General features: G+C 47.6%; 1 protein-coding gene across 1 annotated transcript; it reads right to left on the reverse strand.

The window, feature by feature from the left end:
• Window positions 1-32,836: 32,836 nt before the first annotated feature.
• LOC119433240 (midnolin-like) lies at window positions 32,837-59,735 on the reverse strand. Its single transcript, XM_037700387.2, has 5 exons — window positions 59,396-59,735; window positions 42,750-42,837; window positions 41,553-41,609; window positions 40,178-40,348; window positions 32,837-37,018 (listed from the first exon to the last, which is right to left on the reverse strand). The coding sequence occupies exons 1-5, from the start codon at window positions 59,566-59,568 to the stop codon at window positions 36,473-36,475; spliced, it is 1,035 nt and encodes a 344-aa protein (XP_037556315.1). The 5' UTR covers window positions 59,569-59,735; the 3' UTR covers window positions 32,837-36,472.
• Between the last annotated feature and the right edge of the window lie 1,213 nt (window positions 59,736-60,948).

A 60,948-nucleotide genomic window follows, 5' to 3' on the forward strand; every position in this document is an offset into this window, starting at 1 on the left:
AAATGATGTAGTTTGCAGCAAACATTTCACAGACGATATGATTTTGAACAAAAGATAACTTTTTAGAGCTAGGAGAAGAGCTCCTGCTTGACGTGCCAAAAAGAAGCGTTCTTTCGGAAGATGCAATTCCATGCGTTTTTCCGTCTTCTCCCGCACATCCTTTGCCGGACCACATTGCGTAGCACGTTGTTCACCCCCACTGTTCTCCCCACAGTGCTGAACTTGCCACCATGTGTTAACCATTTGAACCACAAAAAATGTAATTCGGGACAACACGAAACGGTACCTAATTGATGCACGCACAGCAATCGCTCCCGGTGCCGTAAGTGGTTGCTTCGCAATAGAGGAGCAATTTCACCCCTTTACCCCTCACGCAAACACTTTTGAAAGCTGCACTGTCGGCTGCCCACTGGCAAATTCGATGAACCAACAGCTGAGGTAGAGTTTCTTTCAGGATAACGCCCACGTAAGTATGCTTTTAAAAGCATTCCTTGGACTTTTCCACTGTTGCTGCTGTCGCTGTTTTACATACCGCATCGGAGGGTGGTTCAGAGCTTCATGGCAGGAGCGCGGCAGAGAAAAGACGACGCGAGAAACTTGTTTGGACCTTTCCATCGCGCAGTCACACTGTCCTCTGGAGCTCCCGTGGCGTCGGCACAATAGCGTCTTGACAGCTGCAATTACCCGTGACCACTTGCAAAAGCACTGCAGAAACTGCAGCGCTTACCTTTGTACTAGCGTGCAACAGTCCAGATGGGAGGTAGGTAGAGAGGAGGTAGGGAGAGAGAGAGAGAGAGAATGGGTAGAACTAGGTAGAAGTGGACCAGTCGCGGAACGAGTGAACTCTTCGCTCGCACCTCGCATGTATGGGGGAAGTACGGAAAAAAAAAGGGAAAGGCGACGTAAGAAGGCAAGAAAGCGCTATTACTAGACATGACAGCAGTTGCGGACAACCGGATAAATTTAAGTTCAAGGTACTGTGCGGTACGTTTCTGCTATTTCTGAAAAATAAATACAGTGCATATTGGTCAATTGCGGACGACTGGCGCAGGGCGTGCAGACGCAAAGCCGCTTTAAAACACCGTAGCATCTGCGCGACACTACAGAAGCCGGACGCACGTCGTCGTAACACTTCCGTGCCCGCCGCAGTAGCTTTGCGGCTATGGCGTTGCTCGAGGTCGCGGGTTCGAACCCGACCGTGGCAGCCGCATTTCGACGGGGGCGAAGTACAAAAACGCTTGTGTACTCGGATTTAGGTGCACGTTAAAGAACCCCAGGGTGCGAAAATTTACCCGGAGTCCGCCACTATACGGCATACCGCATAATCGGATTGCGGTTTTGGCACGTACAGCACCATAATTCGATTAAAGTCTTTTTAACACTTACGCCACGATGCGATGTGCCGTGTGAGGGAATGGGAATGTTAAACTTCTCAGATGTTTTAAACAATGGCGCACAACAACGTCGCAAGCAAACACGTTACTACGCAGAACAACAGCAGCGGTACACGCAAGGTGACGCTTAACATCAACTCGCCACTCTCGTATTGCACTAAACGCAGAAGAAATTAAACATTCGCCGTCAACGGCACTGCTAATTTTTGTCATTCAAAGCAAACAGTACAGCAAGTTTCGCTCACATCGATTCCCACAGTACGTAGGATTCGCATGTTTTTTTTCTTTGTTTTTTTTTTAGAGCGCAGCTGTTAGGCGCCCGTTTCTGCGTTTGGTGGCGGCGTCCCTCGGCGTAACCGAGCGACGGCGCACAGCGAAGGATGAAAGTGCGAACGCGGCAGAGCGCAGCGGCGGATGAAAGACGGCGATAGCGAAGAGAGCGCGAGGAAGGAAGCGGAGGAGCAGGGTGCAGGGTGCAGCGGCACCATGAGGCGGAAAGAGGAGGAGGAGGGCATGGCGAAAGCGTGAAGAGAAAAGCGTAGTGCCGCGCAATACGGGCTGTGTGGCAACGACCGCTACGAGATAGCGCCAGAATAGCGCGCCGTCTTCTGTTCACCGATGGCATTCGGCGAGCGCGTTCACCGATAATATATATGGAAACAAAGCGCTGCATGAGCAGAGGTCTGTCTGCAGCGGCTGCTGTGAATCGCGCCCACGCGTCACCCACACACACTGCCTCTCGCGATCTCCCGATTAGCGAAGCAGTCGCGCCACACTTCGCTCCGTTTGCAATGTGCCGCACGAGACAGATTGTCTGCGCCAGCCTATATGTATCGCGAATTGAAAACACGTTTAGAGCTGCGCTCACATTTCGCATTAGGGAATATCATAATCGTAAAGCGAACCGATGTCTGAAGCGAGAAATCACCCTGTCCCCACTGTTCACACTTTACGTTAAGGGCACTGAGAGACGACTTGAAAGCAATAAAGTTTTATCTGTCTTACATCCTTAATGGCAAAAGGTTCAACAGTAGGTCCCTGGGATGATGTATGCAGACGTCAGAGTGCTGTTAGCGGACAATTCAAGGGATTTACAAAGACTGGAGAATATAAGTGATAATGCAGCTACGAATCTAGTAAGTTTAGCACAGAAAAATAGGGAAGAGACGAGCAATGACGTGGTATAAATTCAATAGGAAGTCATGCCCATAGTCAAGCAATATAGATACCAGGGCGTATATATAAACGAAGGAGAGACTCAAGCTCCAACCAAGATAATCAAAAAATAAGACGAAGCGGAATGCAGCAATAATAAAACAAAGCACGTTTAGACTACAATGAATATGAGGTGGTACGTGCAATCTGGAAAGAGTGGTACCAGCTCTAACGTTCGCAAACGCGATTCTGTGCATTAAATCAGAAATCTTGTCGGGGTTGGAGATTAACCAGAGGTCGGTGGACCGACCTGGCTTTGGGGGCCCACGGTAAAACCACAGATGAGGCAGTGCAAGGTGACACGGCTTGGGTGTCATTTTGAAGTAAGAGAAGCGCAGAGCAAAATTAGTTTTGAAGAAAGACGAAGGAAGGTGGATGAAAAGGAATGTCCGGCACAAATATATCTACCTCAAATGCGTGGACACGGAACGGATGAAAAGGTCAAGAAAGTTCGCAACGAAGTACAGGGCAAATAAAAGTGTAAATAGACAACAAGGAGTCTAAAAAAAGAAAGAGAGAGAAGCAGAGATAATAAATTCGACGCAAATGATGGAAACAAAACAGACCATGGAGATTTACAAGAACGACAAGATAGAAATCGGGAGGAAAATCCGTATATTAACGCAAGGGGCCGATCCTTGCTATTTGAAGCCAGAGCTAACTGCCTGAAGACAAAAACATGCCGTAGTAAATATATGCGCCACATGATGAGGCATGTGTGGGCTGAAAAAAAAAAGCCTATAAAACGACTCGGCACATTGTAATGGAATGTCAAGATATTCACCAGTGGGACCCGTATGTAACGTCCGCTTTCCAGAGGCGCTGAATCCAAGCCTGATGGGTACGTTAACTGATCAGCGGTTGAGATGAGCAAGAGACGATTAGAGTATCTGTGGAAGAAAGTAGGTCAGAAATCGAAGGAGCCGGGGTGGTCACAGACGTATACCCAAGTAACACAGGACGTTGTGTAAACGTTGCCCGATTGTAACAAATGTCATGCAACGTTAAACAGCCAACATCAACGTTGAATGTATGTTGCCAGCTGTACGTTCAGGTGATATATATTTGCAATATTGCCACATTGTAGTGCACGGTGAAGAAAAAAACACAGTGCCGCAACTGTGACTCATTAACTCTTTATTGGGCGAATTCGTGCCCACAAAATCAAGTGCCACTCGAAGTACAACAATAGCGGCGAGCGCACTTGTCGATCGGCGAATCTTATCTACATGATTAAATGCATGATTCGTCGTACAATTGCAGCGTAACCGCTGATGCTCGCGTACGTTCTAGAATGTACACCATTGCTCGATTCGCCCATGTACCCTGATTACAGACAGGATTCTTTCGGAATAGGATCGCCAATAACATTCGAGAATGGTCCGATATACAGCAAGTCGCGTCTTGCGCCGAGCGTTAACATTGTAACTGCGGTTAGCCGTTGAAAAGGGGTCATCGGAAAAAAAATTGAGGTGCCATCCTACTCTGTGAAGGTGGATGACCAGAGAAGCTGTAGCACGTCACACAGGGTTAGACAAGGGCACGGTGGTAGAATAGGAGAGGTGGCCAAACGAGCGCCGCAAGCGCGTCGCCGCACCTCTGGAGTTTCTACAGCGGTCGCCAGGGGGCGACAGGGGTTCTATGGGCTCAAAGACGGGCATCGCAAACTTTCACTGTGCCGTAAAAGGTCGGTTATTATCGTAATTTTTGTGGCTTTATAACGTTGTTTATGTTTTTGATATAGCTTGTAGAGGCCGTCTGGCGGCCTTGCCCACAAAAATAAGTGTGCCATGCTCTATGGAGCTTGAAAATTTCTAATCGGCGCGGGTAATCTCGACAAGACTGACACAAAGTAGGGATGGTCGAATAATTTTTTTATTCGATTAACGATTAATCATTCATCAGTTTAGCCTTTAATCGATTAATCGCTTTCGATGCAGGATTTTTTCATCGATTATTTGATTAATCGAAATTCTAGCCGGGCACTTTTAAAGAGGTTGAAACACGGTTATCTGCTTTTCTAGGACCCTACTTTAATGTTCGAGGGGTGGCACCATGTCTGAAACACATACATACATACATACATACATACATACATACATACATACATACATACATACATACATACATACATACATACATACATACATACATACATACATACATACATACATACATACATACATACATACACACACATACCATACCTACATACATACATACATACATACATACATACATACATACATACATACATACATACATACATACATACATACATACATACATACATACATACATACATACATACATACATACATACATACAATACATACATACATACATACATACATACATACATACATACATACATACATACATACATACATACATACATACATACATACATACATACATACATACATACATACATACATACATACATACATACATACATACATACATACATACATACATACATACATACATACATGCTGTACTGAAGGCAGTGGGCCACGGTGCTGGTAAAGGAAGGAGACAAGCGACGCTTGCTCGCCCGCTTCGCCATAGCTCCCTTTGACTTGTTTCGGTCTACCGTTGAAACTCTAGATCGAGTGCTGCTCCAGCCACCGACGTCTAACGCTAGCTGCTGGGTCCGACGTCCAGCGGCGGTAGGTACTGGGCACGTTTGGGCCCAGCAACTACCGTTGGACGTCGCTGGCTGGCTCCGAAGAGCCCCCGAAGCCGCCGTTTACGCGTTCTAGACAAGGCTGCTCACGTCTGTACGGCGAGCTGAGAAACGAGCCCAGACTACCCTTGCTGCCATCCTTACGCAAAGCGGCGGCAAATGGAGAGCTTTTAATTTTTTTTCATTAAAAAGTGCAGAGTAATTTAGTGCCCACAATACGAAAGCGATGTAATTTCAATGGTACCGCTGTGGCGCCTATGCGATGCCATTGCAAGCCCCCTACGTGAACGCCGTGTCAAGTGCCAGGAACTTTCACACACCAGCTCACAGTCAGAACACCGTCTGAAGGGTTCAAACGCCACGCTAATCAATCCTTGCTATCGCTGTCAGTGCTTGGCACTTCGCGCGAAACTGCGGTTTTTTTTCGGGGGGGGGGGGGGGGGGGGTTACTCGGTTCTCAGACTTGTCAAATTTCTACTCAGGCGGACGCTTAAACTCGCCGACATTCTACTCAGCTGGGCCGACCCACGGCCGGGCCGGGTCCGAGTTCGTGCGAGTCGACTCATGCGCGAGCTTGCCGACCTATAGTGGGCGTCGGGCGGAGTGGCCTTAGCCTTGCAGTGGATTTCTGGATGACGGCGACTTACTCGATTCGTGTGTCTTTTTTTATCTTTCTGTCGTGCAGTACTTCAAGTACATGCCGAAATACTCGGACGGATGGGCGCTTTACGACGTGGACTTGGACAGGGAATTTGATTGCGCGAAAAACGACCGGACGAGCTACCAGCGTGTCCTAGCTACCGCGCACGTCGTCATTGACCGGGCTGCGAGACGACCAAATTACGATAGGTTTCCTGCTTCATTAAAATAAATCCTGAAAGGTTACACGCGCTTTCGTCATGCAGAGCATGAAAAGGTGTCACGAACAGCGCCACAAATAAATTAACGGCGTGTATACAAACCTCCTGATAGTTCGGCGAATACGTCTATACCAAAAAGTAAGTCAGCGCTATATAGCTATTCTACTAAACCTATATCTGTGGGGAATTTCATAACGCGCAGAACAGCCTCTTCTGAAATCGGACAACGCTGGTATTTTGCCGCCATTTTGAGGCATAGACTGCACGAAGGAGTAGCCGGCAGCCTGCCACACCGCACGCTTGTATATACAGGGTGTTTCAGCGAACACTTTCAAAAATTCTTAAAGGTTGCCTGTGGCAGATAGCCCAATTCTAGTTAATGAGCTGGTCTACTCGAAGAGGCGGACATTACTTGCACAAAAAATTGAAATCCATAATCGAATAATTAACAAAAGTTCACTAATTAGGTTTTTAACTAATTACCTGCATGGCCCATATTACAATTTAGAAATTATAGCCGTGGAGTTCGCAAGGCGGATCCACTTGGAATGAATTCTCGGGATGACACCAGTTTCGAGATATTAATTCCCGAACTTTGCGGAGAAATGCATTGGCGTTCCAGTTAGTTTCTTAACAAAACGTCGCTTTATGCATTGAAGCACAAAATTGTGTTAATAAAGACATTGGGCCCAAAATCCAAGAAAGCGTTAAGAGAGGCAGTGAGCAAAATGATAATGGACGGTGAAGCCCCTGACGGGTGGAGACTGAGCAGGATGAGCATGGTATATAAGGGAAAGGGGGACAAAGCCGACATAAACAACTACCGTCCCATAACAGTGACGTCAGTGGTTTACAGGGTGGTGATGCAGATTATAAAGGACAGACTGCAGGCATGGGTGGAGAGCGAGGAGGTGCTGGGGGAACTACAAAATGGGTTCCGAAAACAAAGAAGGTTAGAAGATAATCTGTTCTCATTGACGCAGTGTATTGAAATAGCAGAAAAGGAACACCGACCCCTATGGCTCGCATTTCTGGATATCAAGGGAGCCTATGGCAGTGTAATCGAAAAGGATTTGTGGGATATACTGGGCACTCTAGATGTGGAAGATGGAGTAAGTAATCTTTTAAAAGATATCTATAAAAGTAACAAGGTGCTTATAAAATGGGAAAACAAGGTATCTGGGCCTATAGAGATACAGCAGGGGCTTAGGCTGGGGTGCCCTCTGTCACCTCTGTTGTTCATGCTGTATTTACAAGGATTAGAGAAAAAATTTGAGAGGAGCGGACTTGGCTTCAACCTTTGCTTTTTCAAGCTAGGAGAATGGATTAAACAGTCATTACCAGGACTGATGTACGCGGATGACATTGTACTTATGGCTGACAGCAAGGAAGACTTGCAGAGATTAATGGACATCTGTGGTAAAGAGGGAGATAGCTTAGGTTTGAAGTTTAGTAAAGAAAAATCGGCAGTCATGATTTTTAATGATAATCAGGGCAGCAAGCATAGGATACAGGAGGTTACGCTGGAGGTGGTGAATAAGTACAAATTTCTTGGAGTGCGGATAAACAATGGGGCTGAGTACCTAACGGAACATGAAATATATGTAATGGCTAAAGGTAGCAGAAATGCAGCTGTGATGAAAAATAGGGCACTGTGGAATTACAATAGCTACGAAGTGGTGAGAGGGATTTGGAAAGGGGTGATGGTCCCTAGTTTGACTTTAGGCAATGCGGCCCTGTGCATGAGATCAGAGGTTCGAGCAAATTTGGAAGTTAAGCAGCGAGGGGTAGGTAGACTTGCTCTGGGAGCACACGGAAATACACCAAATCAGGGGGTACAGGGTGACATGGGATGGACGTCATTTGAGGGCAGGGAAGCCAGCAGCAAGATAGAATTTGAAGAGCGATTGAGAGAAATGGCAGAAATGCGGTGGGCAAGGAGAGTTTTCAGTTATTTGTACATGAGGAATGTTGACACAAAATGGAGGAAGCTGACCAGAAAATTGTCAATCAAATATTTGGACTGCAGGAGGGGTGCAAACCAGGAAACGGCGGTTAAGAAAAAGGTTAAAGAAACAGAGAGGGTCTGTGGAAAACAGGGATGCAGACGAAATCAGCACTGGGAACATACATAACTTTCAAGGAAGAAATTGCCAAAGAAAATATCTATGATAATTCTAGGGGAAGCTCTTTGTTGTTTGAAGCCAGGACGGAAGTATTGCGGACTAAGATGTACCGAGTCAAGTATACCAAGGTATAGACACGTTGTGCGGTGCGTGTGGAGAAGAAGAGGAAACGGCTGAACACCTCATAATTTTCTGTAAAGGGCTTAACCCTACAGTGCAAAGCACCGGCTGATTTTTTCAAAGCATTGGGGTTTAGGGACAGTGAAGGCAGAATAGACTTTAAGCGGGTAGAAATAACCAAACAGAGGTTATCTGATTGGTGGATAAAATCAAGGCAGGGGTGAAATTTCACCCACCACAAAGTACAAAATATGTTAATAGTCATGGCTAGGTGGCGTATGCCACCGCCCGATTTAAAGGGTTCAGCCCCATCCATCCATCCATCCATCCATCCTTCTGACGGAGCCGCGGCCGTGGAGATGCTTGGAAAGATGCGCATTTGACATCGTGCACGTGGCTTGATCGTTGGCCCAGAAGTGTGTTGACAGCTGCAGGAAACTGCACGAGAATCAAGGTACGTGGTGATATTTTCTTCAGTCGGCTTTACACAGCGAGGGTGTTTCTCTGTAGCATAAGAGGATCGAGACGCATAGGCAGGGTGTTTACGCGACTTTGTGCGGCGCGTTGCATCTGCCTTGGGACATGTATTCTGGCGAGTGAGTTGACGCTGTGCCTATAAGCGCCTCCCCTGATTATACTTGCCATTCTTTTCTTGTGCTCGCTTTTAGATCCTTCCAAAAGAAACGTATTTCATCATCGTGGTCACTATATGGCCACGTTCTTGGGTCGAGCGCTGTGTTCACAGAAGTCTTCATATACAGGCATCAGGGTGGTAATAATAATTTTGCAGTACATTTTATCCGGCCGGATGTACCGGCCAAATTAATTATTCGGGGCCCTTGCACATATGCACGTCACATTTACCTGGTGAAATTCCCACGATACTTCAGTGCTGCTGATGCGGCTTCTTTCTTTCTGGGGTTTTTACGTGCCGAAACCAGATGCCTTAATTAGGCATCTGATGTGAACATTTTTTTTTTCAGTGCTACCACCTTCATCTGTGGAAAATTCTGCAATAGCAGATGTCGCTGGTTTCATTGCGAAGGCTGTCGAAGAACGGAGTACATGCAGCGCCTGTCTAAGTCTATACACAAATCAACATCAGCACCAACAGTAATGGAACTCATTATTCGCCAAATAAGAGGTGGTTTGGTGTTCCCGAAGCCCAAGTTTGTTGCTGTCCTCGGTAACGTAAAAAAGGCTGTTGACATCGCAGTGCCACATATTGGCAAGAATGATGTGTGCAAAAAGCTGGCAGCTTTGGTTTGTTCACACTTAGAGAGCCGCCGTCTTTTTACTTGCCAGGCAAACGAAAAGCATTCATCAGTGACTTCTTCAATAGTTGCAAGCAAACTTATAAAGGCCCTACTGTCAAACATTGGCGTAGCCGTTAAAGACACAGCGGCTTACCACAAAAAACAAAAACAAAAACAACTAATGAATAAGGCACTGAGCCGAAAAGTTCTGCACGTTTGAAGAAAGCAGTATACGAGTGCGCAAGGGCTGTGAGTTTGCCATTGTAAATAAATTATTGAATGCATTGTGAATGTGTTATGCTAGTAATTTCACCATGAATACAAACATGACATGCACGTATGTACAGATGGCTCAGAAAGTTGCTGAAAGATGTCTGTCCGTGGCTGTCGATTCAAATAAGCAGCTTGATACTTCGTGCAGGAAGACACGCGATGAATTCGCCTTTTGATGAACAAAATAAAATAAAACAGCGCATTAGCATGCATAGATACAAGGCTGCCGCGAATTCAGCTCTCCATTTCCAAGTTCCGAGTCCTATTTTTCGCTTTCCAAAGCGTATTTTACAGTTAGTCATTTGGTCAAGTTACAGTGTAAGTCATAATAAACAAAAGTTTGCGGACTGCGGACTCGCAAAAAAAAAAAAAAAAAATCCCCGTTGCCTCGTCAGTCAGGTGCCATTCCTTCTAGCAGGTAGAGTTCGAATGCCTTCGCTCGCTTGTAGGCTTTCCATTGGCATGCTGCGCTTGAGCGCGCGGAAATCATTTTCCCGCAAACTTTGGCTCACGAGTGTACTCGCTTCGGGCAGCAGCATCCCGACAGAGCCTGGAGCGCAAAAAAAAAAAAAAAAAAAAAAAAAAAAAGCAGCGACAGGGGCAATTGGTGCTTTTGCGTGCCTTTTTGTTCAGCACAACTTTTCGCAGTTTCTTATAAAGCGATATTTTCAAGGTGGCTCAAATCGTCTCGCGCGCAGCCGTAGCGTGGGAGTTGAGGGGTCGGCGGCGCGCGCCGCGGTGCGGCAATTCTGGCCGTAGAGTTGCTCACAATATTAACTAGGGGGAAATATGGCGCCACAGTCTATGACAGTTTCCTAACGGGCGCTCTGTCGTCATGGGTAACATGTGCTTGGCGTTCAGACTTCCACAAATCTCAGTCAATGTTTATTTCTGTTATATATTAAATTTTGTTACGTTATGCTGTATTGCACTTGGTTATGTTATGTTTTATCTTGTGTTATGGTGTGTTGTGTTATATTATGCATGTTATCTATTGGTAAACCGCGTTTGTATAGTATCTGCACTTTTTGTGCCAGTTTGTTTCCCCAACTATCATGCAGCAAGATTTCAAAATTGCAAATGCCAGGTAGCTGGACAGAACGAAGGTAATGTTGTTTGCCGTTTCTTGGAGGTACTCAGATTATTTCTTGTATTCCACCTAATTACATACCTAGTCTTCATTAATTAATCAACTTGTCAAACATTATAATTAGATTAATAGTGTCAATGAGAAAATTGTAGAGCAACATGAACAACTTCTGATACAGCTTTCTGTTGTTCAATATGTGCTACGTAAAAGGGTTTTAACAGCGAAGCTGTTTAAGCCAGAGGTTAGTCCGTATAGCGTAGGAGGTTAGTCCGTATAGGACGGTTAGTCCGTATAGCCCACAGAAATGTTGGCCAATCCTGGTGGTCGTGCAGCAAGGGTCCAAGCGCAATAGCACATACCCCTGTAAACTAGCAAAGCTATTTGAGTTCGAGGTTGGTCCATCGAGTGTACACCGAAAAAGCTCCGGATGGCGATGACGTCACCATGCGTCGCCTAGCAACGCTACGCACCCAGCGGCGCCGTCCGCGCCGAGCCTCGCCACGGCTGCGTGAGCCGCGACATCATCGCGCGCGCCGCATCGCTTCACCTTAGCTTTGCCGAGCCATGACGTCACCGCTCCGTGCGGAGTGGCTGCCGCGGCTGCGCAGAGGCGGAGCTAAGTCGTGACGTCATTGTGCCAACCCGCGGGACATATAGCTCCGCGTCGCCGTCGCAGCGACACAAAATCCCCGCCGTCTCGGCACCGAGCACATCGCCGCGAAGATGGGGCGGCCGAAGAGCGTCACTCCCGAAGGAGAGGAACCGGCGCGAAAACCGCCGAGCAGCTACTCGAGATCGAGTGAGACGACTTCGGTCCGATTTCGAGTATCGCGGCGGCAAAACATCGGCGATTCGTAGAAGACCCGGAGTAACGAGCCCGAGAAACCGAGCAAAAGCGTTTGAGCGGCCAGATACTTTAATGACCAAGTGTTCGTTGCTCCTTGGGCTGTCGATGATTCCGGGGTGATGTTGTGTGTGCTGTGTACGTTATGTGCTCTCTCTCTCTCTCTCTCTCTCTCTCCTCCCCATCTTTCATTCCCCCTCACCCCGCTCCCATGTGTAGGGTAGCAAACCGGTTGTCATGAACTGGTTAACCTCCCTGCCTTTCCTTCTCCACTCTTTCCTTCCTTCCTTCCGGGGTGATGTTGTTTAAAACGTGGCCGAGTCTCGAAGCATCACCTCGCAAGAACTTGGCCGAACCGAGATAAAGCTAGGTGTGGTCGCCAGCTTCACTGTTTACCCAGTCTTCGCACCACTAGTGTGACGCTGCCCCTATTTTTTTTTTTTTTTTCCGAGCGCGAAAGAAGCCCTCGAATGCACGCGAAGTGCCTCAAGCCACCTGTCGCGCTTTTTTTTCCTCAAGTACTCTAAAAGCCTCTTGCTTTATCTCGACTGCTGACAAATTAATGCTTCCAACCGCTCAGCGGATGTATGAACGGATGCTATGAGCGTCCCTTTTGAAGCGGGGCGGTCGGTCGCGCCACCAAGCTTTCGTTCTTGTCTCGCCTAATGACCTAGCTAATAATTTCCAGCATCATACTTTCCGAAGCACTATTGTACGCCTCCGTTGTTTGTGGTCGCCATACATTTCTGCCACCAAACCAGGAAACGGACAACAGGAAACGCAAGCAATGCAGATGACAATTATACTTGTACAAGATAAGCCCAAAGTGGTGCAAATTTTTTTTTAAAGAGTGCTCTCTATTGCGGATATGTTTATACTTTCCCCTTGCTATCCCTGAACCCAAGGGCTTCAAGGAGGCCAGACGAGCCTGAATCGACAGCCATGCGTAGAAGTCTTCACATTCTAATAAGACATGTTTCATCGTTTCCCTGGCTTTACCGCAGTAAGCACATGCTTCTTTTTATTCATTGTACCTCGCTTTATAAGTGCGTGTTCTAAGGCATCCTGATCTCGCTTCGGAAAGTAAAGAGCTTCCCTTTGAGTTATGATAAATTGCTTCTTTCGTGATTTCGTTTTTGTTTTTTTCCCTCTTAGGTAGTTACTCATAGCAGGTTTCCTTTCCATTGCCGCCACCAATGACATTATCTCAGCCTCTCCGACGCAGAATTGCCGCACGACTGGCCGCTCGAGGCACTTTGCGTGTATTCGCGGGCTTCTTACATGCTCGAAAAAAACACTTTTATGTAGCACGTATTGCGCAACGGAAAGCTGTATCGTGAGTTTTTCATGTTGCTCTACAACTTTCTCATTGACACTTTGATAATTAGTGTAACGCTCGTGAAAGAGAAGGAAGAAGCGCACAAGGGAGATCAAGAGAAGAGAAGAGGTAGAAGTGGCGGCCAGAATAATGATGTTTGATTAAACGGAATGTTACATTTTGGCGCAGTCGCAGTTTTGAACCATGTGGGTGTCATTCACCATCGCCCGACATGAAGATGGTCGTCTACTGGTGAGGAACTACCAGGAAGATGGAGACAATGCCGTCGAGTTACCTGAAAAGGTCAGCACGCTGGACTTCTTGGCCTTCTTAGCCGATAGAGCCAATTCATCGCTTGAGAATCTCGAATCCATTGGCTCAGTCAGAGTGCATCTGCGCGTGACTGACTTCCAACGCTGGATTGACAGTTCGAGTAGACCAACGGTAGTTAAAAGCGAAACTCAAGCTGCCGACCATCTCATACAACACCTTTTGAAAAATCAGGAACAGCAAGCACAGCGACAGCGAGAGCTTCTGACCTTATTGTCATCAACACTACTATCAACAAAGCAGGCGGTGAAAGCACTTATCAAGCCAGAACCTTTTGATGGTACATCGTTAAGCCCGTCAACATGGCTTCACTTTTATGAATATGCATGTTCGCAGAACAATTGGACCACGGACTGTGACCGCATCTATAATATGCGCCATTTCCTTTTAGGAAATGCGAAGAAGCGGTTCGAATTGCGCGTACCCATCAACACAGATGTACCATGGGTTGAATGGCGTGCTAGCTTTCTGCGAGACTTCGCTTTGAACCCAACAGAATGCTGGGGAAAGGCCATGGCATACAAGCAGCGAGAAGGATCGGTTATCGACTACTTTTACGAGAAACGTTTGCTTCTGCAACGCGCCGACCCCGAGCTGCGGGAATCATCAATCGTGCCACTGGTTATTCTGGGCATGACAAAGGATTATCAGCGTCTAATCATGATGAGACAACCTGCCACATTGGATGAACTCCTACAGACACTGAAAGACGTCCCCGACGACCTTTTACTAGCGAACGACCAAGAGAGCAACATCAGTAGTCGAAGCTCTACCATCGGATCCCCGGAAGACCAGGCGTCCTATGGCCGAAGCACTGAAGTGAATTGTGCTGAAATTGACTCAGCCAAAGAGAGGACTCCATACCCGAAACGAGTAATAGAACTGGTAAGCCCGGATTTTTCCTTCTCTTTGGAGACCCCGAAAGAAAGCGTCTACTTGGCGAAGTCTGCGGCAGGCCTACTGTACGCACAGATGAGCGTCAACGGAAACATCATTGAAGTATTGACACTGGAGCATCAGTTAGTATAGTTAATTCTCTACTGATTCCGCAAGATCAAATATTCAATGGAAAGGTTGTCAAAGTACACAGTTACGATGGAAGTTCTCGAGTGCTAGACAAGTGGGCACGCGTGTGTGTGGAGTTTAAAACAAGCAAAACAACTGTAGAAGCACTGCTTGTTCATGACGCCGCATTTAATTTTATACTGGCACGCCCTGACATGAAGAAATTGAAGATAAACATCTCATGGCGCGATGAAGTCGTTGTTGACATTCCGGTTGAGACATCCCAGCTCAATGTGTGTGCAGACTCTGAAACGCGTCTCAAATTGGTCAGAGAAAGTTCGGATGTACCGACACAGTTCCCGGAGCTGATATGCATCGGAGTTTACCCTCCTGCAGCAAAAGTAACTGAAGTTCCAGTCAAGCTCAGCGACACGACACCTGTTAAAAGAAAGCCCTATGGGATGTCCTATGAAAAAAAGAAATGGCTAAAAGAAGAGTTGCAAGGTTTGCTAGATGCTGAAATTATTCGACCATCAACATCTACCTTTGCATCTCCGATTACAATTGTGCCCAAGGATGATGGCACTTTCAGGATGCGCACTGATTACAGACTTGTAAACCGTCAGACTGATTTATTCCCATACCCGATGCCAAGGATCGACGATATTATTGACGAGACAGGCGGATGTACATGGTTTTTCCGCATCGACCTTTGTAAAGGATATTGGCAGATTCCGCTGCAAGAAGACTACAAACCATTCACGGCATTTGTTACTCCTTTCAACATTTTTGAATACAACCGACTGCCTTTCGGTTGGAAAAATTCTGGTGCATGGTTTCAGAAGATCATGAACAGTGTGCTTAGCCAATTCACCGGAATTTTCTGCAACGTGTATGTGGATGACATCATCTATCCCGGGTACTAGAAGCACTTAGCAAAGCTGGGCTAAAGATTAACTTGAAGAAGAGCGAATTCTTTAAGAACACCGTTGTCTTCCTAGAGAGAATATTTGACGGACAAACAAAAAGCACGAAAGAAGAGTCCGTCAAGCGCATCTCCCAGCTGACAAAACCGTACGATTTGCACTCTTCGAGTGTTCCTGGGTCTCGCTGGACATTTTAGGGCTTTTATAAAAGACTACGCCCTAAAGATCAAATGCCTAACGTTGCTGACTCAAAAAGATATGCCATTTATGTGAACTAATGAATGCGAAGAGAAATATCAGCAGCTTGTAAAAATTATATCGTCGGACCCCGTGCTGACAATACCGGATTTCTCGAAGCCGTTCGAGCTAAACACCGACGCTTCCCATTATGGTACTGGCGCTGTACTATACCAGCGGGATGAGAGTGCGCATCCGAAGCGACAGCTCAAAGTGATCGGCTATTATTCATACACATTGACCAAGGCAGAAGTTAACTACCCAACGACGGAAAAAGAAGCATTGGCAGTCGTAATGGCCTTTCGTTATTTCAGGACGTACCTGGAAGGCAAACACTTCAGCCTATTCACCGACAACCAAGCATTGACATACATTCTTAATCTCTCACAACCTAAAGGAAGATTGGCCAGATGGGTGAGCGAAATACAACAGTTTTCCTTTGATGTCGCTCACAGGCCAGGCGAAAAATTACCAGATGCAGACGCCTTATCTGCTAATTAGGAACCAAGATGACGACAAGTATGTCACCCTTATGTTGTGGGACGGCACGGAAGAGATGACTCTCAAAAATGGTAGGCTACACGAGCCTGCAACGAGTGTAGGAAAAATATTAAGCCTGTATCATGATTCTCCGGAATCCGGTGGCCATGACGGTTTTTGGAGGACCTACTGGAAGATTAAACAAAGATTTTACTGGAAGACGATGAAACAAGATATTTCGGAATATGTGAAGATGTGCCATCAATGCAAGCTCTGCAAAGCGAAGTTCAGGCCCCGTGGAAGCGCAATGATTATCCAAAAACATTCAGAAAAGCCATTCGAGACTATACACCTTGACTTCGCGGAGCTCAGAAAAAAGGGGGAGGGAGTACGAACTACGCAAGCTTTTGTACTGGCCATTGATGAGTGCACACGCATGGTGGCATGCAAGCCCGGAAAAGAAGATTCCAAGAGCGTTATCTCACTGCTTAATCGAGATATGTTCAAACACACCAAAGTAATCATCACTGACAATGGTCCAGCATTTAGAAGTGATCGCTTGAAACGTTGGGCTGACGAGAGGAACATAGAGCTTCGTTTCGCAGCACCATACCATCCAGAAGCAAATGGACTCGCCGAGAGAGCGATACGGGACGTCAAACAGTTCATCGCGCTCTACCCGGGATTTCCAGGCGGTTGGAAATGTGCCCTTGAAGCTGCTGTGAACCACCACAACCACTCACACACGGCTGGCTTGGGGTGTACACCGTACTTCGCGTACCATGGTAAATCGGAATGGCTTCCCGCAGACAACCTGTTGGGGATCACGAATCTTTTGGTGCTGCAAGAACGAAAGAAGTCTGAAGATCAACGTGCTCTATACAAGACCGCAATGAAAAGAAATTACGACCGCCGACATTCAGTCCAATCTCCGGACATACAAGTGGGAGATTACGTGCTTGTTCGGAGGGGTCTGCAAGGATCAAAGACTCCTTTTACAGGACCCTACAAGGTTGTGAAGACCGCCCATCAGCAAGGAATTTTAAAGACTCTGTGCTACAGTGGACCACAAGGTGTTATTGAAACATCATCTGTGAACAACGTGGTACCATATCAACCCAGGAGGGTTGACACAGAGGAGAGGCCCGTGTAACGCTCGTGAAAGAGAAGGAAGATGGGCTGTCTGCTAGCTGCTTCCGGTTCGAGTCAGCGCAGCCGCCGCCACGGTTTCGCCGTTGAATTTCATTGATACGCTTGCAGTACGTTCTTCTTTCTGGGGTTTTACGCGCCAAAACCAGTTCTGATTATGAGGCCCGCCGTAGTGGAGGGCTCCGGATTAATTTTGATCACCTGGGGTTCTTTAACATGCACTACAACGCAAGCACACAGGCGTTTTCGAATTTCGCCTTCATCAAAATGCGGTCCCAGCGGCCGGGATTCGATCCCGCGAGCTCGTACTCAGCAGCGCAAACGCCTTAGCTGACTGAGCCACTTGCGCTTGCAGTCCGGCTTTGTCCCACTCGAAGATTACCCGGTTGCAGGTGCCTAGCAAGACCATCGTCGGCTGTTCAGCCGTTGGCTGCTCAAATTCAACCGTTAAAGGTGAACACATTTAACTATTGCCTTGCAGCAACGCTTGCTGAGTCAGCTGTGCACAAGCATCAGAGGAATGGCTGCCACTTTCAAAACTGTAACAAGGCAGAGACCATCCGTGAACAAAAAGAAAATGAACATACAGTGTCACTTATCAGGCGATGATTAGCTTTGTAAGGGCCGACACGGAATGATTCCCCAAGTTATTTCTTTCTCTAACATTGACTCAGGCAACCAGAACTATTTTAGTATACTCGCATGCACAGGTATTATGAAACGAGGTTCTACGGCGCGAATTTAAGCGGGATACAGCGAGATACATACCTAATACTCGTAACCAACTAACCCTCCTCAGCTTCTTCAGCACAGATAGAGACAATGCGCAGCCGTAATATGACGGCGATACGGTCATTGTTGACAAAAAAGCGAGAACGTCGAACTACGTACCACTTCAAATGAACCTAGAGTTTCGACCGAGAAATGCCTTTGACAGCGCAGCAAAGTTATCCTTTTCAGCGCTAGCTGCGCCTTTATATCGACGATATCGGGTTTTAGCTACGATCACAGAACAGCATGCACCGCTGTAGCCATCGCCTCAGCACCCGATTTTCTAAGTAATGCTTCTATACGCTTGATAAATTATTGGACAACGATAACTTTTTCACCTATCTGACTGACCCGCAGGCAGAGCAGTCGGTGAGGGTGCGTCCAAGCAACGGCAAATGTCGTAGAGCTGAACCTGACAGAAGCAAAAAAGGCTGCCGTAACGAAAACCAGAGTTCGTTTATGAATAAAAGCCCATCCTTGCCCTTCTTGGCTCGTCTTTGTCGCGCCCAGAGTGAACTGAAACCTAGAAATCAGCTGCATGAATGGTACGACATTGCTGGTCGACAAAGCGGACGGAAAGCTTCGCTCGACTGACAGTTGAAACCGCGTACAAAAACACGTGCGCCGGGCCTGCCGCCGATGCCGCCGCGTCGTCCGTCGAACCGGAAGCTGCTAGCAGACGGCGCGCCCCACAATTCCCTGCGATTGCTCGTTTTACGGGTCACCTATTGATGACACTTGTGCCATTGGCGCATTTCCCCCCCCCCCCTTTTTTTTTGTAGGCTTGCGATAAGGGAGGTAATTTTAAACATCCAGATCCAGTAACCTGACACGAGTCTGCTGTGAAATATTTATATATAGCATTCGAAATTTCAAACTCCACTCAACGAGCGCTTTAAATCAAAAACCTTATCAAATGCGGACTCCCGTCTATAGTGGCAATTGAGTCAATGAAATTATACATACCGCCGCTCCACCTCGGTTTCGCTGCGTGAATTATCACTCCGCATGTTTGTGACCTTAGCATAATAATGCACTCAATATTGAGGGTATAAGGTGTCATTGAATAGTTAATTTTTCATGACGACCAGAAACTTTTAAAGGGGGTGGCAGACAGGAAATGAAGTGAAATCAACAAATCTTCAAATGAACTCCTTAAACAAGACACCTTGTTTTGGGGAACCATGCCACTTATTTGGGCGCACATCGAGATAGCTGTCCACTTGCTTGCCCTGCTCAGTCTGGGTACCCTGCTCATCGCCTGCCCTGCTTATCACCAGTACCCATGCCACAGATACAAGGTTAATCTCTAACTTGACGTCATATCTGAAGTTGCTGCAATCGCACGCACTTTCAATGACGTTATCAACATTAAATCGTAAGCATTATAAACATGAATGTAATTAGTTTGACAACCAAAATGTTGTCACGGGACAGTTATCCAAGCACGCGCGCGAGGACGCAACGAAAGGAAGACGCATAGGCGCGCCTCGGCTCGATGTGCGGATTTCGCCTAGCTCCCTTCTGCAAAATTGGATTAAGATTAAGTACACCAGTGTTATCATTTGGGGCCTCGACCTTCGGGTATTGTCACAGAGACGTTTGTAGCGCAGTGTTTGAATTTTCAACTGAAACAAGACGATTACCCTACTAATTATTGTAACTTTATTCTATCCTATCAGATCAGTATTCATTTCACTGAAATTGGTTTCTCCAAATTATTTATAACATTGTATTTATTCTCACCTTGATTGTAACTTCATTTAAAATTCACCCTTCAGTTATAGTCTGACTGCTCGCTGACACACTAGTCTAGTTATTCCAAAATCTTCTTTGTTTTTTTTTTCTTTACTTTGCGTTTCTCGTATTCAAAAAAAAAATTCTTTAGCTACCTACTGCCGCCCGATTCTTGGCCTATCCCCCTCAGTGGGTGCGAGCCATGATAAATGTTCATCATCATCATCATCATCATCATCATCATCATCATGTCGCCTAGCACAGGCCGATACATGCCGAGCCAGTAAAATCGGCGGAGCGAGCGGTCGCTATGTACGAGAAACGATGAGGTGGCCCGCCATGGGTACGTCATGAAATTGAGCAATCACAGTCGGCCGCGGCTGTTCCGGGATAACAAGCAGGAGCTCGGGACCGTCAAGGAACATAATGCGACGATACAGTATTCCGTCCCGGAGTAAAAACATGCGGAGGTTGGCATCTGAAGGCGAAGACTTCAGCCGTGCAATAATAAGTTGTTGCAGTGCGACATCACGCCTTTTGTTCATCTCCAATATGGCTGAGCTGCGAAATCCTGCATTGTTGTATATAGTGTCGCTGGAGCCAGTCGAGTGGGACCACCGGATGACGGGGATCGGCATGCTGATGTAATCGACCAGACTTGTAGACGAAGAAATAGGAGTACGTCCTGCAGCCACAAAGCCCAGCGTCCGAGGCGGCCGCAGTTGGACCTTCCAGGGAGGAAATCCAGCATAGTGCATGGTGGTCAGTGACAACAGAGAACTGTCGGCCCTACAGGTAGGGTCGAAATGTTGCGAGACACTCCCTCTCGGTGACGTAGTAGTTCTGCTCGGACCTCGAAAGAAGATCGATGGCTGGCGTAAGCTATCACTCGGTCATGTCCACGCTGCTGTTGCGCTAAAACAGCACCTACGCCATGGCATTGGTGCAAACCGCACTATGACATGGTATGCTATGGTATGCTATGGGTATGCTATGGTATGGGCATGGCATCGGTGCGGACCGGAGCTGCGAACATCATGGATGGACCGTAGTACCGGGAAATCGACCACTGCCCGAACCTTGTTGGGTTCTAGCTGACCTGATACCTGCAGCGTCAACAAGGTGCCCAAGGGCTGTAATTGCACGGCGACCGAAATTGAATTTGGAGGAATTCAACTGCAGGCCAGCTCTCCAGAACACATCGAGAACCACTGACAAACGCTGCAAGTAACTTGAAAGGGTAGATGAAAACACAACGACATCGTCGAGGTAGTATAGGCAACTTGACCATTTCAAGTCCCGAAGAAGGGAGTCCATCATGCGTTCGAATGTCGTTTCGGCATTGCACAGACCAAACGGCATGACCTTGAATTGATAAAATTGAATTGATAAAAACCGTCTGGTGTTAGGAACGCGGTCTTTTCCCGATCATTGTCGTCCACTGCAATTTGTCAATAGCCCGAACGGAGGTCGATCGAGGAAATATGCGTAGCTCCGTGGAGACAGTAAAGCAGGTCGTCGATTCGCGGCAGTGGATAAACATCCTTTTTAGTGACCTTGTTCAGGTGGCGATAGTCGACGCAGGAACTCCAACTGTTATCCTTTTTTTTACAAGGACAACATGGGAAGCCCAAGGGCTGCAAGATCTTATTTTCGAGTATCTTGTCGACTTCTTTCTGAATGAAGTGACGTTCAGTCGCGGACAGTCGATAAGGACCGCCGATGAATTGAGCTAACATCACCAGTGTTGATCCGGTGTGCTACAATAGAGGTTTGACCCAACGGTCTGCCGTCAAAATCAAATATGTCCCGGTATGACGTTAGCAAGCGGTGCAGGTCCTGGAAGTTGGACATAAAAAGGTTAGTTGCTATCATTTTACTGATTTGGTCGGCTGGCTTGGACGGTGTCTTGGCGCAAGGAGACGGCAAGGCGGTATTGGTATCAATAGCTAACTGGGTGTGTTCTTTAAGGGCAGACACACTCGCCAGTCTGATGCCTTGCCGTAAGACTTGTGGAATGGTGCCGAGGTTCAAAAGAGGAACGTACACCCGTGAGCAAAAGTATACGGACCAGGGGTTGGGCGATAAAGTCTATTTTTTCCTCTGCCTGTGAACGCAACTTCAAATTGAGGACTGCTGTCCAAACTTGGCATTGCGAACTTTTTAGTGTACTTGTCAATTCCAGTTTATGCTTGGTAATTACAAACAAATTCAGTTTTTTTCAGCGACCCTGTGGTTTGTATACTTTTGCTCACGGGTGTACGTGCGGTAGTCAGCAACCGTCACAACTGCATGAGGCAGGGCTACGTTGCGCGTAAGGATCACGTCTAGCGTCGGTGATAGCATGTATAGCCGCCGTCAGGTACCCGTGGGGTCGGTGACAAAACTTACGTATACGTAGAGGCTTTCGGCTTCAGCCGAACAAATTTGACGGAACAAAAGTGCGCGAGCGGGTTTATCGGCAGCATCTTGGAGCAGAAGGAGTTCAATCTGGATGCCGGCGGCATTAACGATGAGGGCTGAGTGGGACGACAGGAAATCATTGCGAAGGATTAGTTCGTAAGAGCACTGGTCCAGGACGGCGAACAGAACTATGCCATTGTGTCGGGCGATGCTCGCGCGTGCGGTGAACATTCCAACGACGGGAGATATGCTGCCGTCGGCGACTCGTACGACAATCGAAGTAGAAGGCGTGGTAGACAATGACTAAAATGCGAACTCTTTACCTGTATCAATTAGCGCCGACACGCTCACACCGTCTACTTCAACGTCCAAGAGTTTCAAGCTGTGGGCGCGGTCAGAAGAGGATTTTCAGGTCGGGCAGGCAATGCAGCGGCACCTCTGGGCGCTGCATCCTATAGTGTTCCGAGAAGCGTCCGGAAGAATTGGGTGATGGGGACCGACGAAGTAGTTGGGAGCGTGATCGACGATTACGTGGTGACGGTGAACAACTGTAACTCGATCCGTGCGGGCAAGGTTGCGTGATTATATGGTGCAATCGAGAGCCCTTCCCAAATGTTGGGTATCTGGACTCCTGGCGGCTGGTGTTGAAGAAGGACCGATACGGTGGATACGTCCGATTGCGGCAGTGGCGAGCAACGTGGCCAATCCCTCTGCAGTTGAATCAGATCGGCCTGTCAGAACTGTGTATACGCCACCCTGCCGGGTCGCGATATCGGCGATAAGTGGGCTGCCGTGGTCGAATGGGCGACGGGGCCATAGCCGCACGACTGAGTGCACAAGCAGGCCTAACAATAGCGTCCTCCAATTCCAGGTGCACAACCTCTTGAATTAGCGCAATGCTTGGTCGAGATTCGTGGTTGCGGCTATGAAAAAGAAAGCCGGCAGGTCCCACGCCCTGTGGGAATCGATGTTATGCGAAGCAGTGTGCGGGGAGCCTACCAAGTCAACGAAATCACCATGAGAGCACCAAGAAGTACGCGGCTGTTGCATGACCTACATGACACGCATGTCATGTCATTAGTCCTCAGGAGTCCTTTCGCTACGCCTATTAAGGCGAAAGCCTTAGTCATGCTCATGACTATGACTTCGACCATCAACCTTTAGCTTTTTTTCTTCAGTTAGTAGCACATCCGAACCCATTTCAGTGGTTTTTGACTTTTAATCTTTTTTTCGCTGAGTCATTGTTATTTTTGCTGAGTCATGCTGATGATATATATGACTTCTATTTAGCATTTCCTTCACTTAGTACCCACGTCAGAACCCATTTCAGTGGTTTTTGAGTGTTAATCTTCTTTCGCTGTGTCACTATAATTTTAGGCGGCTGTTTCATGACCTACATGACGCGCATATGTCATGATATTCATGTCATGACCCATAATTTGTGTTCGTCATACACTCTTGCCACACTATGCCAATTTTGGTACCTACCAATTAAGTTAACGAAACGACCATGAGAGCTCCAAGACGCAGGCGGCTACATGACACACGTGTCATGATTTCCATGTCATGACCTATCATTTATGTTCGTCATACACTCTTGTCATACCATGCCATTTTGGTAAAAAAATCGATGTTGCGCACTACGTCTTCTGTCGGAGAAGCTTGGCGAGGCAGCGAGAGATCCTCGCAAGATGAAATATAACGGCGGTGTCAGGCAATCGGACAAAGCTCGACTGGATTCGGCGACTCTTCGCTTGCTCAAGCCGCCGACCCTCTGCAGTAACGTCAGCCACTGTGGTGCAGTTCCTGAAGACGAGTAAATTAAAAGCATCGTCAGCGATTCCTTTGAATATGTGGCCAACCTTTGTCCGATTCCGACATCTTGTCATCGACCTTCCGACAAAGGGCCAAATTGTCCTGAATGCAGGCGATGTAGGATTGGGTAGTTGTTTGCGCTCGAGTGGCGAGTTCTAGTTTCGTGGCCCGCTGACGACCATCTGGCTATCTGAAAAGATCTCGAAGCTGCTGCTTGCAAAGGTTCCAGTTTGTGAGCTCCTCTTCGTGCGTGTCCTACCACATGCGCGCTGTGCCTTTCAGGCAGGGGCGGGTCCAGGTTTTTTGTGAGGGGGGGGGGGGGGGGGGGGTCAGCTTTTATCAATGATGATGATGATGATAGGAGCCTTTCTCATTTACCAAAATTCACCGTTTCTGCTCACGATAAACCCGCGTTTTATACGGCTGGAGCAACACCTGTAGCCCGCCGTGGTGGCTCAGTCAGCTCAGGCGTTGCGCTGCTGAGCACGAGATCGCGGGATCGAATCCCGGCCGCGGCGGCCGCATTTCGATGGAGGCGAAATGCAAAGACACCCGAGTGCTTGCGTCGTAGTGCACGTTAAAGAACCCCAGGTGGTCAAAATTAATCCGGAGCCTTCCACTACGGCGTGCCTCATAATCAGAACTGGTTTTGGCACGTAAAACCCCAGAAATATGAAGAAGCCCTATAGCGAAGCCAGGTATCGGTTTCTCCGAGCTTATAGGAAAAGGACGTCACCCAATACAGCCATGCGCTTGGCGGCTGTGCCTGATAATACAGGGTGTTAAAAACTAAGCTTTATGGTTTTCTTAAAGTTAGGCACTGGGAGGCACGCGAAGACCACCTGTGCAAATAAGTTATGTGGCCGATGATAATCGGCCACATAAAAGTGAGATGATAATTATCGCTGTGAGCAGCCCAATTAACTAAAATTGAACAATTATTTTTGTCGACTGCAGTAAGTGGGTATCTTTGTATTGAAAACTTAGAGGCAGTCGTGTTTCTACACAGTATCAGTCGGAAGAATTATTCTAGCGTGTTCACGCTCCGAGATATCCGACTCCAAATTTCAATCGTCGTACTGCGCAGAGTTATCAAGTCGACGCGAGAGCGGTTTATGCTTTGCGTTGCTGTGAAAGGGAGGCATTTTGAACAATTTTAGAGCATTGACATTTTGATGGGTGAAGTGTTGCCATGAGATTTGTGCATGACAACACCAAACTTAAATCGGCAGTATGAAATATTCGTTAGCATATATAGCTAAAAAGGTTTCTGCTGTTGATGGTGCAGTTGTTGCTTTTGATTTCAATAAAACTTACAATACTTGGAAATCAGCAGTCACTTTGTTTGCGTAGCCTAGGTAAGGACCATGCCCGGTCGTCTAGTCACCATTACGCACGCGCACTGCCCTCCGGCTTCTCCGCGCGCGCCATTAACTCCAGCACGAATTTTTTCGTGCTGTCATGCACCGCCAACGAAAACAACCACCGGCGCCGGGAATCATTCTGGATTTTGTCTACGTCTTTTTGACGCTCGAAAAAACATTTCGGCGCGAAAATTGCGAACTCGGGCTGGATTTCGTGGCAACGCCCATGCACCTGGAGTCACATAACGTAAGGAGCCCCAGCCGAGCACAAAGTTTCAAGGGCTTTTCGATAGCGAGCGGGCGCGTCGCGGCATCTCGCAGCGGCTGCGGAATCTACGGAGTGCATGGGTTTCAATTCCGAAACTTGGTGGGTATAAAGTTCTCATAAACTTTTGACGCGAAAAGTGCCCTGACATTTCAAAAGGCGTGCTTCCGATTTTTAATTCTGGAACTTTATGTGTTTAATGTGATAAACTTGGGCCAACATGCGCGCACTCGAACCAGCGTGTCCGGGCCGTTCCAGAAATGGAAGCACGGGCTCGCAATCTTGCACACACACGAAAATATTAAATATCACCGTGACTGTCAGCTGGAATCTGATAATTTTCTCCAAACATTTTCAGGAAGCGCGCCCAATGTGATCGATGAGCTGGACCAGGGTAGGCAAAGTAAAATAAGAGAAAACAGAAGAAAGTTGACGGCCTATTAAACTTGAGACAGTTCTTTTTCTGCGGGCGGCGAGGTCTGGCTCTCCGTGGCGATAGGGATACTGGTCCTATGGATTTAAGCAAAGCCCCCGCTGAAAATACTGGTATTTCCAGAGCGCTTCTTCGCATGCGAGCTGATTGTGGAGATACATATCTGAAGAACCATTTGGAAAGTTGCCCCAGTAATGCCTCGTATTTAGGCCCAGATCCACAAAGCCAAATTATAGAAATTGTTGTGAAATTATCAAAGAAAGCCTAGATGCAAAAGTCAACGCTGCAGGCTGCTTCTCCATACTTGCTGACGAAACGACGGATATTGCTGGAATCGAACAGCTTACTGTTTGTGCAAGGTACCTAAACTAGGATGTCAGCGATATCGAAGAAGTGTTTTTAGGTTTTAGCACAGGAATCGATACCCTCTCTCATTGAAACTGCAGGTTATATGTACATGTGTACAAACTGCTGAATATTCTAGTCACCCTTCCAGTGCCACTGCCAGCGCAGAGATATTTTCAAACATGAGATTACTAAAAAACTACTTGCGCTCTACAATGTCAGAGGAACGCATGGTTATGCTGGCGCTTCTATGCGCCCACAGAGACGTCGCCATCAACGTGTCCGAAGTTATTGAACGCTTCGCTAAACTTCCCCGCCGAGTGAAGTTTATCGTTTAGATAGCGAAGCAGCAAAAATGAATGCATGTAAAAATATCTGTTCCTTCACGTTCCTATATAAGCTCGTAATTATGAAAACGTATGACTGTTCATTACCTTTTCAAACCACAGAAATTTTCAGCGTTCATTGTAACAGTTAGCATCATGATCAAAATTATCATGTGAATACAAAAATTACGAGGACATCAATAACCAATTTTGACCGACCTTGCTCATTGAAAGCCCGGCCCACGCGGCGTTTCCAAAAAACGCACTCGGATGTTGGGTAAATCAACATGCCGCATCACCTGTGGCTTTCGTTTGTCCTTTTCTTTCCTTTTTAGCTACATGCTTTTACTTCTTTTTTGAAACGAACCAATAGCTATCTTTAATTTTGGGTGCAGAATAAGTGTTGCCGCTGTGCGGGCAGTTAAAATACGCATTTTCGGATTGATTTCTGCATTCCTTTTCTAATATTCTAGCCACATGGTGCTGTCGCGACCGCAGCATGGCCCAATGCATATCACGATTTCTGCTATCATAATTTTGTTCTTGCCTGGATCGTCCGTCTTTATACTCGTATGCGTGAAGTTTACTATCTGTGACTGCGCAACATGTTTATTTGTCTTGTTTGACGCATTATCTATACATTGACGTTTCCTTAGATACGTAGATTTATTGCTGACTTATACGTATATTTAAATATCTTGTTGCGAGCTTTTGTGTATACAAGCAGTTTCCAGCGACACTTTCTTGCCGTTTATCTTCGCATTTGTATATTCGATTCTATCTTCGCATTTCTAATGTATATTTTGCGGAACTTCTGCTTTTTATATATACTCACTCTTGCGACTATAATGTCGGTGCAATTACTCACAATATACGACCGGTAAGCTGCAGCTGCTCCTGCGCTATCTATTGCAACGAAGGACAGCGTCATTGAGATTTTTGCCTGGCCATTGCATATGCATACAAAAATGTAAACAAGGTTGTTGAATGACAAAGATTCGTCAAAATATTTGTCCTCAACTTGTTCATTTTATGGCCTTTACGTTTTTCATTTCAGCTGCATGCACTGCTTTGCTGGTTTCGTACTGATATAGTTCTAAAGTTCGCGTGATAATTTCTTTACTTATTAAATAGACAAAAAAAAACGCGGAAGCATTGATATCAGTTATTTCTGCCTCAATTTTTGGGACATACGAATATATTATTTATGAAAAAAAAATACATATTTTACTTGTCTTGACATTGCGTAGCGGCCAATAATTCGTTTGCAGCATCTAATATACAATGGCATTGGCAATGGCAACGCAGTTATTATTCATGTATTTGATCCGTCGAGAACTTCTACAAGGAGGAGGCCGCGCTGCAACTTGAGCCCCCCCCCGAACAAAATTTCTGGCTACGCCACTGTACCACGCTGCACAGAGCTCACGGTTCCGATTAATCAACTATAGTGCGCAAGAGCGTAAAAAGGAATTGGGGTGAATCTAAGCACAACGCATTTAGAACACTGACCAGTGCAATTGCTGAGACCACAGCCCCCGACAAGCCGTTTGTGCTACAAACAGACGCTAGCGACTACGGTCTAGGCGCTGTTGTTTTAACGCGATAGCGTTTAGGGAGGGGCCCGTGTCGCAGAAAATCCGGCGTCGGCAACCGGCGTGTGATCGCGGGTGGCGGAGAAAATCATCCAACCACATCGACCGCGCAGGGCCTCTACGTGGTGCAAGGTATTGGTGAACAAAAATTGAATTTCTCACAGTGAAATCCGTCAGAAAAATGGTAAAGTACGACTTTACAATTCGGCGTCGGATTCGCCGTCGGATTGTTTACCAATCGGCGTCGGATTGTAATTTGAATGTACGAGAAAACCTAACTCTGCTACGAGGAAACTCAAACACAAACCCCTTTTCCAGCATTTCTGCCAGACCTGCGCGTGTCGGGGCAATAGAAAACAATTAATAAAATAATAAAAAAGGCGCTAGTGCCTTCACATTTTAATATAGGACAACTTATATTGCCCCTGGAGAAACGTCTTTCCAGCAATGCATTTCCGTTTAAAAGTGAAGCCGACTTTAAGGGGATCGGTGTAGGCTTGGTCTTTGTAAGCGGGCTTTCCCACGTTCAGTGTTGCAGTGAATGAAGCCTACTTGCCGTATGGGAACGATGCGATATGCGAACGGGTCCCGATAACGCTATCGCCTTCTGCTCTTAAAGGCGAAGCTTAAGCGTCCTCCAATTTTTTACTACAGGAATTAGAGGGTGAGTTGCGGCCAGTTGCGTTCGCAAGTCCCACTCTCACACCCCCAGAAAAACAGTACACTGTAACTGAGCGCGAATGTCCTGTATTCGCGCTTCAAAAAAATGTTGCAGTGGCTTAGCTCGGCTATGCCAGGATATACGTAGCGTTAGCAAAGGTTCAGCTGATTATTCTTAGCTTATTCTTAAGATAAGATTATTCTTATGAGTCAAGCTTCTCCGTTCTTCTGCGCTGTTGAGCAGCATTTGCGCTCTCCTTCTCCATGGCTATTCGCAATGCACACGGACTACAGGTGGCGCGCGAGGCGATCCATGATGGCGGACCGAGAGAGTATCAGAATAGGCGACTGCGCGTCCGTGTGGTAGCACGCCGGGCTTTTTCTCATCATTCTCGTCGCACGCCGAGTGTATTCTTATTTTTCAGACTTTATTCTCATCGGCTGCGGAATGCCGCTGCATAACCAAAAGCGTGCATAACGAGAAGTGCGTGCGTGCTTGTTATTTTACGGCGAATGACGCCCTTCACCTTTCTGAATGATGCATGCGACGCGAAGCGTATCTACAGAACGAACGCTATGGCTGGAGTGCAGCGTTTTCGGTTTAAGTAAGAAAACGTACACCGATCATGGAACGACAGAGAGCTGAGCTAGTTGGTAAAGATTCATAATGCAAAATAGGTAAGGCGATCAGACACGGACACAAGAGAAGTGGACAACGCAAACGGCATTTGTGTTGTCCACTTCTCTTGTGTCCCGTGTCTGCACGCCGATCTGCTTTTTTTGCACCAATATTGCTTTCCAATCAATCAATCAAAAAAAAAAGATCAGTGCAAGCAAATATACCACAAATCTAGCAATCGGCACGAAGCTCCGAACCTAGTTACGCTCCGTCAGTTACGCTCGAAAACCAGTCACCAGCTGCCTAAATGGCTCTACAAATAATCAACTGTTGCGGGAACGTTTGGGTAGCCTTATTTACAAATATTCAGCTGTAGCAATAGCGTTCGGACGTAGTAAGGCATAGGCGCGAACTTGTTAGCTTGTCTTTTCGTGCCGCATTGAACGTGCCGTTCATGTAAGCTACAACTATAGACCCCATCGTAAAAGCGTAATCTTTATGCTTTCGTGAACACTGTCAACGATTAGCATTCTGCTAACCAATGTTGCTCCAGAAGAAGTCTTCGGCGACGAAGTGTGCGCTACAAACTTTCATTGGCGGAGTCACAAGCTTGCCGATCCGCAGCTTCACCGCCGACTTCGTTTTAAGATGCGCGTCCAGCGGAAACAAATCAAGGCCTATCTCATCCTTCACCGCTCGGTTGGTGCACTGAGGTACGCAACACTTTTTTTTCTTCCATAGCGTATGCAGAAGCTGTTAAGAAAACAGAACGCGCCCGCGCATAGAGAGCCACACGGTAACACTGTGCCATTGACTGTGCGGATACTCTTTGAAATATTTCTCTCGCTGGCCACTACGCGGCGCGACAGTCTGTGTGCATTGCGAATACCACACTGGCAAACGTCAGTCAGAAGCGCAGCGGCTCCAGCGCAGTGTCAGACGGCGACTGCACAGCGAGCGCGCGCCGGCGCCAGTGCGTCTACCACGGCTACGACGTCACTCCTCTGGAATGCGCAGACCGGCGGCGGTGAGCCGCGCGCGGCGGCGGCGGAGTGCGCGAGAGGTGCCGGCTCCGGTGCGCAAGCCGTGTGACATCACTGATCCTTGCGCATGCGCAGCACGGCTCTTGATGTGCCGCGCGAAACGGGCTTGGCTAGGCCAGTGTAGCTAACGCTACAAAAAAAATGACGACACGCACTTGGACGGTGCCTATTTTACTGTCCAAACCGACCATGTGGCGCTTACTTGGCTGCAGCGTTTACAGAATCCAGCAGGTCGTCTTGCTCGCTGGATATTATAACGCTGCAAAAATATCACTTTACCATCCAACATCACACTGGTGCACAAAACAAAGTTGTTGATGCACTCTCCTGTGCGCCTTTGCCAGAGCGTTCTGCTTCCCAGGCGCCACCTTCTATCGTTGCTGCTGTTGACACAGACCCGCGATGGCCGGGGTACCTTGGTCAGCAGGAAGCTCCTCCTCGAGGCGCAACGCTAAGACGGCCTCTGCCGGCGCTATTCTTATGTATTTGCTGACGATGGCCTTCTGCTTCGCTACATTCCACAAGCTGACGAGGATAACGGCAACTCCCCTTTCCCGTAGTGGTCCCGAAAAGTCTCGGAACAGATTCCACGACTCTGCTTTGGCATGGGCACAGTTCTGCCGGCAAGACTTATGATAAGGTATGTCAAACTGCTACTTGGCCAGGCATGCGGCAGGACGTTTTACGATATGCACGCAGCTGTTTTATTTGTCAACGAGTAAAACCCCGCGGTGGTCGGCAACAAGGCTTGATGGAGCCAGTGATGATGCAGTTAAAGCCCCTGGCAAATATGCAGCCGCAACAGCATTAATGACCCTTTTCGTGGCAATCGCGGGATTGCCATGTTTGATTACGAGGTGACGCGTCCATTGCTTGCCTGAACTAGGTCACTCTACCTCAATTGCCTCCGTGCTTACAATGGATTTGTATGACGCCGGTGCGGCTTAGCAAACCTGTTTCGATGTCCAAACGGCGCGAGCAGCCTATATCTATGGCGCTTGTTCTAAAAACGGGGTTAAATGTGTGTTCCAAGCTATCCAAACTCTCCGCTCATGAACTGAATCAGGATTAGTGTGTTTTACTCTTGACTTCGTTATTTGGCAAATATATTGAAGCAGCGGCTTGTCACGTTTCTGACTCAGTAAAATTCCTCGGTGCGGTCACTATCCGATCATTTTCCTCGCGGATGCGCTCAATTCCGATAGATTTCATCTTGCTGCGCATAAGGCTTGAAACGTAGCCGTTTTGTACATTGTAATACCTTGTAGCAAAGATGTATTATCGCTAGTAACTCGCTTACTCTTGTCGACCGTCACGAAACATTCAGCATCGACCATTCATGAGCTATCGGTGTAGTCGATCCGTCATCAATTGTGCGTATGAAGTGCGCATATATTCAAGCGTGTGCCCATACACTTATTCTTGACACGTTGGCGATAGAGTGGGCGTAAGTTTCCGTGCCAGTTGGTAGATGTCATTGTTTAACGAGCGGTACTCACTCTTGCCGATGTTCCGGGGCTGAAGCCTTTTCTTTGCAGGTTAGCGATGCAACGCTGGTGGATGAGCAAATTTCTGTGTCCTCGAGGAAAGCCGTGCATCTCGAAGTGCCGGTAACACGTACGGACAGTTGCAGCAGCGGTCTGCGAACTTGGCCACGCAGATTCATTCCATTCCTTAATATGCCACTCACTATGTTTGCAGCCAACTACTGCACACGTCTGCAATCCACATGATTCAATCCAGCATGATAGGAGCAAAGTGCGTTGACTAGCGAAAACTCAGTTGCAGTCCCGACAGCTGATCGCACAGGAGCAAGGTGGAGGCGGTAATGGTTTCGTATTCGTGCGCTGTCGCCGAGGCCACGTGCGGCGCGTCGCCGAAAGCGCCATCTCGTTTCTCTACAACAAACTGCTTCGCGAAAAACTTCATATTCGACAACAGAATGAGTTGGGATGCACTATGCTGCACATGGCGTTACCTTTTAATGCCATTATTACAAGTATGTCTGCGGGGCACCGCGCAAATGGCATTAAAAAGGCACTGAGCAGTTAACGTCGTTCGTGCCCGTGCGGCACGCATACAAGTGATGTGCAATTTACTGAAAGGATAACGATGTCCACAGTTGAAAATAAGAGGCAACAAACGATGCAAGTTGTTGACCAGGCGTACGTTCATTTATTTGCTATTGGAAAACTCCCAAAATATGACAGGAAATCTGTGGAGTGATGCGTGTGCTTGCAGATTGCAACGGGGTGAAACGAGAGAACACAAAACAGAATACTGGTCGACCATTGCCAAGAAAGAACAACACAGGCTGTACATTCGTGGGGTTTGCATGTGATCGTTGTTGATATTGCCAACTGCTGCAACATTCCAGTATCACTGGCATCCTACATATGCTCAAGTGCCACACACATCACCACATAGGCAAAGGCCAACCACCTGGCACCACTGTTACATAGGATTTGGACAGTGTTTGCAAGACGATTTATAGAGTGGGCTGAACTTGCCAAATATATATATATAAACTGCCTTTGAAAAACGTGGTGACTGCGACCGGCAGTTATGAGCTGCTGAATCCTCAGCCAGTAACAGGTTACCCAAAATACTCAAATGAAAGTCCTGGAAAATGGCATCACTAATACGTCGAACCTCAACATAATGAACACTGATACACCGAATTAATATGACTAGGTTAATTTTTAATCTTTCTTGTCAATATCAGCATGTAACGAACACACGCTTATAAAGAAAATTGCATATCTGAAATGCATTTGTCTCGGATGCGACTTTATCGAAATGTGCAACACTTCGCAGGTCCCTTGCAAGCTGTAACTTCATAGTAACTTACTTTGCACACTGTTTACACATTGGTCATATGTTGACCAATTTCAGTTACAATTAGAAACGAATTTTGAATAGTGGGTTCATTCATTGAGGCTGTTGAAATATGATGTATTGTGATCTGCAACAAGCCTTCGGTTGTGCAATCTTGACACACCACTACAGTGCCTTCTTTGCCAAGATGTGGATATGTGCATGGCACTGCAGCTAAGCTCATAAACCAAAAAATACTGAGGTAGCAAGGATGACAAATGAAAACATTCATGGCCTTTCTGACAAAATATACACACAGCTCTGAAAGGTGCCAGCAGTGGCCAGAAATGGGATATCAGTGCACAAATACAGTTTAATATTTCTTTTTTATCAAGTGTGTAATACTCAAGAAAGCAGTGTAGTCGAAAAGTGGCAAAAAAAAAATACTTGTAATTGAACCCCGTCATAACAGACATCTTGCTGTCCTTATCGCATCAATAGCATTTGTGTGTTTTGCATGCCACACAGGAAATAACACTTGGCTTATTCTGCATGTAGCAGCAATCTGAAAATATTAATCAGGAACAAAAAACCTTTTCATTGAATAATTCTTACTTCTTACCGTTAAAATACTGCAAGTGGACTTTTTTTGTGAAAATACTGCAAGGTGTGGCAGTTAAATATGTTCCAGATTAACAAGACTAACATATTACTTTATATGGGTCAGCAATTTGCAGCAACTGCAGAGTTGACAGCAACTGCAGGGAAAAGTACAGCCGAACGAAGATATAACACATGGATATGATTATCGGATAAACGAGGTAAATCTAAAATTTGCACACTTTACCGCCAGATATAAGCGTGTATGCTTATACCGAATGTCCGTCGTAACAAAGGTATTTTGGTGTCAAGTGTGACTTAACAAGATTCGATTGCATGATCCCTTACTAAATTCAGATTAGAAAAAGAGTAGAACACCGAAGTAACGTCCATTCTGCGGCACCCAGCCAAGCGCAAGCCCGAGCACACCAAAGAGAAATTGAAGTCGTATCTAGGACTACTGAAAGCCCTGTCAAATCGGCTTCCCATGCTCTCGCACAGAGTTACACCGGTAGTCTGTAGTCGCCGCATACATTTTTGTTGCAGCAATGATTTGTTCAGCTACACACTGCGATTCGAGTTCAGGACAGCTGACTGTGCATCCCGACAGCTGTATGCGCAGAACACAACCACTTCCCGTATGCTTCCCACTGGAGCCACTTACATAATGTACATAGCACATGAAGTTAGACCCAAAGCCCACAGCTCAGTGGAAGTGACAGCACAATCACCAAGCTATGACGGAGTTCAAATTTGAAGAGATAGTGAACTTGGTAAAGTACCATGCATGCTAATACTCTACAAGACTCTGCAATGGTTCTAGACAATCTCGTCTTCCTTTGATGCTAACCACAACTGGAAACTGACTGGATTTGCGGGTAGGTACGGTGCGGTTCTCGTAAGTGTGAAGGCAAAAAAATGAACAATGAAGCCATAACAGTATACTCAAGTGTACATTTCAAGAAAAAAAACAAAAAATGTGTAAAGGGAGACAAGATTCTAATACTGAGACAAAAATAGAGCTCTCAATGGGTCGTGATGCTTGCAAGCAGGTATCAACAAAGCCATCTGTTCCCTTGGAGCAGTAGTTTGTTCGTGCGACACCACAGCCCTGCAAACTTTGGTTCAACGTGCTTGCATCTCGAACATGCCGTCTGTTGCACAACCAAAACAGGAGGCTGCTTGCAGTCTTCCAAGGCACTGCCCTATAGAAATACCTGCCATCACAGGAGTGCACATAGATAACCTGTAAAGTCATACGTGCAATAACGCTAGCCTACTGGCCAGTGCTACTGCACCTAATACTGTGCAAGTAACTGAACAGCTAAAACCCAATGCAAACTAAAAGCTCAATAAGACTGATTAGTTTTAAGGTGTGTGTCTTGCTTTTTTTTTTTTGCTACAACCTATATATTGATACCATGAAAAGCTGCTAGCTTTAAGGCTGCATTGTAACAAAACAATACTGTAGGAACACATTACGTCCATAAAACTCACTGTATAAGTGCCCTACAAATGAAGAGAATGATTGCATCAACATTTGCATCAACTTTCAAGTATTTTGTACATACAAAAATGTGCAACTCCTACTAGCTCAAAGGGTCAGTGCAAACATGTTTTCTGCAAGTCACCTATTATTCCATCTGTAGTCACCATAATGCACTTCCTCCACTAAAAGTACTGGCCTGTCACATTTTGCAACAAGCAAGCGCAACAATTTGTTGACGCATACATTTTCAGGCAACCAGTCACTTCAGGGAGAAAGCGCTAAAATGTTGGCCTGCTTTGGTTGCAGAACAGACCGCGCAAGCGAATTGATGGCTCTCCCCACCCACTCTCCTCTGTGCATTTTTCCTTGCCCTGCCGTCAAAACATCATGGTTATGCTGCTTGCTGCCTCTCCTGTCGCCAGTAGTGTGCGTCACATTTTGCTTGGATGGTTCTCAAACGAATGCCATCCTAAATTCTGCATAGCATGATCAACAAGCTAGTCTGAAGCAGGACGGCCTGATGGTAAACTCAACTTTCAAAGCACACACACTGACACACCCAAGAGGCATATGCACATTTTAAAAGCAGGCATGTCATGATGAAATTGCAACAGGTGCAAGCAATCATGCATTACAGTAATGAACAGTGTACACGTCTCAATTCCTGCTGACGGGACATTTCTGGGACTGGCAAGGACAAACAGCGCTTCCCATGCGATCCAAAATCGCTGCACCCAAATCACTTCATCACTTGCTCCAAAATGCCCACATCATCACTGTCCACCAGGCAAGGGTGTTGGTGGGAGAGAATTTCAGTCAGGCTGGGCCGGTGTGGGAAGGAAGTTTCCTCAAATCCTCGCTGCAGTGAGGACACATCTTCACACCAGGACTGGTTCGTCCGACGATGCCGCCGGTGGCGAGCTGGCGGGCGTCGGATATGGTGATGCCCTCCGCCTGGCCCTCCGCCTTTCGCGAAGCGTCGCTCTGATTTGGTCCAACTTTCCCCTCAGCACCCGATGCTCTTCCTGATGCAGGCTTGTCGCATCTCTGACGCGCGGCGACGTCGGAGGCGTCGCATCCCCACCCATCACTTCACTGCCGCTGCCCGAAGCAGTAGAGGAGGAAGGGGAAAGGTGTTGGGCACCGGCAACACCTAAAGTGGTGCCATTATCGCTGGCAGCTGCAGAAGGAGCCGTGGGTGATTGTGTCGACGCAGCTGAGGCGCTCGTTGGAGTGAGAGGACCGCGCCAGCCCTGGCTGGCACCAAGTAGGTCGCGAAGAATGTGCAGGATAGTGGCAACATGGCGACGAGGTCGGCCCTCGCCATCTTGGAGCTCGGGACCCAGGGTGCCCGAAAAGCTGCCAGAGTAGACGCCCTGACCCAAGTGGCGCAGCTGGTCGATGACAGCTCCACTGCCAGGTGCCTGTTCACACAAAGTATGAAAACCTTTGGTTATGGCCATCAATATGCTAGAGGACATCTATCTGTCCTAACCACTCTACCTATCTTATTAAACTTGACTGCATTGCACCTGGTACGAAGGGGCATCTAAAAGTAGGCATAGGCATACCAATAGTATAACAGCTGTTGACCAATTATTCAGATGCGGTAAGTACCACCCAAAAGTCTGAATACTGAGAGTCTACGCCCACGAGTGTAGAGTAGCAAGGCTGTTATTCACTCATTTAGTGACTGCTCCGGTTCTACCCATTCTCTGTCTCCTCTCGCTACCTCCTCTCCACCATTCTATCTACGTCCCCTCAGGACTTTCACGTTCATACACTTCTAACCGCTGCAGCTTCTGCAATGCTTTTGTGAGGGGTCACAGATAATTACAGCAGTCGAGAGTATTGTGGCAATGCCCAGGGAGCTCCAGAGGGCACTGTGGCGACGCGATGGAAAGGTCTAAACGAGTTTCTCATGTCGCCATTCCTCTCTGCTGCGCTCCTGCCATGTATATGAACCACCCCCCAACTTGGCGTGCAAGGGCAGCGACAGTAGCAGCAGCAGCGGAAAAGTCGAAGGAAGAGGCGAAGAATGCTTCACTTTGAAAAGTATTCCACAAGTATCCAAAAAAGCTTGCAAAGTGCATCCCTGATGTCACCAAGTCAGCCTGTATTTTGACCATCATCTTGCTGTCGCGGAAGATAGGTGAAAGTATAATCAGTGCTTGCACTAAATCTGTATCCCCTGGAATCTTCGAACAGAGGTCCACTGCACTCTGCTATCTGAAAGATAGCAATTTTCTTCGCCCCCTTTTACTGTCCAGTGCTTCCCTCACTTCATTGCAACCCTTGATGGTGTAAACAGCAAGGGTGGGGTTGGCATGAATAAAGGCTGCCGGACAATTATAGGCAACAAAAGCTTGTAATAGCAGGCAATAAAAGTTGCTTGCAAGGGTGTTAATGCACTAAACAGATGCTGGACCCATGTGGCAGCAACATGCAAGTGTGCACACGTACACGCTGCCACCACATGGATCCAGTATCAGTTGTCTAGTGCGTTAAACAGCGCGGTCACAAAAGAACTTGTTACTAGTTGCTGTAGGCTTGCTAGCTTGGCTCGACTGAACCAGCAGTTACTATACTGAATACGCCAGAATACATAGTAGTGTTCCTTCATTACATGTGAAACATAACATGTCAAAAGCAGGGTGCCCCAATGCCTTTCCGTCTCCCCATTGCTTGCTGGGTGAGGACATCTTTTTGAAGGGGCATTTGCTGCTTCAACCAGCTTACGCTGCTACCATGCCCAGTTTACATCATCGATATCAATTAGCCACCCTTCAATTGCAGCTTCCCCTTGCCACATGGCAAATAAAAAAAATATGGTCATAACTCATCTACGATGACTATGCAAGTATGCGGTTAGCCAAAACAAATCATGTACTAGGCATGCTGGGCTCCTCTCTTGCGCATCCCTTGCTGTCTCATCTTGTCTTGTTGAGTGCCGAATGAATTCTGCTTTTGGCAGCACGGCCATACCATGTGTGCACACAACAGTGGTGTCAGTACAGAGGTGGGACTGGCCAAAGTCATTTTGGAGCAATTTTTGGAGCAAGTAAAATTGCGTTTTGGAGCAGCTTGGAGCAGACAAAATTGCATTTTGGAGCAGCTTGGAGCAGACAAAATTGCATTTTGGAGCAGCTTGGAGCAGACAAAATTGCATTTTGGAGCAGCTTGGAGCAGACAAAATTGCATTTTGGAGCAGCTTGGAGCAGACAAAATTGCATTTTGGAGCAGCTTGGAGCAGACAAAATTGCATTTTGGAGCAGCTTGGAGCAGACAAAATTGCATTTTGGAGCAGCTTGGAGCAGACAAAATTGCATTTTGGAGCAGCTTGGAGCAGACAAAATTGCATTTTGGAGCAGCTTGGAGCAGACTAAACTTCATTTAGAGCAATTTGAAGCAAATAAAATCGCATTTTGAAGGAGTTTGGAGCAGGCCAATCTTAATTTTGGAGTAATAATGGCATATGGTAGCGCACTTCGAAACCACGATGGAACACAGAATAACCCAACACGTAGCGCATAGCAGAAGTGCACTATGTAGTAGCTATAGCATACTAGAATATGGAAGAGTGGGTCGAGCGGCGGCACGGGGCATGCTTTCCTGTAAAGCCAAAAACGTCGATGGCACTACAATCGAACTATATATTCCCGCGCCGACGCTCATGATGACAGAGGAAAATGTTCTCAAATTGTGCGGTCCAATCGACACAGCAACAAAATTTCCGGGTCACCATATGTCACCGCAGACCCAGACAGCCGCAATAAACCCCGAGCTGGTATAATGTAAAACTATTTCAATCTGTTTTTATTGCGATAGCAATTATATGGACACGCCAGGCGCATTTGTGCCGTATTCGTCGCTGTGATGATCTGTATAAAGTCTAGGGGCGATAACATCGTCGCCGTGCGCCGTATGCTGTATGTGCAAGTTAAAGCATCAGAGGGCGAGCTGACGATGGCGGATCAATCGTGCGTGTGCAAGGAAGGAAAGCGGGGAAGAAGTGCGCCGTCTTCCGTCATGCACAAGGCACCAATGTGCACCACTGCACTCTTTTTCGGAGAATGAATCAGCTCACTGTTCACGGCCACTACCGGAGTACATATGCCGAAGCCGTTATGGTGCAGCGTGGCACAATTTCGGTCAATTGTCTGTGTTTGGCGCAGTTTGGCACAGGAATACGCGTTTGTATCAAAATGGTACAATTGGTGCAGGAGTCCCACCCCTGCTAGTATTACGAGACTGCCACACATCAGGTTTCGGTGACACTAATGGCCCTTCTCGCGTCCGAGGTCATGTCGCACTTGGCACGCGTATTGAACTGGCCACATATGAAGCCAACACAAGGAATTATTTGTTGTACTCTCAGGGAACCGAGTGCTCTATTGCTTAATTACTGGGCCGACAGCTATCCGACGGAGACAAACATTTTCTGTCGTTACTCTTCCAAATCCTTGAATTTACTGTACGAGGTGCGAATGCAACACTGAAACAGTAACTCAAGCGCAGCAATCCGAGTTTATCTGCAGTTTGCAGGCCGCCCTCTCCGAGTTTCAACAAAATGGGGCACCCACCGCCTCTGGAGGGGGCGGTGTGGCAGCAGGAGGAGCAGGGCAGTTGGGCGAGGTGGGTGTGGCCGGTGGCGTCTCAACTGGCGGGCACAGTTGCAGCTGGACAAACATGACGTGGTCCCCCAGGCGCATTGTCAGGTGCAACGGGGCACGTCCACACAGGAAGTTCTCCACCTACACAGTGCAAGCAGGAAAAGCGTTAACAAACCAAAACTCCGCACCACCACGTCACTGCTCCGATATCACATGCATGCGTCTTGTGTACAGTCCACCTACTTCAGGAAGCTCTGCTCTGTTAGAATACAGCCGATCCTCCGTATAACAAACAAATAAAACTAACCATCGGTGATAAAAAAGTAAATTTTAAATGCTTCCTGTCAATATCAGCGTGTAACAAATATATGCTTCAAACGAATATCAGATATAACGGAGGTATTTTTGGCTTTGGATGCGACTGTTATAGTGGGGTCCGAATGTATACTGTTTTGTGAGCTCCATATTTACATTCATTTGTTTATTTCAGTTAACTGCAGGCCCCAGAGGAATTAAAAAGGGGAGCAGGTACTGTTTGTGTAATTAAAAATCAAGTACCAGTCAGAACAGATGAACAGCAAAATTAGTGCCACAGCTTAAAGGTACATTTACAATATTCCTGCAAATACAATGTTAGCGACTCCATCGTGAAAATGGTCGTTGTTCATGGTTACAATATCGGTAGTAAGGTGAACAAGGAAAGCACAGTGGAGGTGCAAAATGCCATGCGCACTTCAGGGAAGATGCTACTTGTATTACACACTAAAAAGGCCAATAACCAGTGCCAAGACAAACTTTAACTGCCTGCATGAATGCTTCTCTAAATTAGGTAAATTCTTTTAAACTGGAAAGTGGATGAAGCATTTCCGAATACTTTCGAGCCCTATAAAAATTTTAAGTAGGATTTTAATCTGCTATCGGTTATGTTATTTAGACTGTCAAATAAACTTGTTCTTCTAGTGCACATATTAAGTGACATGAGTAACATAGACTAAAAAAAAATGCACTGCCACTTGTGCTGATGGCATATACTTATTAACAAGCTTGCCATTACGTCTTTAAAGGTAGCGACAAATGGAGGGGCTTGTATACCCCTTGGGATAAAATTAGTGCCAGGCCCTCATTTGAACTTCGTCACACTCCCTTGAGGAACTTTACCAGGACAATTTACTGGCTATTTGCGCCACTAAAAGGTCGCTAAGACTAGAAAGGCAAATTTGTCATTAAGGTGTGCTAAATTATCAACGCTGGTAATAAGCAGCGGTACAGAGTGACACTTTTGCTTTTGTTGTCAAACTGCAAAGTAACTCCAGTTGTGCAGCACGTTTAACGCCATGCGACCCACCTGTGCATCAGTCAACGATTCCAAGGCTTGCATGACGCTCTGTTCAGGCTTGATGGCCTGTTGGGTTAAGAACACATCAAGAGGAATTTAGCAAATAGTGGTACATTGTTACTAAAGAACAACGTGAGACTGCAAAGATTCTTTACAAGCAAACAATATCCTGTGGTAATACAGGATAGGCTATGGGGGCAGAGCATCTTCTGCACATGTTACTTCGTTAAGTAGTTCAACAATTTGATAGCACTTCTCTTTCAATTTCTCAGAGCAGATACCAAATCAGCATGGCTTGCTATTCACAATGGTTTCACACTTGCCAAAATGTCAAAGAGCAAAAAAGATATCAACTTAACACTGGCTGGTGTACTTTAGATCTTATTTTAAAGTGCGTTAGTAAACAAAATGGTTGTTTTCTGTCCTCCAGCTTAAACAAATCCAAATGAAACTGTGGTACTATATTCTGAAATGCAGTCATGCATGCACTTCGTCTCCATAGATTTCTCTTTGATTGCCACAGGAAACAGCCCTCAAAGCTACTTTTGCTGGGTCATTTTGTTTTTACATTCACTGCAATAATAGGTTACAACATGAAAATACGATGTTTGTGAAAGCCTTCTCCAGAACATCACACCACATACCTGTTTGGGAACCCTCATCACAGCCCAGCATTATCTCCTTTAGGCACCAATTAATTTGGTATATTGAAAAATCAGTTTCACAACATTTCTTGCATCTTTAGGATCACAAAAAGTGTAGAGCGGTAGAATGAATTAACAATTTCCATCTCTTCAGTGAGTTGTCAAACTTCCAGAATTTGGACTCCACGTGAGAACTCTACAGCAATGTCAGATATGAGAACAACTATTTCGTGCGTACCGTAATTGGAAAGCACCGATCCAGCCACTTGAAAGATATGCCCAATGCAAAATTATTGAGCAAAACGATGAAACAAACCTGCTACATGACAACATACTGACACCGTGAGCAAACACCAAGCCGTCTACTTTCCAACTCGCTGCACAAAACATGACATAAACTTCAACTACAGCAGGTGCCAACCAATAACTTAACAGTTATAGTCCGCTGAAAAATGTCACAGGAAAAAAAAAAAAAGTCATAATGTACGAATGACAATGAAAAGCTATGCCATTGAAGGAACACTCCTTATAATATATGAATGCCTCGTTGTGAATGACTCACCTGTAGACCAGTTTCCACACTAGGCAGCAGTGTAAGCCGTTCTCCGTCGCGCACGTTGTTGGAATCCAGTGTGCCCTCTTTTAGTTGCCTGCGTAGTAGACAAGACAAAACAGCACGGTCAATCTACCAAAGCTTTAACTGTGACACAGCAATGATGTTCATTGCAAGAAATATTCCCCCTTTTGGAGAGTTCGAAAAGTGATTCCTGCATGATTGGATTGTTCCAGCACAGCAGTTACTAAACAACTAATCCATCATCTGCTATAGTTACAGTCACAGAGGCGAGATGCAAGAGTACTCTTGTGTCCACCCTTTGGGCACACATCCGAGTTCAAGCAGCCTTGACTGAACTACCCCTAATGGCCCAAAACTGAACTACCCCCTGTACAGTTTTGGGCCATTAAATGCTATAGTTACTTTCCTGGCTCTCATTATTCATTGCACTGACCCTCACAAGGCAACATAAGAGCTTTGGAACCTACTTTGACCACCCGGGGTTCTTTTATGAACACCTGATGCTCGGTGCATGAGCATTCTTGCATTCCGTGACCAATGATCAAACCGGTAACCTCACACTTGGTAGCCCAATGCCAGAGCCCCTCAGCCACAGCAGTGGGCTCCCCGACAACCCTGGGTTTGATCACCTGGATTCTGTAACGTGCACCTAAGTACACGAGTGTTTTTGCACTGAACCCCCAATGGAATGCGCTTAACACAGCTGGGAATCGTGCTGAGCAGCACACTGCCACTGCCCCACAACGATGGGTGCAATTCACATGCATAAAATTACGATTCCAGCTACTGTTGCCACCGCACGGGTGCCATTGTGGACTGAGCCACTGAGGATAGAATATTCCTCCAACCTGGAATGCCACACTAGGAGACGACACGGCTGCTCACACTGTTTCCCGTACTCGCATGCCTTTTGGTGTTTCACGAACTGCAATTAGAGCTGCAGGATAGCTATCTAGTGGACGTTCCTGCCAAATGGCAAAGACGATACAGAAAGACAAGCTAAAATAAACTAGTCTGATAAACTTTTAATGTATTTTTGTTTTACAAGGCCAGTAATTTTTTTTTTTTACCCGGCCAGTGTTTCCCACACCACAGGTTTGCTGCCTGCAATATGCCGACATAAAAATGGCTGCCACCCAAGATATCTGGGAACACCATCGGCAGAAGCTAGAGGTGTTCGTGGGTCGGACGTCACGGTCCTTGCACCCATTCTCCTACATGCGCCCTTTGCAGAATGCTGCCAACGGCCCCGTCCTCGTTGGGGGCTGTAGCCTGTAGGCGTCACTACTGGGCGTTTGCCTTCAACCAGACACGCTTATTTCGGCCGACCCACCCGAGTTCATTCCTCGTACCCAAGCTGTTCTCTGGATCGAGTCGGAAGTGAGTGACAGTTAAACAGCGCAATCTCTCCCTCCCACCCCTCCCCGCAAAGCTCTCGAGGAAAAAGTTTACAAACACCCACGACATTGTGCCCGCGCCCAGGTGAAGTAAATGGGATATGGAGGAGGGGAATGCAGAGGCGATGTACATACAGGAGAACGAACGCTCAGCGAGTGAGAGAGGGAAACACGATCGGCGGCTGGGGAACCCGGGCACGGACCTTGGGCTATCGATCCACCCCGGCGTGACGTCAACGCTGACGTCAATGGTCGAAGCGTGCGCCACAGCTAGCAAGCAGAGGGTAGACGGGTCAGGGCCTGAGCGCCACTGGCTCCGCACGAGGCGCAAGTTTCTTCAATTTATTTTTTTTTCTTCCACTTCTCGCGGGGCCACCCACTCGTCCTCCCGCGCGCTTCTTTCCTTCGCGTGGCGCGCGTTCGCACTCTTTCCCGCCACCAGAGAGAAAAAAAAAAAGGGGGGGGGGGGGGGGGGCGCTCTGTCGCCGAACCCTGCGCTAAGGTCAGGTCGGCGCAGCGCCGACAAGTTCAAGAAGCGTCCACGAGTGCGTCGGCTGACGTCATTCCGAGAGGGGCTCCGGAATCCGTTAGAGCGCTCGCAATTAAAAAAATCAAGCCGGCAACCAGCGCGCGACGCGCACGCTGAAACCAGCAAGCTTTTACGTACTCCATTTACCGTGGCAGTTTGCTGCTCAGCTCGCAGTGTGCTGCCTGCATCTCAAGCGGCAATCGGTACATGAAATGCATTTGTTTACATGCTATTTTATTTATTACAAATAAAGTGCTTGGGCACTCCGAAGTCATTCGTTATACAGGTCACTTCGCTGTAAAGGTCACGCACCGCAAAGCTCGCAACAGAATGGGGACGGAATTATTCCTTCGTTCTACAGGTAATTTCGTTGTAGAGGTATTCAATTGTGTGTGTGCGTGTGTGTGTGTGCGCGCGCGCGCAGTCGCGAAGTACGCAACGATTACAGGTAGCCGTCCATCGGTATATAAACGGTGCGGCGAAAACAACCGTATGCGAGCATACGTTACACTCTGTCGCGCCAAATCCGCGCACTGTAGCGAAAGCTAGTGCTCGTATGGCCTCCACCCACCTCCGTGTGGCCTTCAGTAGGGGTCACGCGACCAGAGGCAGGCAATGGAGGATCCTTCGTCTGGTTCTGTGTTAGCAGTAAACTTTGAGGCCGGATCGAATAGTGTCACAAGAGAATCGAATAACGAATACTTTTCGAATGGCTTTCAAATAATGGACAGTCACTTTCGCAATTAATACGAAAGGGTGTTCACATCCTATAAGCATTCATAACGCTAGCAAGTTTCTGTCATTGCATTGCACACCTTTAGGAAGTGTGTAATAAAAGCCCAAATTGAGCATTAGGAAGGACTACGTTTATTTGCATGCACTGTACTCCTCAGAGAGTGCAAATGATCGCTGTTCAGACGGGAAAACATGGCCCTTTGAGCGACGTAGCCTATTCCACTACACATATAGTCCTCATGTTTTATGCGAGGATGAAATTTACCGTACTTTTGCTCCACTTTTAATTTTAATTGCGCACAATTGACGTTATGAAATATGCATGAACTTTTTCGTATTCGTATTTACGAATATTTGAAAGTTTCGAATGTTTGCACCCCTCTACCTCGTGTGCAAGCATTCTGGTGTCTGCACACCTGATAGACAGATAGGTACACCAGATAGGTGTAGCGATGCTTGCACACATTATCTTGTGTGCAAGCATCGCTCTCAGTTTTCTTGTGTGCAAGCATCGCTGTCAGTTTTGAAACCTAGCCAGGAAACAATACGCGCTGGCGATCTCTTCCGCAAAAAATCGAGTATCAAACTGCTGCACGGTCGCCAAAAATAGCCGAAATTTCAAAACAAAGCCTCTCTAGGGAAAACCTCGCTTCCTGTCGGACAATCACGTTCACAGGCATAAACGCCTCTGCGCCAGACGCACTCGCTGCAACGTCACCGCTCATGGCACGTGACTTCTAGGAATCATCCAATGAGGAACGCACAAAGAACACCGGAAGTAGGAGGCGGGGCTAGTGATGTAAATGAGACGCGGCCCCTCGGCTGCCGTTATCGGAGAAGGGTGGCAGTGAAGGGAACGGAGCTTGTGCACATGTCCTACTGCGCTAAGTAGTCTGATTGCGTTTGACAGCGCATTTAGTTTCTTGGCAGATGTGCTGAATCACCGTAGATTCCATAATTTGCATAATGAGCGCAGCACTGCAGCCGGCGAGTTCGCAAGTCATATTCACTTGGAACGAATTCTGAGAGTGACATGACATTTTTCGAGATATGCGGCGCTAAAGTGTGCAACAATTTACTTTTTGTAGCTTCAGTGCATAAAAAGGTATTTTTGTTTAAAAAAAAGTAAAGGGAACAACAGCGCATGTTTACCGCAATTTTGACACAGCTTATGTCAATTTCACGAATTTTGCTGTATGGGATGAATAAAGGCAATTTTCTAAACTGGTGCAAATTCCAAAGTTCGTTCCAATGCGCCTAATAAATCACTCGCTTCAATTCGGAAATTGCAATATGTGCGTTAAAGTAATTAGCTAAAATGATGGTTACTAAACTTGGTTATTCATTTAAATGTTTAGATTTATCGAGTAACTGATGTTTGCCTCCTCGAGTAATCTAGATCAAAGCGTAGATTTCTGCTATATATGCGACAGAAGATTTTTAAGAAAAGATCTTTCAACTTAAAAACACTTGGTACAATGCCGTTACTGGAGTGATGCGGTAAATTTCGCACGGCCTCACAGAAACCATCAAGAGCCTAATTGTGCAATGATTTTTCTCTGTATCCAGTCATCTCGCTCTTTGTATTCTAACACGATATATAGCACAACTAAACGATACGCATCAAAACATCATTCAGCACCACTATATGCGGTAGTCATGGCTCAGTTCTTATTCAAGGTACATTTATCATTATTGTTATTATTATCGTTGTTCAATAAGTATCCATCTTCCACGCCTTAGAAAATGTGAAAGTGGCATGCATACTTCCCTGGTTACAAAATATCGTTTCGAAATACAGGACTTCGCTTCATCAACGCTGTCGTTAAATGAAACAACCAGCATAGCTGATAATTTTGAAGCGTAGTCAAAAATACAAAGGAAAAGGCTCATGTGAAATACGCCCGCACCGCGTGATAGTGAGTGTACTAGACAATAGGCAAGCATTACTTTCCTGCCGCCGAACGCACGGAGCCTATGGGGGAGAGAAGAGCAGAGAGCGGAATGGCGTCACTAAAGGGTACTACCAAGAGAACAATGCCCCGAAAGGGCCGACAATCTTTTGCAGGGCCTATTTCTCATGGACCGACGCGCAGATAGGCGTCAAAAATATATTGTATATAAGAAGAAGAAAGCAGAGGCAGAGTAAGCCTTGGCATTTGGCGAGGCTAGCTACCTGACGTCACACTCCCAAGCATGGGAAAAGGGGAAGAAAAACAAAAAAAAGATACTAGTAGGTAGCGTTACGTGACTATTTTGAAGTCTAGCCACAAAAATATAAAGAAAAGGCTCATGGTAAATATTCACTTCACCCCGTGATATGCCAACGGTAATTTCTGGAGATTACGGGATATAGTTGAGCGGGTGACGATAGTCGATAATGACGAGGGCGTCACTAAGGGCTACCGCGAACCAAACAATGCCTCGAAAGATCCGGCAGTCCACTGGAGGGCCTACTTCCCAAGAGTCAACGCGCAGACAAGTCCCGGAGAGAAAAGGGGGCAAGGTCAGAAGAGGTTCCCTTGCCGACGAAGGGGAAAACTACGAAGGGAAACCGCGGAAGTAAGAGTGGTCCCGCGTAAAAAGTTCCACATTCTCATCCGCTTTAGTTTAAACGTGGGGAAAGAAGCCAAACATCTCACATACAACTTATAGTGTGAAACTATGTCACATACAGCAACGAAGTAAGACAATATCATAGTGAGCTCTAAATTTGGCTTATTTTTCCCGCCTTTTTTCCTCCGCGTTTGGCCAAATGCGAAATACGCTGCTTCCAGCGTCTGCTCCAAGAAACCAAAAAGCGCTGTACAAACGCTGCCGGAATAATTGACAAGCTCCGCCCCTGCACCTTTTCCCTCCATTGCCACGGAAAGTTGTGGCGAGCATAGTATTTTTTTTTTTTTTACCTCTCCTCCATGGTGATAACTCCAGCCGAAGTTTCCGCCAAAACGTGAAGCGCGTCTCACAACATGGCCGCCCACACCAGACGCACCGCGCACTCGTGGGTAAGTAGGGACTCTTCAATCCGCCGCCGCCCCCTCCGGCCGAGAAACGGGACCTTGTACCGCCGAGAGAGGGAGGGCGAGACGGGGGGGGGGGGGGGGGGCAAGGAGGAAGGAATCGATGCCGGCTACGAGTGGGCGGCCACGGGGGTGAGCATTGACGTCATCGAGCAGCCGCCCGCCCACACTCTGCCTGGCCTACAACACACGCGTCGCGGTAGAAGCGGCCCGAAAGAAAACGTGCCGAAACAGACAAACGTTCAAACAATCGCACCGCTAGCAGGATTCAAGGCAGCACCTCCCCCGTGCCCGCGCCGCAGCAAACTAATGACGAACTTTAACCTCTCACGCTAGAATCGTTCGTATACGAGCTAATTCCAGCCAATCCTGATGCTGGGACATATTAGCTAAGGCGGTTGGTCAATGATGTTGCGCGCGAAATGCTTTACGAATTCGGTCCTCGGTGTTTTTTGCGCCTCACATCCGCGAACATCGGCTCCGTCACGCTTCTTCGTCGCTGAACTCGCATCCTCCTGAGGACCCTACTTCGTACACTGGATGTGGCACATCGTTTTCAATCCTAAAAATTAACTAACGTAATTACGTAACGTATTTAAACCGCGAATATACGGTCGATGCATGCAGAAATTTATGAAAGTGGTTTTTGATCATACACATACTTGTGCCACCGTGCTTTGGAGAAAATCATGTATTCCATCACGCCATCTCCGGCATCAGCCCAGTATACTACAGTCGAACCGGATATATCGCACCTGAAGGGGATTACAAAGAAGTTCGATATATATTAAATAATCCGGAGCCCTCCACTACGGCGTGCCTCATAGTCAGAACTGGTTTTGGCAGGTAAAACCCCAGAAAGAAGAAAAAAAGAATTTACGCATAAGCTTTCAAGGGGATTTTACAGCTATTGTATATATACACAATAATTCGTTATATCCAGGTTCGATATATCCGGGTTCGACTGAAAAGAAAAAGGTATTGAAAGCTTCGCTTTAATAAAGGTGAAACGCGCATCCTGTGTCGGTGTGCCTGTGCACGCGCGTTGCCGTCGTTTTCGGCGCTGATTCACAGAATGCAACTCGCCCAGATTTTCACCCTACCGTAATAAAGGAACTACACACTTGAAAGTGTACATTTGTTGCGCTGCATGGTGATATAGTCGAACCCGGATATATCGATACCACATATAACGAATTATTGTGTATAGCGAACAGCAGTAAAATCCCCTTGACAATATCTGTATGCATTTTTTTTATTTCATATATCGAATTACCTATATATCGAACTTTCTTGTTGTTCCCTTCAGATTCGATATATCCAGGTTCGACTGTATTTAGGTAGCAAGACAGGACCGGCAGCCGCGATCAGCTAAGTCCGGGAGGGTTCACCTAGCAAAGCTTCTCGCTTTAAGAACGCCTGCGTGGGAATAAAGTGCAGACTCCCGACTCATTTGCGCATGCGCAGACTCCTTTGACTGCGCATGCGCATGTACCGTGGCCCCTAGTTCTTGCGTGCGCGCAAGCCGCTTGCGTCCCCTAATCTAAAACTAATATCGACACGGCGCTCGGCAAGTACCACGTCGACGGATGGATTCATATACTGCCAGCGTCACCTTTGAAACGGGGTGGCGGCGGGGGCCACCAAGCTTTTTTTTTTTTTTTAACCTTTCTTATACGGTCCTTTCCACCACGAAGCTTCCTATATGCGATTCGCACTCTTGCAACACTGCATGTAGTAAAGCTTACACAGCTTGCTCGCGCGTGCAAGATTATAGCCTGCCCTGATCGGCGGCTAAGTGCTGTTGATGTGCTGTGACGTCACACCCTTTGGAACGGGCGCAAGTGCTGCACCCTAACCGCGATAACAAGAATTAAGATAAGTCTCACAAAAAAGTGACATTTTAGGAAAAATCGTAAAATGTCACAGTCGACTGCGCGGTCTCAGTTAATTCAGGGGCGTCCGCTCGCTACCCTGCGCCGCGTCGCGGCTAATTTGGGCGGCATACGAAGCTTTCCCATAAAAAAAAAAATCGTTACCAGACAAAATAAATATATTAAGCGACTGCGGTAAATGCGGTTTAAACAAGCTGGCAGTTAGGGCTAGTTAGTATGCTGCACTTCGATCGCATATCGGCACAGCAAGCAAATGGTATAGAAGCGCCGCGCACGTTTGGTCCTTTTGTCTGCTGCGTTGACGTAAACAAACAAAAAACAAAAATGTCACTATACTCCTCTGAGCCCTAGCTTCCTGTCGTTCCGTAAGTCTAGACGCGCGGGAAAGGAAAAAAAAAAAAAAGAAAGTAAAATACAACTTCGCATCAGTCGCGCCAGGTGCTTACGAAAGGTATACACTACTCGCTCCTCTAACCCGTGCGTATAAAGAGACTCCCACACGGCATACCCCGGGCGGAGAGTTTGAAATGCCGAAGAGTGGCCAAGATACAAACGACAAGCAAGCAAGCTCGCTTGCTTGCTACGCGCCCCGAAGCTGCGGATAATACCGGTCGCTTCATGCGGGAAAGGACGCCATTCCTACGTCACAAAACGTCACCGCGGCGACCTTCCACCAAAATCGCGCGCCCGCTTTTCGTCCGCGGGCTCACCGTTTCCCTCGCCGCTCATCTCGCGGGCAGGCTGAACGCCGTAAACAAGACGGCAGCGTGACGTAACACACTGGCCGCGCCGGTGTACCTGTGACGCAACTGCTGGCCGTCAGGCGACGCGACCGCGCCGCGGTGACGTCAACAGCGTCTGACCCCCCCTCGAAGATAACCGCCTTCGGCCTCTAATTACGATGGACTGTCAATAAATGCGTCAAACGTACATAATGTTTTGTTCCAAGGTGCTGCGTACTCCAGTTGAAGCAAAGTAGAGGTGGTTCGATGATTATGCGGGCAAATAGACGTTGGCGGTAACGCGTTATTTTTTTTTTTTTTTTTTTTTTTTTTGAGGCTTGAGTCCCAGAGGTTTGCTCAAAGTTCTCTCGCTAAATCAGTATTAAAGGTAAAACTTAACTGTATGTAAAATAAGGACATCGCAAAATTGTTCTTCGGGGTTAGTGCAGCGAATGCTCATGCACTCCAAAATTTCTGAGCACGGAATAACGACAAGGTAACTTGCTTCACTTATCTTACTTTTTTTTCGCCATACCTTAATTTGTGAGCGACGCAGAGGGCGGTATCAACGGTATTGCAGCGTAATTTAAATGCATAATTACAGCCTAATTGCAGCATATAATTGGGGTGTATAAGGTCACTTACAACGCACTCAGCTCGCCGACGAAACGCATGGCGGCAGAGCCACTCGCCGGATATACTGTCGCAAATTCCCCCGTAAACGCGGAACTCGCAGACGCCGCGCGTGCGCACATATCCATCGCGCGACGCGAAGTGCGAACGACCCCAAACATTCGCTGCTCGCCCAACACGTGCGAACTAACACGGCCTCAGAGATTTGCGCGTGAAAACCAGCCGGCGAGCGCAAATCTAGGAGGTCATGGAACTAAGCTACCGGTCATTCACATTTCGCACGCCGACTGCGCCAACGCCTCCTAGGAAGCGATGACTGCGCACGCGCAACTTCTCGGAGACCCACGTTGGCGGCGCGAATTCACGGCATTTTCCAACGAGTGACTTCCATGCCATGTTGGGTGGACGCCCGCCGGCTCACGACCGCATGCTGAGTGTTGTGCGTGTAGCAGACGTGTCTCGGTGAACTCCTCGAGTGAACTCTAAAAGAAAGACTTCGATACTGCGCACTCACTCTTCAACGTCTTGTGATATCACTTACCGTTGTATTTTTTTTTTCTTTATTGCAATCAACTGCGTGTGGAAAACGCGTGTGTGAGAACCGTAACGCCGAATACAGAACACGCATGCCATGTTGACAAATGTCAGTGATTTTAGGGAGGACTACTACACGCCATATTCGTGAGGTGCCAGCGCTTCTTTGTAAACTACACGCGTGTCCGTTCTTTATGCGTTCTTTCTGCAGTTTTACCATGATTAATAAATGATTGATAACCAACTCGCCTAGCTTTCAGTTCTTGTGAGAACCCTTGCTAACCTTCTAAGTGCCAGGTATATCCACCTTAGAGAGATGCCTGGAAATATGATCAGCGTCTATAGATGATGAAGCCTCTTGTGTGCCTACGTGCACCAGTGTGAACGCTTATCGGATGATGTAATCGCTCTTTTTTTTTTGTTTTTTTTTTTTGCCAGGAGCGAATGACATTGCATTTGTATGTAATGTACATACAGTTGAATCTCGTTATAACGAAGCCGTATCTGACGCGAAAATACATTCGTTACATCCGATATTCGCTAGAAGCGTATGTTCGCTACACTAATATTGGCGAGAAAAGTTTTACATTTACTTCGTTATATCCGATAATTCGTTATATCGAGGTTTCACTGATGTATGTATGACAATTTGTGCACCTTTGTCTTGTGACATTTTGTGTATCTATAAACAGTACATCTACTATGTGACATTTTAAGCTGTATTTCTCTACGGTGACATTTCGTGCTTTGAATTTAAAGACTTGCGCAATGCAATTTTATAACATTCTTTTTTTTTTTTACCTTTGCGACAGTATGTGACATGCGACACATTTTCACGTTACTCAGGTGAAAAAGGACTAACCGCAGGACCATCTGTTAGTGCCAACATTGCCTTATTTATTCATTATTCCATAAAAAAGAGGGAAAGCTGTTACACTTGCGTATGGCAATTACTTGCCGCGATAAACACATGTAAGAAAAAAAAAAACAGAAAACGAAAGCAACAAGCAGCCCATGGTTTATAAAGTGGTATAGAATACCCAGTTAGAAAATTCAATATCGTTCTATTCTAGGCAACCATTTTCTTTTCTCTCTCTCTCTCTCTCTCTCTCTCCTTAACGTCACATTTCTTCCCTGCCTAAACGGGAGCGTTACGAGTTGAACAAGCGACTGATCCGTTTCCGAGCGCACACAATTGCCAAGTAAGGAAGGCTTAAAAGCGTCACCGTTGCTCAACCACTGCACTCGAAAGAAATTTCCACACGCGGCTGCCGAACCCGACCGACGCCGCGCGGTGCTGAATACACGCCTCTCGAGAACAGAAACGCGGCGAACGGGCAGCGACGCGAGCCAGAGGTTTCGGAAGCCACTGATGCGCCGCGCGCACAAAAAAAAAAAAAAAAGAAAGAAAGAAAGAAACGGCGAAGAAGGAGTGCAAGGGGGAGAATGGTCGCCCCGCAATACACCGTCCTCTCGCGTGCACAGAACACTGAGCGAGCCGAGCGGGCAGAAAGGTCAGCGGTCCAAATAAGTGCGCGCTCGCGCAAGCGGACAGGGGGGCGCCTATAAAGAAAAAGCGAACGACGACTCACTGGAGCTTGTATCTTTCTCCATTTTTTTTTTTTCCGTTTCCCCCAGCTATACACGGCGGAGCGCGCTATTCTCCCCGAAAGGCCAGAGTGCAACGACGACGTTTCTTCTGTGCCTTCTCGCGTCGAAGCATGCGGCCCTTCGCAAAATGCGGGATAGCGAAATAAGCATGCTGGGATATAAGGGAGGAAAGAAAGCAAAAAACGACTCCAGGCGGCCTTGCGATGCTCAGTTGCGCGACCTTTTTCCAGTGAACTCCCCCCGCCCCTTCCCGAGGTCGCGACCCGTTTAACGGTCGCCAACTGGGGAATGGAAGGGAAGAAGGGAAAGAGAAGGATGCCGCACGAGGGGTAAAGGGGACGGACTGCTGGAAGCTCACGGGTCAGGGAAACCACAGAGCAAGGCCTCAGAGATCGGACGACGGCGCGCCCGCCGATCTCGGAACCCATGAACAAAGTTGCCTACAAAAAAAAATACTAGGGAGTTTGAGAAATAGCGCACCCAAGCGTCGAGAGCAAGCCACAGGCCTTGCTCTCATGTTCTTTTGTATGCATTTTGCGTTCTTTGGTGCGCCTCTTCGCGTTCTTTTGTAGACAAAAAAAAAAGGGGGGGGGGGGGGGGGGTGTTATGCGAGATTGGTTTAGTCGGCTCTTTCTGTCGGTAAGCCCACGAGTTCATAGCGACATAAGACTTGGTGGTTATAGGCTTTCAGCACCCCTTTTTCATGCCATATATCTGATAATGGCTACACATATGAATATCGGGCTCCACAAAGCCCGTGCTCTGCTGCGCACTTAAATACCGCAGCCGCACGCTCACTTTGAATGACCGTTGAAATTAAAAGGTCACCGAAACTCGCGAGCCCCATTGGCTCCCCCCCCCCCCCCCCCCCCCCCTTTTGCAGGCTCGCTCAAAGGAGCCGCCCCTTGGCTCCCCCCCCATCCCCCCCCCCCCCCCCCCCCCTTTTGCAGGCTCGCTCAAAGGAGCCAAACAGGCACGCGCATAGCAATGACCTCTGGTTTCAATGGTCACTGAAAAAAAAGCGAGCTCGTGACTGCGGTATAAAGCAGTTTGGACTGTCAAAGTAATCTTACGGTCATTAACCAGGCGGAAAAATGATTATTACTAGAGAAACGAAGTTCGAACTTGCCCCCTTTATGAGCTTAGCGCAGATGCCTCAGCGCCGGGGCGTCAGTGTAACGCCACGAATTTCTAAGTACAGTCGAACCCGGATATATCGAATCTTAAGGGGATCACAAAAAAAAGTTCGATATGTAGGTAATTCGATACATAAAATATAATTGTTATGGAAAAATTTTCAAGGGGATTTTACTGCCTGTTCGTTATACACAATAATTCGTTATATGTAGGTTCGACTGCATTTTGTCGCACTTACATCGCGGAACACGGGAGGGACAGGAGCACACACACACACACACACACACACACACACACACACACACAGCGCGCCGTATCTGCAGCGTTTTGGCGCAGGAACTGTGCCAAAACTGAAGTATTCGAAACTCGCTAAAACGTCACACAGAACTCGTTCAGAACACAGAACAGAATTCGTCTCGCATCTGCGAAGCCTATTCGCTCGCACTAAGCGTGAGCCGTTTTTTCTACCGAGCTGCGGGACTCCTTAGCCAATAGGATAGGCCGAATGCCTCTCGAGATGTGTTCATCTGCGCTGCATCGTCTGCTCACCGCCACAGTAATTCGCGGTATATGAAGTGCGAGCGCACAGGTCCTAACATGGCACGTATCACTCTAACGTATCGTGTACAAAGAAGAAAAACAAAAACTAATCCTCTCGATACTCATACAGTTACGTCCGGAACTATATTCCGCTGCGCAAGGATATGACGCGCTTCGTACCTTCGGCAGTGCTGGGACTTTTGAGATGGGTGATATTACAGTGAGGTCAGCAGTAACCTCCGTTCTTCCATGTATATATAAAACGACCACTTACTACTACTACTATATAGTTTCTCGCCAGAAAAGAAAAAAAAAAACTAGCAATGCATGGTACGTTCTACAAAATAAATAAAGGAAGGGTCTATGATGCGTTGCATGCAGCGCGCGCGGTCGGATTGGAGTGCATCGGCGTGACCTCTCGTACTTCTGAAAGGGCGACGAACAGATAACGGAGAGCACTCGATAAGGAAGTGACTACCGACTTTCTGGGCTCAACAAACTTGTTTTCGCATGCCCCCCCCCCCCCCCTTTTTTTTTTTTTGTTTTTTTTTTACGTTTCGGCGCCTGCCCGAGCTTATCACCACGAGACGCGCTGTTTGCACTTCCGTGAACGAGAAACATCACAATAAGGTTAAAAAAGAACATTCTCACATTCGGATCTGAAATAAACAAGGTTCATAAGCCAGGTTAAGTTACCAGGAAACGAAGCAACTCCCGCAAACAGGAAAGTGGAAAGGTAACAGGAAGCGGCATGAACGATAAACGTTATGAAAGGGGAAAAATCGATGACAAACACTATCCGAGTCACGTTGCAGCCCTTTAGCACTGAAATGAGGCTTGAATGCCACAGGGAAGGTCGATCGAGCTTCCCATCAGACGTAATAGTTCAAGCCTTCAAAACGGACGTGATTAAATAACTGTGGTGTTTTAAAGACTCAAATGCTGTGCCCCACATTGGCATGTGAGGCACATCGTATAGTGGGGGCTCTGGATTAATTGTGATTGCCCGGGGATCTTTCACACGCAGCCAAAACACTGCACGTGAAGGTTTTTGTTTTCCGGCCCCATCGGATTGTGGCAGCAGAACGCCACCGCGATGGCGTTAGGTAATGCAGGTTAGGTTAGGTAATGTCTTAGGTAATAACATTTAGAAGCGACAACAGTCGACGCATTCGCTGAACTTTCTAATCGCGAAACTTGCACGGCACGGCAGATGGGAACATTGCCACGAGCAAGACAATTTCGTCGTCTGCTAGCGCCGGTGAAAAAAAACCGAGGGCGGCCGCCCACGCAGTCCGCCAGACGACGACACCGACGCCAGCGCCGCCGTATCCCCGGCCGCTGCCTAGCGACGCGCGTGCGTCAGCCCCGGGGTCTGGGCCCCGCGAAGGACGCGGTGGCCTCGTGACCCGTCATCCCACGGTTCCGATCAGCGGTGCCCTGCATCCCACGAACGGGAAACACAAAGAAATGGCGGGACGCAACACAGTGGCGAGGGAGCAAGGAAAAGTCCCCCGCATTTTTCGGGGGACTTTTCGCCAACCTTTCCTTTCTCAAACGAACCGCTTAGTATCACGATTGGCTAGCATCTTTTTCTTTCTTTTCACAGGGTCACAAGTACACCAACAGTGGCAACCCACTGGAATACGCGCGACAGAAATGGGGTGTTTCGGCCCCCTCACTCAGGCAATGAAGCGAGAACACGCGCAAAAGCTGCACATATTATATTCCATTGTACGTTCCTTGGCGTTTGGTCGCTGTATTGTTGATCCATTAATTGAAGGCCAACTCTTAACTTTCTTCGATTCCATATGGGTCGGGAAGGACACCGCACGGTAGACGGTCATCGAAACATTTCGTCAACTCGAGCTTCTTGAACGCACACCAAAATATAAAGCTCGTCCCATATGAACGCTTCGTTTTTCTTCGAGCTGAACATGAAAGTATGCAGGATGTCAACATCACAAGAAAAACTATAGGCGAACAACATTTATTAAAGGCTACCGTCGATTACCACCGGCAGTCCGTGTTTACAGCCATGGAATGTTTTCTGTCGACGAACTATGCGCAGTGACGCTACTCTGACGTTTAGAAGGCGCCGCAACTTTGAAGCCGCCCTGCAGCGCTTGGTGCGTTCACCATGTTTGCAGACTTCAAGAAAAACAGAAGTGCTTAAAGCAATGGCTTCCGAAAAGCCGGAACCATTCGAAAGATCATGGGGCGAACGTAAGAAAAAGAAATAAAGTGAAACACAGATACAGGGAACGCGCTAGCAGACACAAGATACACGGAATCCGCTAGCAGACGACACGGCGAACCAAGCGAAGTCGGCTTTGCGAAATCCATATTGCAAGCGCAGAAGCCACGGCACATTTACTTCACCTTGCCCGTATTCAAAGATCGCAAGGAGACACGTTCACAGCGCGTTCACTTCGAGCGAGTATTGCGTAAAAAGTGCAACTGGAGGGAACGGAAAAGTGTGCACAGACAAGGCCAAGTTGCCGCAGGGGAGAATGCGCACTTTGGCTTCGGCAGACCAACGCGCGCTTTTTTTTTTTTTTTTTTTCCTCTCCCTGCAAGCGTGGGTGTCCCCGCGCTCTAGCACGAACCGCCACGGCCCGCAGGCAAGGAGCCGTGTACGCCGCTAAACCCGTGCAGCGCTGTCGACGCTGGCGTCGCGCGATTCCTGCAATTCACGCTCGCAGGCCTTCATTCGGGCCGGCGAAGGTAACTTGGCGGACGCTGCGCTGCACGCATGCACGTGCGTAAGCGGGGGAGGAGGCCGTGTTCGAAGGGGAGGTTGCCGCGAGCCACCCACCCACCCACAGAGCGGCGGAGCGTGAGATTTCTGGGAAGGCAAAACCTCCGCCGAGGCCGTCGTGGGCGTTCGTTCGCACGAAGCCAGCGAACCAACCCCCGGCGGCGATACGCACGCTTCCGTTTTGTGCACCGACGTTGGCTCGATGAAAAGAGGCTGGCGCTGTATTCACATTGCAGTGCTTTCAAGAAGTTCACGAACGCCCACTCGCGGTCAAGCACTGCGGTGCACAGCACGGAACGCGAAACCGCCCGGGGGTGTTAGGAACAGGCGAAGACAAGGCACGAGTCGCTGCCTTGCGACGTGCTTGAGAGTAACACCGTCCACTCCGTGTATGCGAGGGCCTGCACAGGATGCATTAGGAAAGGAGAAGCGTGCGTTACGAAAATACCTCGACAGCTCGGTTCCCGACGTCGCTCGCACACGGCCTACGCGTGTTCCGTGCATTCAAATACCGAAGCTGCTGAATTGGTCGAGAAGGCCATGAGAAATACCGCACCCGAGATCCGTTTCGGGACTCCCACTCGAACACGCGCAGCAGACGTCGGTGACGTTACAGGCAGGAAGCGCCGATCGTCAGGGGCCACTGATCCACTTCGATATCAGAGCTCGGCGCCAACTAGCGCAAACAAACGCCGCAACGGTAGCGTGGAAAGCACTGGGGAGAGCTCGCATGCCAGCGGACGCGCGTGCGTGGGCTCCTGTGCTATTCGGTGTCGCCGAGCTATTCGTTCACGCGTGGGCGACGACGGGCAACGGGGCGCCCTTTGTTGCAAGCGGCACGGATACGTGCGTCGTAGCAGTGCGTTCGAGGCGGATATCCAGCCTGGTTCCTCCGCCACGAAGACCACGTCAAATCGCGTTGCCCTTCGTCGAAAACGGCACGGTGGACAGGGTAGCACACGCTCCCAACTCCATTCCCGCACTTGTGGCACGTCAACGCATCAAACACGAGTCCCCCAAGCGTGACGCTACGCGCGTCAACGAAGCATAAAAGGGGAATATCCGAGGTGATAAGCACGAAACAACCGAGATCGCCGCGTTATCGGGAGCGACTGACCTGTTGCGGTGTAGCAGCACCATCCGGTCCTTGGCGAGCCGCAGTCGTGCCGAGAGCGTCTTCTTGAGCGCGGCGACGGTGCACTGCGGTTGCAGCTGGAGCTGCATGCGACCCCCGGTCGTGGTGTGCACGCTGATGGTGATGCGGGGCTCGCCGTTTTCGGTCGACATCATGGCCGTCGTGCTCCCCGCCCGCTCGCTCCAAGAAGTGCCGGCAACGACGGGCTCCAGCGCGGCACCTGCTCTTCGGCCGCGCCTGCGTTGGCCCGATGCTGCCCACGCTCGAGTGTATTTTTTATCTCCTCGTCGTTGCTTCCGCCGCGCGCGCTTCCTCGGCCGCGTGGGTGCGCGCGCCTCCCAATGGCGACCGTTGCGCGCCCTGGCGCCAATCGTGGTCTCGAGAAGAGGCGTACGGCGGAGGCGTTTCTCGGAGCCGCAATCCCGCAACTAAAAGCCAAACTTGCTTCAAAAGTTGGCGCGCAGAGTGCGCTAGCTGCGCGTTTGCAAACTGTCGCGACACCTATGTGTAAGTTTAACAACTATTTGTTGCTTAAACGGCGTATTAAAATGACAAATGTGTTATTATTAGTTAGTAATAGATGACGCGTGCAATATAGATATTGTAGCTTGTGGGCTTGTTTTGTGCTACAGTTCTGGGGTCTCTAGCGGAGTGTAGATTCGCGACTTGCGCCCTTCCTTCATGCCTTCATGATGATGCGTGGCCAGCCTGCCTTTGCTGGCGACAACGCTGACGAAGTGCGCGGTTTGTGGAGGCAATCCGCCGGTCATTGATCTCGCGTTCAGTTATGTGCAGCTGGTGAGTCAGCTGCGAGCGTTTCGCGTGTCATATCGCGACTGCGGGAAGCCCGGCTCAACGGAGAGGCGTTTGCGCCAAGAGCGTGCGGGCTTTTCCAAACGGCCGGCATTCGCCCTTCAGTATCGGCCCATGGATGACGGTATTTTTTATTTTTTTTTTATCTTGGTCCCAGCTGATCGAGTCACTACACCGTGACCCAGAAAAGAAATACGCTGTAAGAAGAAATATTGTACTTCGAAATGCGCCGTTGCAACTAGCAGTTTGGTAAAGCCAACGCAATTGACGGATAAAGCGTCGCGGAAGCTGCGCATGCGCCGCGCGACTGTACGAATGACATCGGTATTATACGATAACATCGTATAATGCCAGTGTCACATGGTCACAATTTTGAATAGCTATCGGGCCTGATCCAAATCGAGCTTGGGTGAATTCAAGCGCACCAGTAGTCGATGGGTCCAAAACACTTATCACTAATATGCTGCAAAAAATTGTGGTATATAATACTCCTTTCTTTTAAGAAAGTATTATTTCGTTTGTCATTTGGGTTAAGGCTATTGTCATCTGCTGGTCATCTGCAACTCTCAGAACTACATGTTCGTCAGCCTACGATCGCTATCAAGTGGCCCGACCGCGATGCACGAATCACGAATGTCTGGATCCGGATCGAGCAAGATCGCGATCGAAAGTGACAGTGTAAAGTCACAGATGAAGCTGATTAACGGACTTTCTTATTGCTA

The sequence above is a fragment of the Dermacentor silvarum genome, chromosome 11 (assembly GCF_013339745.2).
Source record: "Dermacentor silvarum isolate Dsil-2018 chromosome 11, BIME_Dsil_1.4, whole genome shotgun sequence".
NCBI classification, from domain to species: Eukaryota; Metazoa; Arthropoda; class Arachnida; order Ixodida; family Ixodidae; genus Dermacentor; species Dermacentor silvarum.

Bases quoted from the DNA above. Each gene is read 5' to 3' on its own strand.
- LOC119433240 (XM_037700387.2), bottom strand. From the start codon at position 59,568: ATGATGTCGACCGAAAACGGCGAGCCCCGCATCACCATCAGCGTGCAC. The intron at 41,610-42,749 runs GTGAGTCATTCA...TTAACCCAACAG, and splicing joins GTGTGGAAACTGGTCTACAG to GCCATCAAGCCTGAACAGAG. The intron at 40,349-41,552 runs GTGGGTCGCATG...TGCACTGTGTAG, and splicing joins AATCGTTGACTGATGCACAG to GTGGAGAACTTCCTGTGTGG.